This window comes from Podarcis bocagei (genome assembly GCF_964188305.1).
Source record: "Podarcis bocagei genome assembly, chromosome: 4".
Classification (NCBI taxonomy): Eukaryota; Metazoa; Chordata; class Lepidosauria; order Squamata; family Lacertidae; genus Podarcis; species Podarcis bocagei.
The window spans coordinates 87,863,552-87,935,640 of NC_138128.1; the positions used below are offsets into that span (position 1 = coordinate 87,863,552).

Consider the following 72,089-nt stretch of genomic DNA (forward strand, 5'->3'; position numbering starts at 1 on the left):
GCTTCTTTTCAAGATACGGAGAACCGAGGGAGGAAACCCACGTGACGAGTGGTCTATCACAGAACTGAGACTGAAAGCAGAAGAGGGGTTGTTTTTTCTCCAGAGTAACTTGCAGGTGATACAACTGCCTGTGCTATGTATGCTCATTCCAGTATTGGCAATTGTTTCTTGGCTTTATGGGTGTTTGCCATGCTCCTGAAAAGCCTGTTTGACAGGAGGCAAGAGAACATGGTGCATGTTTGTGTATCACAGGGCGTGAAGTCTCATTTTGGACACCTAAAAGCTACTGCATGCCTCCGGCCCAGAGAACATGTTTTTAAAATGTCTGATCCCTGTCACAAACAGAATTTCATTTTGTGGCACCAAACGTCTGGACTCCCCTACCTCAACCTGCTTGCCAACAGCCCTTCCCCACACCTGAACAAATCCCCTTCTTTCACTACTCACCCACCCCTTCACTTATCCCCTCATAGCTCACCCCAAATCCCCCATTTTAAGGGAGCAGGGAGGTGCTCCTCAGAGCAGCTTGCTAAATTGCTCTGTGAAGTGCCTCTCCCCTCTGTTAAACCTTGCTGCAGCTGCATTTAACTGGAGCTGGCATAGCCACCTATCAGCAGCCACATGAGCTGCAGCATGACAACAGTCTTACACATTTATGTATATAGGAAGAAAGGCACTGGCCTGATTCACGTGCAACAAGAAACCATGGTTTGCTGCAGTATGAACAAACCATGGTTGGTCTTGGATTTACATACACTTCCCCGATTTTTCACACCCATAAGGTGGAAACTTGAAACTTTTGAATGTGGTTTGAAACAAGCAGCAGTTGCTCATGACATCCTGGGCTTGTGGGGATTTTGCTTTGCTTAAACCAGGGGTCACTGACCTTTTTGGGCCAATGGGCATTTGGAATTTCCAAAAAGTGCTGTGGGCGCCAGCCACAAACAGGCTGCTGTGGGGGGGGGCATAACACAAAATGGCCGCCACATCTAAAGGAGTAGAAGAAGAGACAGGACTATGGAGGGGGAGAGGTTGCTGGTGTTCAAATAGGAAATGTTGTGATGTCCTGAATGTGCACACCAACTTTCATTCTGAAGTCTCAATGTTCAAGGGAGATATTGTGCTACCAACAACAAGAGAATAAAAAGCCATCAGTTTCACTCAGCCAAACCAGAGTTCAGAATGTGAGAATGTCTTAAAGATGAAGTGGCCTTCAGTATTGGGCCATCCAAAATAAACACTTGTGGTAAGAGGCCAGTCTGGATAACTTGTCATTCACCTTTAAATCATGGGGGTTTGAGGGTGAAGAAATATTTGTTTGGGTTGCTTAAATAAAGAAATTCAAGATAATAATTTGACCTTTGAGGCTGGCCCATAATTCATTGCTTCCAAGACAGTCTATTTTTGTTTTGTTTTTCCCCCTGTTTTGTTTTTATTATACTGGTGCCATAAATGGTTATCTTCTCTCCACACAGTGTGACAGTAGTTTAATTCCTGATGCTATGAATCAGGGATGGAGCTGGGTCGATGACAGAGAGTTAGTGATTTACAATAGACCAGGCACTCTATAAAAACCTATGGCAAGGGGTTATGAGTTATCAAGATGTGCTGAGCTGGCATCCGTGGTCAGCAATATGCAGGGCGATGGAATCTCGCCTCTCATGGCTGCCCGGCATTCCATTACTGCCTGTTAGCCTCTTGAGCGAGAGCCAGCGAAGGACGGGCGATGGAGGGAGGAGTTCTCAGAAGGATCTGACGGCTGGAGAAATGGAGGGGGAACTTGTGAGGGAAACAAATGGCAAAACGGTCACGCTGTCAAGACCCGCCGCAGCTCATAAATCTAAAATGGGGAAATTGTATGTTCTGGAATATTAACAAAGCTGTTTGGACAACAGCAGCAGACTGAGGGGCTGATAGAGACTCCCAATTATTATTTTTTCTGCAACGGCCATAGTCCCATGCTCCGGCAGGGGGTAAAGCTTATTTTCTAGGAGGTTCCAGGCTTGTTCTCAAAATAGCCTTGGAGATGGGCCTTACCTTATATGCCCAGGGGCTTCTGGCATGATTGCCAGGATCATGCCTTCCTCAGTATGATGAATGTCTCTGAGCATCCGAGGCTACAGTAAGTGCAACCTTGTAATGCCTTTCTTCATAAACTCGGAAGGGAGCAGCGATAGCGCCATTTCCGGAGTGGACTGTGGAATCCATTCTGCCCCCTAACCCACTTGCATGGTTTCGGTGGAGCAGAATGCAGTGCTTTTTCTTCTTCTTCTTCTAAAAAAATGTTTAGGGGTACTCTTGTTTTGACTCAAGAAAATCACCATTTTATAGTTCAAATCAGGAAAAATAAATACAGTAAATGGGCAAAAGTACAAAGATTCGCAAAATATTTAGGGGTATGCATACCCCTGTGTCCCCCACCCCCAAAAAGCACTGGCAGAATATAAAAATTATATTCTCTACCAAAATGTTTTGGAACAGAACCAAGCAGTTCAGCTGATCCCTTTCGCTTTTGTTTCCTCAATGGCATGAACACACACCTACAGTTCCCCTGTGGCTCCAAAACAGGATACAGTGGTGGTGTTGTTTAGTCATGCCTGACTCTTTGTGACCCCATGGACCAGAGCATGCCAGGCACTCCTGTCTTCCACTGCCTCCCGCAGTTTGGTCAAACTCATGCTGGTAGCTTCGAGAACACTATCCAACCATCTTGTCCTCTGTCGTCCCCTTCTCCTTGTGCCCTCCATCTTTCCCAACATCAGGGTCTTTTCCAGGGAGTTTTCTCTTCTCATGAGGTGGCCAAAGTATTGGAGCCTCAGCTTCACGATCTGTCCTTCCAGTGAGCACTCAGGGCCGATTTCCTTCAGAATGGATAGGTTTGATCTTCTTGCAGTCCATAGGACTCTCAAGAGTCTCCTCCAGCACCACAATTCAAAAGCATCAATTCTTCAGCAATCAGCCTTCTTTATGGTTCAGCTCTCACTTCCATACATCACCATAGCTTTAATTATATGGACCTTTGTTGGCAAGGTGATGTCTCTGCTTTTTAAGATGCTCCAGAGGTCCGTTCTTAACCTGAAACTGTTCTTAACCTGAAGCACTACATTAGCTAATGGGGCCTCCTGCTGCCACCCCGCCGCTGGAGCACGATTTCTGTTCTCATCCTGAAGCAAAGTTCTATTTCTGGGTTAGCGGAGTCTGTAACCTGAAGCGTATGTAACTTGAAGCGTATGTAACCTGAGGTACCACTGTATATACAACCAGGACATGGAATCCTGAGCTTCAAACACTCTACATTCTGGAATCTGAAAAACAAAACAATTGGAATAGCAGTGCCTCTTTGTATGTTCAGTTTTCATGCTTAAGTGAATGATTCAGCCAAGGATAAATACCGTATTTTTCGCCCCATAAGACGCACTTTTTCCCCTCCAAAAATGAAGGGAAAATCTGGGTGCGTCTTATGGGGCGAATGCAGGCTTTCGCTGAAGCTTGAAGAGCGAGAGGGGTCGGTGCGCACCGACACCTCTCGCTCTCCAGGCTTCAGGAAGATATCCGCCGCCCAGGCAGCCCTGTGGGAGGTCCCACAGGGTTGCCTAGGCTGCGGATAGCAGCCTGCTTCTCGGAGCGTCGGGCGCCCTGAAGGCAGAGCGCCCGACGCTTCGGGAACAATTCCGCCGCCCAGGCAGCCCTGTGGGAGGTCCCGCAGGGTTGCCTAGGCTGCGGATAGCAGCCTGCTTCTCGCAGCGTCGAGCGCCCTGAAGGCAGAGCGCCCGACGCTTCGGGAACCATTCCGCAGCCCAGGCAGCCCTGTGGGAGGTCCCACAGGGCTGCCTAGGCTGCGGATAGCAGCCTGCTTCTCGCAGCGTCGAGCGCCCTGAAGGCAGAGCGCCCGACGCTTCGGGAACCATTCCGCAGCCCAGGCAGCCCTGTGGGAGGTCCCACAGGGCTGCCTAGGCTGCGGATAGCAGCCTGCTTCTCGCAGCGTCGAGCGCCCTGAAGGCAGAGCGCCCGACGCTTCGGGAACCATTCCGCAGCCCAGGCAGCCCTGTGGGAGGTCCCACAGGGCTGCCTAGGCTGCGGATAGCAGCCTGCTTCTCGCAGCGTCGAGCGCCCTGAAGGCAGAGCGCCCGACGCTTCGGGAACCATTCCGCCGCCCAGGCAGCCCTGTGGGAGGTCCCACAGGGCTGCCTAGGCTGCGGATAGCAGCCTGCTTCTCGCAGCGTCGAGCGCCCTGAAGGCAGAGCGCCCGACGCTTCGGGAACCATTCCGCAGCCCAGGCAGCCCTGTGGGAGGTCCCACAGGGCTGCCTAGGCTGCGGATAGCAGCCTGCTTCTCGCAGCGTCGAGCGCCCTGAAGGCAGAGCGCCCGACGCTTCGGGAACCATTCCGCCGCCCAGGCAGCCCTGTGGGAGGTCCCACAGGGCTGCCTAGGCTGCGGATAGCAGCCTGCTTCTCGCAGCGTCGAGCGCCCTGAAGGCAGAGCGCCCGACGCTTCGGGAACCATTCCGCAGCCCAGGCAGCCCTGTGGGAGGTCCCACAGGGCTGCCTAGGCTGCGGATAGCAGCCTGCTTCTCGCAGCGTCGAGCGCCCTGAAGGCAGAGCGCCCGACGCTTCGGGAACCATTCCGCAGCCCAGGCAGCCCTGTGGGAGGTCCCGCAGGGTTGCCTAGGCTGCGGATAGCAGCCTGCTTCTCGGAGCGTCGGGCGCCCTGAAGGCAGAGTGCCCGACGCTTCGGGAACAATTCCGCCGCCCAGGCAGCCCTGTGGGAGGACCCGCAGGGATGTCTAGGCTGCGGATAGCAGCCTGCTTCTCGGAGCGTCGGGCGCCCTGAAGGCAGGGTGCGCAAGGCTTGGGGCGGCAGCGGACTGCTTGCGCGCACCTAGAAGCTTGGGGCGCGCTGAGGTCAGCGCGCCCCAAGCTTCTGCATGCCGGCAAGCAGTCCGCTGCCGCCCCAAGCCTCCCGCACCCGGCAGGAGGTCCCGCCGGGTGCGCAAGGCTTGGGGCGGCAGCGGACTGCTTGCGCGCACCTAGAAGCTTGGGGCGTGCTGAGGTCAGCGCGCCCCAAGCTTCTGCATGCCGGCAAGCAGTCCGCTGCCGCCCCAAGCCTCCCGCACCCGGCAGGAGGTCCCGCCGGGTGCGGGAGGCTTGGGGCGGCAGCGGACTGCTTGCGCGCACCTAGAAGCTTGGGGCGTGCTGAGGTCAGCGCGCCCCAAGCTTCTGCATGCCGGCAAGCAGTCCGCTGCCGCCCCAAGCCTCCCGCACCCGGCAGGAGGTCCCGCCGGGTGCGCAAGGCTTGGGGCGGCAGCGGACTGCTTGCCGGCATGCAGAAGCTTGGGGCGCGCTGACCTCAGCACGCCCCAAGCTTCTGGATTAGCGCAGGGGTCCGCTAGCCCTGGGAGAGGCGCCGGCTCTCCCACGCTAGCGGAGACCTTGCCGGCACGCAGAAGCTTGGGGCGCGCTGAGCTCCGCACGTCCCAAGCTCCTGGTGTAGCGCAGCGCACCTGGGGGGGAAATAAAAATTTTTTCCTTCATTTCCCCCCCTAAAATCTAGGTGCGTCTTATGGGGCGAAAAATACGGTACACAAGTCTAGTTCCTTTCAGCAGGAGAGATTTCGGGAAAATATCTGACTTAAACTTCTAAAGGAAATCAGAAGGACATAATATATTCACATCCACTTTGTGGAGATTAGGCAATGAACATTTTGCAACAAGATTGCACAATGCGCCACTATGCACATTTACCTGGGAATGAACCTGATTAAACAACATGGGACACTCATGAGAAACATATATGTCGCATTTGGCTACTCTTGTTGGAAGTTTCTTCCTCTTGTATTCTGAGGAGAAACAGCATGGAAAAAAATATTACAGAGTTTTATCTTTACAAGAAGCAACTAAAGTTAATTATATGAGAAGAAGCTGAGAGGGTCTGGGACTATCACTGTCGTCTCAAGCCTGTCTATAGATCTGAAAATTCCAATATAGCCATCAAATTCTCCTGCTCATAAGAGGATACCTCTTAATTTCAAAGGGGTCTCTGGATCTCCAGACGTGTGGTCTTTGAAGCAGGAGAGGTGCTCTGAGTGGATGGGGCGAAAGACTACGTCTCACTTCGCTGCCATATAATCTAAACTAGGCCTTTATTTACCGTATTTTTCGCTCTATAACACGCACCAGACCATAACACGCACATAGTTTTTAGAGGAGGAAAACAAGAAAAAAAAATATTCTAAACGAAATAGTGGATGTATGATTTTTGTGGTTCATGCTGTGGCCACAGACATGTGATCTGACAGTGAGTTTGGAGTAGCCCAATGCAAAAATCCTGAGGATCCATGTGGATCCATGCTTTGTAACCATGGAGGAGGGAAGGAAGGGGAACCATGGATCCTCTGCTCACGACTGCAGCAGATCCCCCCCGCCACCCGCAGGCATTCACTCCATAACACGCACAGACATTTCCCCTTACTTTCTAGGAGGAAAAAAGTGAGTGTTATGGTGCAAAAAATACGGTATTTCATGGATAGAAAAATCCCATGTAAACTTTTACATAGTTTCAGGGAGCTTCAGTTTATGGCTCGACTTCAGTCTTCTTTTGCTTCCTTTCTTCTTAGTGGGGTTGTCTCAATGACTGTAATGTCTTTTGAAGGGACAAATTGGTGAGCCCAACTATTAGCTGGGTGACATCAAAGAACATTAATCTTTTGTTCTATAGCAAGGCCAATACCACATTAGTGCATTTCACCCAGTCATTATTAAGCCTGTAGCCCAAGGGTGTAATAAATGTTTTATGGCATGCAAACCAAGGTAATGGAATGCAAATTCCACAATATATCCTTACATTTATTTTCTAATAGAATAAATGATGACGTATTCTCTCCAAGAAAAAAGGCCCGAATGAGAGGACTAGCTCAGAAATTCGGAAGGGGCTTAAATACAGACTGTCCCTGTCCCCATCTAAGGGTGGCAGGAAAACAGAGGGTGCAATCCTGTGCCTCGTTAGGGTGCATGAATCCCATTGGCTTCAAGTAGCTCTGTGCAAGCTGCCTACTAATTTGCATTTTGGAAAACCATTTATGCTTTTAAGTGCATCTGTTTCCCCCTAGCTCTATAATGTAAACATCCTGGATATATATGCCTGTGTGAATACTGGAATCTTACATTTTAATTTCTAATTACATTTCTCCCTCTCATTTGCTCTGTAATGTATGGGAAGCATTAGTGGTAAGCATAGTTTTAATACAGGCCAAGGAGAGGATTTCTGCCATCAGAACTTGTCACGATACAGTGGTACCTCAGGTTACATACGCTTCAGGTTACATACGCTTCAGGTTACAGACTCTGCTAACCCAGAAATAGTGCTTCAGGTTAAGAACTTTGCTTCAGGATGAGAACAGAAATCGTGCTCTGGCGGCGCGGCGGCAGCGGGAGGCCCCATTAGCTAAAGTGGTGCTTCAGGTTAAGAACAGTTTCAGGTTAAGTACGGACCTCCAGAATGAATTAAGTACTTAACCCGAGGTACCACTGTACTAGGGATGCGGGTGGCGCTGTGGGTTAAACCACAGAGCCTAGGACTTGCTGATCAGAAGGTCAGCAGTTCGAATCCCCGCAATGGGGTGAGCTCCCGTTGTTTCGTCCCTGCTCCTGCCAACCTAGCAGTTCGAAAGCACGTCAAAATGCAGGTAGATAAATAGGTACTGCTCCAATGGGAAGGTAAACGGCGTTTCCATGCGCTGCTCTGGTTCGCCAGAAGTGGCTTAGTCATGCTGGCCACATGACCCGGAAGCTGTATGCCGGCTCCCTCGGCCAATAAAGCGAGATGAGTGCCGCAACTCCAGAGTCGGCCACGACTGGACCTAATGGTCAGGGGTCACTTTACTTTACCTTTACCACTGTACTAGGAGAGGCCTTTTAAAATGCAACACATTTTACATTTCCCCACCCACCTTTGAAGATGGGTGCGCAGGGGTCAAACAGGTGTTTTAGCACATGCTGCTGTCCTCTCTCAGAGCAAGGCAGTGAGAGGGTGGAAGAGGCAGCAGAGAGCCTGGTCAGGTGGGTGGCCACTGGCTATAGCTGGAGTAGGAAGATTGGCTGGCGGGCAGGCAGTCATGTGTGCAATAATGAGGCAAGCAAATTTCCTGCCCTGCTGCCCGTTCACAACTTCCCTGTGCCCGAGACAATTCTCCCAGTACATTTCCAAGCAAAATTCAAAGGGCTTCAGCCCTGTACACCTGAAGGAGCATCTCCACCCCCATCATTCATCCCAGACACTGAGATCCAGCACCAAAGACCTTCTGGATGTTCCCTCACCACAATAAGTGAAGTTACAGGGAACCAGGCAAGAGGGCCTTCTCGGTAGTGGCGCCCACTGTGTGGGAAGCCGTCCCAGCAGATTTCAAGGAGATGAGTCACTATACAACCTTTAGAAGACATTTAAAGGCAGCCCTGTATAAGCAGCCCTGCCTCAGATTGACTCGTTATATTGAACGTCTTGCCTGATAAGACATTTGTGCCATTTTGGTCGGTACTAACTGAGGATTTTGGAGGGTTTCCTCCCTGCTTTTGGACCAACACTTTGCTTTTATACATAGAATTGTGACCTGAATGCGCACACTAAATTTCACTCCAGTGTTTCCCTCTTCAGAGTAGGCACCGCCATATCATCAGACTTATATATGAATAGCTAACTCATGCTCTTGAGTGACGATACATAGCCAAAAGGCATTAGCACATTCAGAGTGACTGGAACCCCTAGGTTTACAGATACAGAAAAAGGTTTGGGGGGGAAACAACGGGGGGGGAGTGAAGAATCTCCCCAAAACAGTCCAATAAGGACTGAAGGCCTCTCCTCCTTCCGGAGGGGAGGTGTTGTGGGCGGGAGACGACTCCCGCGTCATGCAGGGGGCATTACGCCCCCTGCCCCATCCACATGGCTGGCGCGCCACGCCTCCTGGTTGAGCACCCAATCGGGCGGCTTGGTGGGGGCGTGGTTTGCTGCTCAAGACACAGCCATGCCAGCCATTCAACCCTTTTGCTCCCCTTCTCGTCGCGAGTCACCCACCCACCACTCCCTTAGGGCTTAGCTTTTCTCTTGACCTTGCTATGGACCTATGGTTGGTCGCCCAGGTTGCCCAGAGGGCCTGGTAGGAATTTTTCCAACTGGCATTAGGCCTTTTGGTTTTTTTGCCTACCTCGTAGCAATCATCACTACTTCCTTGGTATTGGGCGGTTAGGCATTGGAATGTGTTGTTGGTGTGTGGAAGGGCAAGGTGTGGCCATCGCCTACCCCTTCATATTGGGTATTCTGTTAAAGGAATCTGGCGGTCATGAATCCTGTCCGATGCCTGTGTGGCGGGGGGCCATGGCACGACCCTCGGTAACATCAGGGGAGAGCTTATAGTCGTATTAGCATCAACAGGCTCCCCTTACTGGTGGTTAACCCCCTCTTCAGACTCACCCCACTTCGAGTGGGTGGAGTCAAATCTTCCGTGGTCCAATGCCTAAGCCAATACTTTCTCACTTGCTGTAATCAATAAAGTTGTGGCCTTTTCTTGCCCATTAACCTTATATTCTGTGTCAACGTGTCTTTATTCCACCAAGCGGGGGTCGGGTCCTTGAACCACAACATGCTGTTGTGAGGGATGGAAAATGGCAAAGGAGGGGGAATGGAATGAAGTATGCTGGGAAAGGGCTTCCCTGGTTAGCTGGAACATGAAAAACAAGCGCTTCCATACACAGCTTTTAGTTGCAGCTCCCACTTGATGCAATGTGTTTAGTGACTTTTCCTCTACCCCTTGAAATGTGGAGTGTGTTGATCTAGTATTTTATTCTAGGACAGAATATTGTCTTGAGCTCGTATACAGTATAAAATTTCATTCTGGTATCTCAGTTTTAAGGTGCAGTAGGTACACTGCAAGCCAACATACATAACTGCAAACAGAGTGCCTATCAGGTAAGGTAAACTTCACTTCACTGACAATTAATATATTTCCTCCTTCCCCTGGGATAGGGGAATACAAAATGCATAAAACAAATGCCACCAAAATACCCTACTATTGCTAACTTGTCAGCTGCAGCTGTTGGGAGTTCTAGTGCATTTCATTGCAAGTTGTCTGGATTAATCTTTGGGACTCGAGTAAGTCATTTTATTGGTCCCTAAGAAATGGTTTCATTTTATCCTTACCTTGTTTCCTGATGATGTTCAGTGCTTTTGATGTGGCCTAATAGAGTTCCATGTTCATTCATTCCTGTGCTTCTCAGAGAGAAATGCAGTCACCAAGAGAATAAATTGTGTTATAGTACAGCATCCAAGTTGATCCTTGGGAGTGATAAGTGAGTTCTAAAGCAGCGAGGGCAGTCAGAGTTAATAAAGGGGGAATGGATGGGCAAAGTTTCTGAGCCGCTCTGGCTTACGGAGCTCTGCCTCGCTTGAATCCCAGTAAGTGGCAGTAACACAACAAGATCACACAGATGCTCAATAGGAGAACATTTCATTGCTCCTTTTAGCAAAACCCACGAGTACAGAAAAGGTTCATAGGCGAAGGTATTGGAAGTGTTGTGATGCAATTCAGCTTGGACAGGAGACTGAGATGTGTGCCTGGGAAACATCTCAGAAAGGGAAGAGAGAGAGAGGAACCTCCAAGTTTCCTAGACCATCCTTATTGACTGGCCAACAACATCCGGCTCCAGCTTCTCAAGATGATTGAGAGGGCCCAACCAGAGGCAGAGGAAGGGGGCGGGGGGGGGGCAGTTCGCTCCAGGTGCCATTTAAAGCCCTAAACGGCCTCGGTCCTATATACCTGAATGAGCGTCTCCACCCCCATCGTTCAGCCTGGAGACTGAGATCCAGCGCCGAGGGCCTTTTGGCTGTTCCCTCATTGCAATAAGTGAGGTTCCAGGGAACCAGATAGAGGGTCTTCTCAGTAGTGGCACCCACCCTGTGGAATACCCTCCCTTCAGATGTGAAGGAGATAGGAAACTATACAACCTTTAGAAGACACCTGAAGGGAGCCTGGTATAGGGACGTATAGCTATCCTATCTTGAAAAGACAACTGAAGGCAGCCCTGTTCAGGGAAGTTTTTAATATTTAATGCTGTACTGTTTTTAACACTTGATTGGGAGCCACCCAGAGTGGCTGGGGAAACTCAGCCAGATGGGCAGGGTATAAATCATCATCATCATCATCATCATCATCATCATCATCATCATCATCTCTGAGGGGGGAGACAAGAAGGCACCCTGCAGGGGGCTTGCCCTGCTGCCGCCAGGTGTGGTGGTGGCGCAAGCAGCCGCCATCGCGCCGCTGCTGCGTGCAGAGGATCCTGCTGCTGTCCATACAGGGCTCAAGTGGCACCGTAGGCAAACCACCCTGCATGTGCCACTGGGCAGTTTGCCCCGCCCCTGACACCCCACACCAGGTGCTGGCTAGCCTTCCTTCACCCCTGGGCCCAACACGATGTCCTAAACATAATGCACATGATGTTGCACAACAGCCTGACACCACACATATGACGTTGTGAGGAGCCAGGGGGTGGAGCCAAAACCCTTCTGAACATTGAGAGGGCATCGCCCCCTAAAAAAGGGGGGGGGAGTGTCTCAGCCTCCAGGAGCTAACACCCAGTGCTTTTTTCTGGGGGTACGTATACCCCTAAACATTTTGTGAATCTTTGTACTTTTGTCCATTTACTGTATTTATTTTTCCTGATTTGAACTATAAAATGGTGATTTTTCTTGAGTCAAAATGAGAGTACCCCTACACAATTTTTTTTAGGGAAAAAAAGCACTGCTGACACTTATTGCTGGTGCATCCTCAGCATAGGATAGGAGCATACCCTAAAATTATTTGCTTCATTTAAAATGTGAGCAGGTTTTCTCTGAGAGCAGTTTATACACCAATATTTTAATTAAGGTTTCTAAAATTATTTAGTTGAGTGCGCCAGCTACTAGATCCTATGGAAGCAGCTTGTTCTCAGTCCAATGGTAAAGAGTGCATGCAATTAAAAACAAGCGTGCTCGTTATCATCAGATGATTGTAGGAAGCTTCAGGTATACAACTAATAGACAGGCAGCCATACAGACGGCATTTTAGAGATTAGGGCCTAACCCCCAAATTCACTGTAGTTTCTCAGTATTAATGCTTTAAGTATTTGGCTAGAAGGCCCAAAACTTTTATTAACTACAGTGCTAAAAGCTATCATGAAAAAAAATCAATTAACACCTGGCGTTTTATTTCAAAATCGAACAATTAAAACAGTCTTTGGCATGATGTAACCACTCACTGTCTCAGTAGAGGATTTACTGAATATCTGATATGGGGTGATGGCCTTTGAAGCCAGCTGTTAAAAAGCACTTAAATTTACTGCCCGCTTTTAAAAGATTTTTAAAAAATAATTGTTGTAAGACATGATGCTAAGTTAGCAGTTATAAACCCGCCCTTCATATAAATTAATTCACGATGGCATCTACTTCGCCGTGAAAGTCAAGGCAGCTATTTGGGGGAAGAAGGTTTCAGTTTTGCTGTAAATTAAAAAGTGCTTAATATCCAAAAGGAATATTTGCGTCACCTTGCGCTTTGAGGGAAGAAGGAAAGTTTATATGGGAGTGAGGAATCCATCTTGACAAGATGTTGCAATGAATTCCCTGGCCTCCAGTCTAACAGCATAGCTCCTGTTTAGGGCTCCAGCCAGTCTGGGATAGGAGCCTTGGGGTGGTGTTTGGCATATTCCACCTCCTTTGCTTTATTGTGCTCTATATTGCAAAAGGCTCAGGGCCGGAGCTGGCAGCCAGTTCTCAGCATGGGAGTTGCATTGGCATAGAGCTGACGTGTGGAGTTTAGTGAGGGAAGAGAGAACTTTAAACCTCCCTGTACATGTTCCCCCATCCCAAACTATCACTTCCAAGAGCAGCATCCTAGCTGCTCAAGTACAGACAGTACCCACCTCCCACATTTCCATCATTCTCCCTCTTTTTCAAGGGACACCCAGGGCCTATCAGGGAGTGGCCAGGAAAGCATTTACCGGTAGTCCAGATCCTCAAGTTCAAAGAGGGCCTCAAGTTTAGACACTTGTTAATTTGACCAAAGAATCATAGAATTGTAAAGTTGGAAGGGACCCTGAGGATCATCTAGAACAACTCCCTGCAATGGAGGAATAGGCAGCTGTCCCATGCAGGGATCGTACCTGAAACCTTGGTGTTATCAGCACCGTGCTTTAACCAATGGAGCCATGACAAAATTTGCAGATCGGCATTGACTTGTAGCAAGACGATGGTTGCTATCCTTTTGAGTTTGTGGGAGGATGTTTGGCTGGGAGAGAAGAGTTCACTTTCCTTTCTTTTCTGACCATGGATGGGGCTTTTTCACTTGCCATCGTGCAAGGGGGTGAGAGAGTATGAGCCTGTGCATGTCCCCTCGTAGGGTCCTAATCTCACAAGGAGCCTTGTTGCTACAGAAGCTAAGTCTCCAGGATGTGGATTGCTGCAGGAATAGCAATGGTGCTGACCTTTAAAGCCCTAAATGGCCTTGGCCCAGTATACCTGAAGGAGAGTCTCCACCCCCATCGTTCAGCCCGGAAACTGAGGTCCAGCTCCGAGGGCCTTCTGGCGGTTCCCTCCCTGTGAGAAGTGAGGTTACAGGGAACCAGGCAGAGGGCCTTCTCAGTAGCGGCGCCCTCCCATCAGATGTCAAGGAAATAAACAACTATCTGATTTTTAGAAAACATCTGAAAGCAGCCCTGTTTAGGGAAGTTTTTAATGTTTGATGTTTTATTGTGTTTTTAACATTCTATTGGGAGCCACCCAGAGTGGCTGGGGAAACCCAGCCAGATGGGCGGGATATAAACTAACTAACTAACTAACTAACTAACTAACTAACTAACTAACTAACTAACTAACTAAATTTGTTATTGTTATTTGGACCTGCAGTGGGGGAGGGGGCTTGCACCCATTTCCTCCTACTTGGTGTAACAGTGATCTCATGGGAGGAGAGGAGGAAGAAAAATAGCAGTGGGAGCTTTGCTAAAAAGGGGTCAGTAAAATGTAAAACTAGTTTTTAAAGAGCTGGGGAGAAAGTAGAATGGGAGAGTGAAGGGCTGGAGCCCGCCCCCCATAACATTTCTTAATTATGCAGCACATTTGAGTGTCCTTTGCACTTCCTGTAGAATTATCTCAAGTTATTGTTGCAACAAACCTGCAAAGTAGGCCACTAATAGGAACTCGATAATACAGGTGGAGAGGGCAGACTAAAATGAGAGGCGATGAGTTGCTGAAAGCCACCTACCGAGCTCATGTGAGTGGAGACACTTGAATCATGAACTTCCCAGCTCAGTTGCTTAGCCGCTATACTTCACTAGCCAACTTGTTAAATGTCAGGAGCCTTTAACTAGCATGTGTGCAAAAAGAGATTTTTGGGTTTGCTTCATCAACTGTGAAATTTAAATGTAATCACCCTGAAAAATCCCTTTGCTTTATTTATATTTTCGGCAGGGCGCTTGCACTTGCAAACACGGAGTATATTAATCATGGCTTCATCAGCTCGTTCCAGTGACGGCCAGCATTAACCTTTGCTAAGTGATCAGTTGAACGTGCTTGCCTTCCAAGGTGCCAAAGCCAAGATCACGTTTACTTTGAGGGTCTTTCCTTAGGTTCAGTGCGAAAGGAATCTTTCGTCTCCTTCTGCACCTCTGATTACGATGACATTTTATCAGTATTCACCCATGGGGATGGGGGAAGAGGAAGAGGAGAAGGGGAAAAAACCTGAAGATACAAGATTGAATCTGTTTTGAGTCGGGATCCAAAGGACTGTGGATTGAGTTGGTTATGGTGGACCATGGTTTTCATGTATCGCCTTGGCTCTTTGCCTGTGCGATGGGCGGCTGCTGTCACCCAGTGCCATAGCTGTCAACCGTCCCTTATTTGGCGGGAAACTCCCTTATTCCAGCGCCGTTTCCTGTTGCTGTCCTGGATTGATGATGTCCCTTAAATTTCCCGGGTTTCATGCTCGCCCAGCTCGGGAGGGAAGCAGCGGCTCGGGGTCCTCCAACTTGAGAGAGCGTACACACGAGCTGCCCCGTCTCCATCTCTCCCTTTTCCCCCTCAGGGGTGCGTCGTAAGGAGACGGGTGGCTACGGGCGGGCAGGCAGCCCCTCTCTTGCGAGACTTCCACCGGATCATGTAGTCCAACCCCCAGCAAAACACAGTCAGTTGCAGCAAAATAAGCATGGCTCCATTAGTGCCGGATTTCTGTATAAACTAAGCAAAATCCCTTATTTTGGCAGCTGATCCCTTATTTTCGAGGCTGCTGGTCCCTTATTTTCAAATCTGTAAGTTGACAGTTTTGCCCAGTGCCACTACTGCTGATGCCCTGGCTGTAACCCCTTTTGTGACCCTCTGATGAGGACCCACCCACTTTGTCATCATACCGTAATGGCCTGAATATAAGCCTCACTTTTTCCCCAAATTCCAACCATGAAAAGTTAAAGTGTGGCTTACATTTGCAACCTTACAAAAATGGGATTTTATGATATCGCTGCTGAAACAGACATACAGTGGTGCCCCGCAAGACGAATGCCTCGCAAGACAAAAAACCCGCTAGACAAAAGGGTTTTCTGTTTTTTGATGCGCTTCGCAAGACGAATTTCCCTATGGGCTTGCTTCGCAAAACAAAAAAGTCTTGTGAGTCTTGCGATTTTTTTCCCCTCCCCCCTTTTTCTAAGCTGCTAAGCCGCTAATAGCCTTTTAGCTGCTAAGCCGCTAAGCCTTTAATAGCCGCTAAACAGCTAAACCGCTAATAGCGCTAATCCGCTAAGCCGCTAATAGGGTTGCTTCGCAAGACGAAAAAACTGCTAGACGAAGAGACTCGTGGAACGGATTAATTTCGTCTTGCGAGGCACCACTGTACAATAAAACGGAAGGGGCGAGTGCCTGCGGAATTTTAAGGGAGTGGCTTATATTTGGGTATGGTCTTTTTTTCTCTCCCCCCTTCCTTTGAATTTTAAAGTTGCAGCTTACATTCGGGTGCGGCTTATATTCAGGCCAATACGGTAGGTGGTTGATTTCATCTCTGCTGCACTGCTCAAGGAGCCTTCAGGACGGGGTTGCTGCCATGGGACTTATGTGTCTGTTTCTTTCAATGAACTGAGAATTGTTAAAGGCTTTGAGTCATGGGGGCGGCAAGAGTGTGTGAATGAATTTGGCAGTGCTTGGTTTATTTTTCTGTTCTTATTTTGTTGCTGCTGGTCTACTTCAAAGTTGACTTCCCTGCCTTTCTGCCTGATGAAGATGATGATTAACTGAATTTATAAACCTTCCTATACCCGGAGGCCTCAGGGCGGTTCACAGAACAAAATCAAAATATAAAACCACAAAACATATAATCAAAATTAAAAAACAACACAATAAGCCCCCCCAAGCCTGCCCCCCCAAGCTGGATGGCTTTCTGGACTCAGACACGAGTTTGCAGTTGAGGTGTTCAAGCCCGTTGAAGAGTGTTGCAGTTAAGGTGCCTTTAGACACATGTGTATTACGGATTCATCCTGATTTGTTTGTGGGGAGGTTAGATGACGTTGCATCAGAGCAAGTATTATCCCATAAAAAAGCCTACCTTTTTGGAAGTAGACTTGTTGTGCAAGAACTTCCAGTCAACTATCGCGCCATCTGTCCTACACATTTAAAGCAGCACTGTACCACTTTTTAAACAATCGTGACTTTCCTCAAAGAATCCTGGGAAATGTTGTTTGTTAAGGGTGCTAGGAGGTGCCTTTCCCCCTCGCAGAGTCACAGTTCACAGAGTTCCATGGGAAAAGAGGGATTAACTGTTAAACCACTGTGAGAATTCTAGCTCTGTGAGGGAAATAAAGGTCTCCTAGCAACTCAGAACCTTTAACAAACTACCCTTCCCAGGTTTATTTGAGGGAAGCTGTGACTGTTTCAAGTGGTATATTGCTGTAAGTGTCTAACAGAATTCATTTGATTTTTCTCCCACCTCCAAATCCCTTAGTTTCCTGTCTGTAAAATTGAGGCAGTCTTCCTGCAAATATTCAAATATGTGCAAATGTTACGTAATTGTTTAACCTTTGAAGCCCTAAATGGCTTCAGCCCTGTATACCGGAGGTCTAGCTCCGAGGGCCTTCTGGTGGTTCCCTCATTGTGAAAAGTGAAATTATATGGAACCAGGCAGAGGGCCTTCTCGGTAGTGGTGCCCGCCCTGTGGAACATCCTCCCATCAGATGTCAAGGAGATAAGAAACTATCTGACTTTTAGAAGACATCTGAAGGCAACCCTGTTTAGGGAAGTTTTTAATATTTGATGTTTTTGTGTTTTTAATATTCTATTGAGAACTGCCCAGAGTGGCTGGGGAGGCCCGGCCAGATGGGTGGGGTATAAGTAATAAATTATTATTATTATTATTATTATTATTATTATTATTATTATTATTATTATTATTATTATTCCATGGTAACCCTCTTGTAGTTTTGTCTTAGCACTCATGGAATTGTCCACCCATGGACCATCATGGTCAATAAAAACCTCTGTTTTGTTTCTACAGCAGGCAGGCAAGAAATGCTTTTAATATATTTGAAAAGCTAGAAATGCTCTAATTTTGTGTGTGTGTTTGTGAGGGTATGTATGAAAGCACAATTACATCTGACATTGTTAATTCCTGCTACCCCTCTCCCTTGCTTTTCTGCAATTTGGATCTTTGATTATGGTCTAAAATGCTCTGTGCCACAAAATAGAGGGCTCGATTAAGCTGTGCCTTACCAGCTGTAATGAAGTAATTTAAAGTAAGAGAGATAATATGTTGCATCAACCCCCGCCCTATTAATACAGGCCAGATAAGTAGGCACACCTCTGAAGGCATCCATTTATCTAGAATGATAATGCTGTCATGCTCTTATTGTGCTCTGGCACAGCTCAAAAGCATTCTTGAAAATGCTTCACAAATGACACGCGGCAGATAAAAAAAGTTGATACACTGGCATAGGGAAAAAAGAAAATTAGGTTCCGTGATATTGTTTACTGGTTCAACTTACTTTTGTGTAGATGTCTGATGCATGCAAGTCATAGAGATAGACCAAACTGTTCATCAGGCAGAACGCCGTGATTCTGCAGCCGTTACAGCTCCCTTGGGACACAACTAATAGCCAAGAAACCTAGGCTGGCACTCAAGGCACCACCATTTATAAGGCACATCGAATGCCACTTCTGGTTGCTTTGCTCGAAGCTTTCAGCCCTTGGGAATGCTAGTATGAACATCTAATCTTGAGATGAGGGGTGGTGCCTCATAGGTCATGGGACTGAATCTTCCAGTTTCCAAAGAGAAGGCAGGCAGAGCCTGAGGGGAGCAGAGCCTCAACTATTTCTTCTGGGACAGGGTGTAGCTCGATGAACATGAGAGCAGAGCTGCTTCCCCCAGAGTCCCTGAAAATGGAGGCTTGAATCCTGAAATCCTGAAAGACAGAGCCTAATATCGAAACACCTGTCAGGGGGTGGACTGCTATGACAGTCAGATTATGCTTCAGGAGGCTTTGGGCTGAAAGAAGGGATGGGGAACCTGGAGGTCAACTGTAGCCCCTTGTATGACTATTGGGATTCTCTGAGGCCACACCTCCCCTGGTCCAGTCATTTTGCCTGGCTGGAAACTTTAATTGAACCCTGCTATTGTCTGTTGTTTGCCTGGCTGAATAATAATAATAATAATAATAATAATAATAATAATAATAATAATAATAATAAATTTCATTATTTGTACCATGCCCATCTGACTAGGTTGCCCAGCACGTACAAAAACTTAATAAAACATTAAACATTTATAATGTCCCTATACCGGGGTCCCTTCAGATGTCTTCTAAAGGTTGTATAGTTTCCTATCTCCTTGACATTTGATGGGAGGGTGTTCCACAGGGTTGGTGCCACTACCGAGAAGGCCCTTTGCCTGCTTCCCTGTAACCTAACTTCTCACAATGAGGGAACCACCAGAAGGCCCCTTCAGCTGGACCTCAGTGTTTGGGCTGGACGATGGGGGTGGAGATGCTCCTTCAGGGCTGAGACCCTTTGGGGCTTTAAAGGTCACCACTAACACTTTGACTTGTGCTCGGAAACATACTGAGAGCCCATGTTGTTCTTTCAGGACCGGTGTTATATGATCCTGGCTGAAGAGATGTATGTGCAGAAACGCTTGTGCCTCGACTGTATCCTACAGTATGAAGATAAGTGTTGCATTCCTTGTTCCACTCACACCTGGCATACGGCCCCTGGAAGGCTGCTTGTGTGGCAATGTGGCCCTTTGGGCTCAAAACAGCTCTTCTTGAAAAGCACCATATAAAAGTGACTGTACAGAATGTCTTCAGTTAGGTCTCATAACTAACCTTACGTATATGCTACCGAATCCTTAAAATGCTGAAGATTTATTCTGAGCTGGGTTCTTTATATCATCTTGAAAATATAGCAACGGACAAAGGTGGAATGGGAAAGACGTGCTTTAAAGTTCACCTTTCTGCTAATTGCTTGCTTGTAAAAATGGTGTGTCCAGGCACACGGACCTTTTATAGACTACTTTACGATGGGAGAGCGAGTGATTCAGCATATTTCTTTTATGTCTGTTCATTCAGTATTATAATATGGCAGCATTCCAAAGGATTAAAAAATGTGCGAGTAGGTCTCTAGCCCCTCCTCCCCAGACTGACAACTGCAGTAACTACTCTTCATTTCCTCCTCCCATCTTGCTAGGCTGGAGACAGAGGCAACACAGCACTCTCACCCTGGGGCAGCTTGGTCATCTGTATAATTCTGCCAAGTGGTAAGGAGAGTGAGGTCTTATTAAAGCTACATGTCCATGTGCCCTTTTTTGTTTGTTTGTTCTGGAGCTTTCCCTGTGAAAACCTGTTCTTTAAAGCTCAATCGGAGCAAACAGCAATCTGCAGAAAACCTGAATTGTCATTTGCTCCGATTGAGCACTAAAGAGCAGGTTTTCGTGGGGAAAGCTCTGGGGCAAAAAACCCCAAAATGCTCAGACAAAAGTGTGGATAAGGCCTGACACTCGTCTTCCGTCTAAGGTGAAACTTGTGCAAATGCGTGCAATGTGTTTATCTCTGCTCCAGCAGAAAGATAATGTTTTCTGGGACCTTGTGCATGCAAATACTCTGCCACAAAGCTCTGTCTCTGGCTGCGCTGAAGGTGCAACCATACAGAGGTGTGTGTGTGAGGAAGATGCATATTAAACAAAAAGCCACAAGTCTCCTAGCAACATCCTGACCACTTATGGATGCCCTCCCCTCATTTTGAGGATTCATTATGCAACGGAACCTAATAAAATATGATCAAAACCATTTCTAAAATGTTGACTGGGACAAATATGCATTAAACTACTTGTAGGTGATAGCAGAACCAGTGGGGGAGCCTTTCCTCACCAGAACACAGCTCGGAGCACAGTTAGTAAATTGGCCCATAAAAAAGAAGGGGAATGTTTTATTGAGAGGTTTGGAAGGCCCAGATTTGTTACTGAGTCAGTTAGCAAACGATAATAGTGATAATAGCTACATTCTGTTTGCTGAGTTCAATAAATGATGAGCATACATACTGTGTGTGTTGTTATTAGATTTTCCGTGCTCATCAGAAGCTGAGTGTAGTTTTGGCTTGCTAAATACATCTTCGTGCTGCAATCTATAGAACGGTACACTTTTCATACCAATCAGACTTTAATATTAATTTGTTCTTATTTATACACCCCAGAAAGACACAGAACATCTTCAGATCCATGATAAAGCTTTCATTCAAAATAAAGTATGGCTATATCATCGCTAGGGTTAAAAACATTTTACGTTTGCTACTTGAAAGATTAATGGGTCACTCAAGCATTTACATTCTCATACATTTTTATGACGGCACCACAAAATGAATGTGATGCATGTTCAGTAGAGAATGATGGGCTTAAATATCTAACAGCTGCTCTTTGGAAATTCAGCAATGTTTTAAGTATTGTTCCCATTTAGCACTTTCAGTGAATGCTGCCGTTCACTGTTCTTAGGTATGACTTCTTTCATTTGTCTGTGCGCCAGAAGGCATCCCCACTGCAATCCCACTGAAGAAGGAAAGGAGGGATACAGTCAAAGTAGAAGGAGCATCAGTGCTCCAAACTTAGGAAACAAGCAATGACGCTTGCAGACCTTGATCAGAGCCGTCTTTCACACAGGGTTTAGTGGTGCGTTGCGCCAGGGCGCTGGCCTCTCAGGGGTGCCCCAGCAAGTGGGGGAGCTGTGTGGCTTTGCCGACGGCCTCCCCTTTCCCTGCACGCCCGCCAGCTGTGCCCCACCAACCATAAGGCTGGTGGGCGTGCAGCTTCCCTCTCAAGCCTCCTCAGGAGGAGAGCGATCCTCGCAGAGGCTTGGGAGTGAAGTTGCGCCCCTCCTAACCCTCCATATTAAGCCTCTCCTCCTGAGGAGGCTTGGGAGGGGCGCAACTTCACTCCCAAGCCTCTGCGGGGATAGCTCTCCCACAGCGGCATTGGGGAGAGTTGCCCCCCCCGGTGGCAGGCAGTGCGCAGCTACGGCCACCCAAACACTATCCGTGGTAACTTGGGGTGCTGGGCAGATATTTGCACCCCGGTGCCGCATCTGCTAAATAAGGCCCTGACCCTGATGACACATCTCCTGTGTCTTGAGTGACTTGATGGGAATAACCATTGCATCACATGCCCATTTCATTCATGCATAAACCAGGGGGGTAGGTGGGTATCTCATTTTAACCTAAAAAGACGAGTGCAGATGAAGAGAGCCAATTCTTCTTTGCTGCTTACTCCCCAGTGGTTCTCTGTCCCATAAACTTCGCTTCCAAATTGTTATGTATTCAGTGGTCTGTGTTTGCCTGAGCTTGAGTCCGGACTAAGGACTCTGAGCTCCTGTGTTCTGATTCGATACATGATGTCCAATCATTTCAGGATTTGGGCCTCTGCCATTGGCCCTTGAACTCTGAGTCGTGATTCGCAGCTTGGAAGTTTAGACAGCCAGTCACGTTGGGAGTGGGAGTGGCTCAGGCTTTCAGAAATGTATATAAGCAGTTGCTTTGCCTCTGTTTCCCAGCTATGTAGTTCAGTAAAAGTTTTTGCTGTTATCACTGTGTCTTGCCTTGTGGGACCCAACCTACACTTTACAAATCCAGCTCACTTCTGAGATCAGAGCTGGGCTAGGAGAATAAGTTTAGGTGGCCAGCTACTGGCAAGTTAAACGAGTAAAGACAGAGGTATCAACTTCTATTATCTTTTGATAGTAAGCCAACAGTATATAAACTACAGTACATGGCTGATGGGTCGCATGTGACTTGGTGAATCACAAGTTGTGTTGGCTTGTATTTATTAGGGTGCCCTTCTGATCACAAGACCAATTGTAGGCACACTTTACACTTTATGTTGGAACTATTTTCAGAACTAATTTGGTAAAGTTTAGTGTTTTGTCCAGAAGAAATAACTGCTATTTAGAGATGATGATGAATTTGCTTCCCATAATTCTCCTCTAACGAATGTCTATTTCAAATATTCACGAGATACACTCAATATTCTCTGAATATTCACATGTACATATCTGACGTCCGATTACATTTCCTTTCAGAGTTTGATATTTTATTTCTTTATGTGATATTGGACACTTGATATGTGGCAATATTTAGTAGATGGCATGTTTTAATGGGATTGACCGTGATTTGCTAATTTATGCTAGGTCCCACGGTATGTATGTATGTATGTATGTATTTATTTATAACAGTTCTAATATTTCCTTCAGGGCAGACACTGTCCTCCCCAGGCAGCATATAAAATACACTAAAACATGAAAATTCCGCCACAGCATTCACACATACCAGCCTGAAATACATTTTCTCCCCAAGTACACTACAACTGACCCAAGCACAGATTTGAACAAGACTTTGCGCCTATCTCTGCCAGAGTCAGCCCACCTATGAGGCAGGGTGAAGCAGCTGCCTCAGGCGGCGGAAAAGCAAGAGGCGGTGCCCCACTTGCCCCACTGCTTCCGCCGGAATGCAGAATGCAGAACCAGGCTGGAGCTAGACACAGCAAAGAAGCGCTTTGGAAAATTCGTTGTAACCTTTATAAAGAAAAATCACGTCGGCAAAAATGGAACTCCACAGCGCCATCTAGTGCTACAGTGTTATATCACATCTAAAACATTTTTTCTTTACCAATCTAGTTGAGTCGCCAGAGTATACGTGGTTAAGATTGTGCTGTAGATTTGTGTCCAGAGATTCTTTTTAAAGCTCAGCAGTGATGTGGCCATACATATATCCCTGGTGAGGGAGTTCCAAGGTGTGGAGTCACAAAGGAGACACCTCCATTTTGGATTCATCTTGAGAAACTTGAATTGAAAATAGTTTTGTTATGCTGAAAAACTTAAGTTTTTGAAGATAAAAATTCCAAGAGGAAGCAATCGACTTGAACCACAGACCTGTAAATTGATGATGCAGCTACCAACAGTCCAAAGTGCATTTGAAGAGAAAACGTATGTAAACATTTTAAAAAATGTACATTCTGATGTCAAATGTGGATTTCCCCGCTCACTCTTGTGCTATGCAAAGAGATTTCCCTAGAATTAACATAGCCTCTTCATCTACAGAAAAACCCTAGCCACTTTGTAAATAGCATAGTCCCATCACCTCCTGGCAAATAGAAGGGGAAGAAATGGAGGCAGTGAGAGATTTTACTTTCTTGGGCTCCATGATCACTGCAGATGGTGACAGCAGTCACGAAATTAAAAGACGCCTGCTTCTTGGGAGAAAAGCAAAGACAAACCTAAAAAGCAGAGACATCACCTTGCCAACAAAGGTCCGTATAGTTAAAGCCATGGTTTTCCCAGTAGTGATGTATGGAAGTGAGAGCTGGACCATAAAAAAGGCTGATTGCCGAAGAATGGATGCTTTTGAATTATGGTGCTGGAGGAGACTCTTGAGAGTCCCATGGACTGCAAGAAGATCAAACCTATCCATTCTGAAGGAAATCAACCCTGAGTGCTCACTGGAAGGACAGATCGTGAAGCTGAGGCTCCAATACTTTGGCCACCTCATGAGACGAGAAGACTCCCTGGAAAAGACCCTGATGTTGGGAAAGATGGAGGGCGCAAGGAGAAGGGGACGACAGAGGACGAGATGGTTGAACAGTGTTCTCGAAGCTACCAGCATGAGTTTGACCAAACTGTGAGAGGCAGTGGAAGACAGGAGTGCCTGGCGTGCTCTGGTCCATGGGGTCACGAAGAATCGGACACGACTAAACGACTAAACAAATCATGGGGATCAGTTGACGTTACTTCACTCTACAAATAGATTACTTGCCAGATTTCTACAAACCTACTTTGCTTTTGCTAATAAAAACCAGACAAATGAGCGTGGATACACAAATTAGCACAAATATAATGTTATTAATGATAGTTTAATTTACAGTCTCAGGGAAAGTTCTAGTGAGGTATCAATTTACTCACCGAAGAAAATAAATGAAAAGATAATTATGCTGTAATTAAGGCTCTGCTTTGATGTACAGCATGCTCATAGCTACAGTGCTATTAACTCAGCATGTACAGCATTAGTCCGTCTTTCCTTGCAGCCAGGGACATGCTTATGATCGCCAGTTCAGCAAATGCTGGATTATCTTAATTTCTAATTTCTTGTGGGTTTTTTTGGTTTTATGGTTCTCATATTGAGTTGCGTCTTTTAATGGGCTATTTTATACTGCCCTGAGAACCTCCAACTGGAAGTACAGAAAATATTAATGCGTGAATATCCGCATCACTGGGGAACCCTCTAAATGTCACACCAGTGACCTGGGAGCTGATTTTCTGTGTGTTCATTCCACGGGTGCTGCTGTAATGTCTGAAGTCTTGCAGCTGCATGGTGTCAGCCATGAGGGATTGGCTTATGTCTTTCTTCTTCTTCTTTGGTGATCTCTCATAGCCGAGTAAGATTGTCTTCCATAAACATGGTTTTAACAATGAGTCCGTAAGTGACTGTGGAGACCAATTCCGGATCCACATGTCCTTCCACAGTGGGGACATTGGTTCCCGGGTGGGAGTTGATCATGGTGTGTATTTGCCAAGTGTGCCTTCCTCTTAGCATGTTTCTCTCTTACATCTTGAGTTCGAGTGTCTTCAAAGCCCATGACACCTTTGGTGAAGGCCTCTCTCCAACTGGAGCGCTCACAGGCCAGTGTTTCCCAGTTGTTTGTGTTTATACTACATTATTTTTAGATTTGCCTTGAGACAGTCTTTAAACCTCTTTTGCTGACCACCAGCATTACGCCTTCCATTTTTGAGTTCAGAATAGTTGCTTTTGAAGATGATAATCCGGCATCCCTACAACATGACCAGTCCAACAAAGTTGATGTTGAAGAATCATTGCTTCAACACTGGTGATCTTTGCTTCATCCAGCACACTGATATTAGTTCGCCTGTCTTCCCAAGTGACGTGTAAGATTTTTCAGAGACACCGTTGATGGAATCTTTTGAGAAGTTGGAGATGGCGTTTGTAAGTGGTCCATGTTTCACAAGCATGAAGTAAGGTTGATAGTACAATAGCTTTGTAAACAAGCATTTTGGTTTCCCTGCGAATGTCCCGGTCCTCAAACACTCTGCACTTCAATCGGGAGAAAGCTGCGGCTGGCAAAATTGGCTTATGTACCCATGTAGCTGCCAGCCATTAAACTTTACAGTTGTATCACAGTGTGCCTAAAATGTCTCAGGATGGAAATCAGGGCACAGCTATGTAGGGTGACTAATGAATGAGTACACCCAGGCATCTGCTATTGTATATTTCATGTAAAGTAATTTATTGTTCTATTTAACATAAACAGTATTCTTGGGCTGATGGTTTAAGATTAATGAGGCATTTATTCCTATCCAAGAAGTGAGTTCCAAAGACGCATTTCCCTTCACAGATTTGGGCTGATAGTTTTGTTAACGTCATTAATGTCGCTGCCCTGAAACCCTTACATTTTACAGTAAGATCAATGGAGGCATTATTTTGAATGAACCTGCAAAAACGTAAGATTTACAGCCAATCTAAATACATCCTCTTGCGGCTTGAACTTCTAGAACTTAATAAGAAACAAGTGATCTTAGAGCTGAGGCAAACATCCTAAGGGAGCTATTCACACATCTCTCTCACACTGGTACTTTGCCATTCACTTCAATGGGGTGCTATCTAGATTAAAAAATATTTATTTCCTGCCTTTTGACCCTGTCAGGGACTCCCAAGTTGGCTCATGTCATAAGATAAAGCATTCCAATACAGAACAGAACAAATAAAACTCGATCGATAGCGAAGCAATTCAGATTTACACAAAACGAAAACGAAAATAACCACCAATGCTTGAAGGACACAGAAACACCACTTATTTCAGATTTTAATCACCAAGCTGCAAAGGCTTGAGAGAACGTAAAGGTGTTTTTGTTTTGTTTTGTTTTTTGCACCTGAATCAAATAACATTGCGCTTGTTGAATATGAGGAGGGAGCTGTGCTGTGGCAGAGCCCTATTTGGCCGACACACCTCAGCACCTCACCCCAGCCCCCCTGCTCCCTTAGAATAACGCTGTATGTGGTGTCACCGTGGGAAGAAATGGTGGTCCCTCCTCTTGTGGCTACCATTTCCCCTCTACATAGTGACAGAGTGTGGTTATGAAGGGGCAGGTGTGTGTGTGTGTGTGTGTGTGTGTGTGTGTGTGTGTGTGTGTGTTATATGGCCATTTCTGAAATGTGGGCATCGAAATTAGCTGGCTAAACAGCATTCTTAAAAAAAGGCAGTTGTCAGTTGTATATAAAAAAATTTTTTTGGAAGATGCATAAATAAAAATTTTTAAAGCATTTTTAAAAAGAAGCCGCTGCTTCTCGATAAGCCCCCTCCCCGGAAACTGGCAAATTGATTTGGTGTTCCCCTTTAAAGTTTATTTTATTTTGGTACTTTTCATTTATGATTTTCAATTTTATACATTTGAATAATTTTACAATCATTTTAGCATTTTGAAACTCAACTTCCTTTCCCCTCTTTCTGGGGTTTCTTAAATTTATTCTTTACATTTTCTGCATGTTCTGAATTAACTTACTCATTTATTCATCTACTTTAAATATATACAGTGGTACCTCGGGTTAAGTACTTAATTCGTTCCAGAGGTCTGTTCTTAACCTGAAACTGTTCTTAACCTGAAGCACCACTTTAGCTAATGGGGCCTCCCGCTGCAGCCGTGCCGCCGGAGCACGAATTCTGTTCTCATCCTGAAGCAAAGTTCTTAACCTGAAGCACTATTTCTGGGTTAGTGGAGTCTGTAACCTGAAGCGTATGTAACCCAAGGTACCACTGTACTCTTATAAAACTGCAGGTTATTGCAATAATCCTGCCAATGTTCTTATTTGATTCCAGTTTGTTTGTAATTATTCAATAAGCCATTTCCATTCTTTTATAAAAAGTTTGTTAACTTGATGTCTTATTCTTCCAGTCAGTTTCGCCATTTCTGCATATTCCATAAGTTTTTGTATCCATTCTTCCTTTGCTGGGACTTCTGCTTCTTTCCATTTTGGGGCAAGTAACATTCTTGCCACTGTAGTCACATACATGAATCAATTCCTATACAGTTTGGTAGTTCTGTCCCTATAATTCCACTTAAAAGTTTAACTTGGTGTTACATGCATTCGTTTCCAAATAGGCAGCTAATGTTCACAGTAAAACGTTTCCCTATCTTTTCTGTGGGTGGGTGTGATCGTTTTCTTTGAAAATCTCCCCGACCTGTAAAAATATCTGTTGCCGGCACCTACAGGTGGCTTTATGCATAATGGAATTATACATGTATGAAAAAAGGTAAAGGATCCCTGGACGGTTAAGTCCAGTCAAAGGCAACTATGGGATTGCAGTGCTTATCTCACTTTCAGGCCGAGAGAGCTGGCGTTTGCCCACAGACAGCTTTCCAGGCCATGTGGCCAGCATGACTAAGCTGCTTCTGGCACAACGGAACACCATGACGGAAGCCAGATGCACAGAAACGCCGTTTACTTTCCCGACGCAGAGGTACCTATTTATCTACTTGCACTGGCGTGCTTTCGAACTGCTAGGTTGGAAAGAGCTGGGACAGAGCAACGGGAGCTCACTCCGTCACGGGGATTCGAACCACCGACCTTCTGATCAGCAAGTCCAAAAGGCTCAGTGGTTTAGACCACAGCACCACCTGCATCCCTACTTTCCATGGTCAACCTTTATGCAGCCAGGGGACTGAATTTTCCTTATTGATTTTATGTTCCTTAAAATTTATTTTATTTTATTTTTTATGCTGTCTATTCTTATGCCTTTCATTATGTCTTCATTATTGCACTACATAAGATGTTTTCTTAATGTTCTACAATGCTCTGGGCTCTTTCTATAAAGGGCGTATACAAATCGAATCAATAATAACAATAAATTTATACACTAAGCTCACAATGTGGCAAAAAAATACTAAATAAAACCTCAGCTACAAAATACGAACTGTGCACACTGAGAAAAAGATTAATGCCATGTACATATACAAGCACAGCCAGGAAATATTAGAGAAAATTATTTTATTTTTTTGCTTAAACAACAACAACAAACAGAAAAATGAGCTCACCGCGACCAAAGCTACCATTCTCCCAAATTGTAGAAAGAAATCAGTTTTTGATGAAATGAAATAGAAGAAATCTTTTTACAATTTCCATCCTGGTTAGAGCTTTTAAAATCCTCGGGCCAGCTATGCTCCAGCTCAAGGAGAAGAATAAAGCCATCAGTTGACTTTATTATGTTTGGGAAGAGTAAAATAAATAAATAAAAGGAGAACTGTGATAGATGTTTGAAGAGAGGCCTATTGTATGCCACATCAAGGCTCGGCTTATACTTCACACACTGTTGACCATGAAAAGGGGCTCCTCATGACTTTCGAAGGCCCATTACACAAAAAGGGAGAGAGAGAGAGAGAGAGAGAACTTTTCTGGATGTGTTTTGCCCTGGGGAGGGGTGGGGTGGGAGGTCTGACTGCTACCATCCTCCATGATTAATGGCTTGTGGCTTTATTGTGTGGACGCTGCTAATTAGCTTCAGACTGATTAAGGACGAAGAATGCAAACTTCAGCTCTGTATACCTCTGTCACCTCTTTTCCACCAGAGTAAACTTGGCATGTGGAAAAACTCTGACACCCAGATTTCTTCAGAACATGGAAAAAGCTCTCAGCAGGAGAATAACACAGCTTTCAAGTGGTTCTCTATATGCCACCCGCCAGAACAATGGCTACTGGACAACGACCTCAAATTGTTGTGTTTTTATGCTAAGGTTCACAATAGTTTTTTTAAAAAAATTAATTAAAAAAAAGATAAAATAAAAACATTTGAGATCTATACAGGTTGTCTGCTATAATTATTAAACATTCTTGGCATGTTTATTGAGGACTCCCTGCATATTAACTAGTGTGTGTGTGTGTGTTTAAAACAGAGCCTGAAAAAAAAAGAATAATTAAGCTGTGAGCGCTTATTTTTGTGTAATTATTAGCAAACGAAAGACAGTTAATTATGCTTCTGTAGCTTCACCCAGTCTTTTCAGATACTCATCAGGGATGCATTTAAGAAGAAAAATGTACTAATTGTTATTGCTGGAAAACTCTGACCACCTGTAAAAGCCTGTGATAGCAAAAGCCCCTTACCCATGTAGATGTTGTTGTATCTCGCACTTCTAAAGCTTTCTGTCTCCGCTCTTTCTCTCTTGGTACTGCGTATGATCATGAAGTTGTTCTTCACACCAAAAACTACTTGTTCTACGAACACAGGAAAGCCAGACTTCCAGCACTCATCAGACTGTAAAGGCTGATCAGGGTAATAATAGATTGTTTGTCCTTTGGGCATAAGCAAGAAAATGCATTAAAAGAAAACCTAAAACAAACCTTTAGCAGTTCATATAGCAAAGTAATCAGGCATTCCAAATTTGAGGTGAAGGAAATACAAAAAAGATGCTGAGATTTCAGAGATTTTTTTCCAAGAAAAACTCATAAATGCTAATGAAAACTTTTGGTGATCAGTGTGAAACTATTTGTACTATAAAGCCAGATGTCTATAGGTGTATGTGCAGAAATTATTTAAGGACTTACTACAGATGAAACACTTACTGATTGCTTTGAACGACATAACTGGACCACCCAGCCAAAAAGCCTTTTGTTTGTTGAACATCTTTCTCAGTTGCCTTGATTGCATCCTATGAATGTTTTATACGGTTGCTGTCACCCAGCCAGCCCTAAAATCCTTTCTTATTCCCAGATGTGTTTGTTTTGTTAGGGGTATTTCTGCTGCTACCTGGACAGTTATCTTTCCACAAGGGCTGACATTGATGCCGAAATCCAGCATCACCTGTGAAACGTGGGCCACTTATAAATGCCATCTCCAACTTCTTAAAAGGTTCCATCAAAAGTTTCTCTGAAAAAAATTACACATCACTTGGGAAGACAGGCGAACTAATGCCAGTGTACTGGAAGAAGCAAAGATCACCAGTGTCAAAGCAATAGTTCTTCAACATCAACTTCGTTGGACTGGTCATGTTGTGTAGATGTCTGATTATCGTCTTCCAAAGCAACTACTCTATTTTGAACTTAAAAATGGAAAGCGTAATGCTGGTGGTTAGCAAAAGAGGTTCAAAGACTGTCTCAGTGCAAATCTAAAAAAATGTAGTGTAAACACTGACAACTGGGAAACACTGGCCTGCGAGCGCTCCAACTGGAGAACAGCCTTTACCAAAGGTGTCGTGGGCTTTGAAGATGCTCACACTCAGGACGCAAGGGAGAAACATGCTAAGAGAAAGACATGCTTGGCAAACCCTCACTGTGATCAACTCCTGCCCAGAAACCTATGTTCCCACTGCGGAAGGATGTATAGATCCAGAATTGGCCTCCACAGTCATTTACAGACTCACTGTTAATGGAAGACAATCTTACTTGGCTATGAGTGATCACCAAAGAAGACGACCAAGAAGGGGTATATCTGTTGTATTGCCAAGATGCCCTCACACATGGCTATTACTGGGGACTATAATTTCTAGGGGTACTATACAATAAGGTCCCTGTGCACAGCACCATCAACATGTAAAGTGAAAATGCATGAGAATGGTTACTACTCCCCCCCTCCCCTGTTGGATACTTAATAAGCAAATTTGTAAATACAGGTGGTGACCATTTCGTATTACTGTGCTCATCAGGCCTGATGATCAAGTGTCAATCATGCTTTTGCCAATAAAGGGTTAATTCCAACTTGCACAGTGTGATTTATTGCTGGTTCACTCCTGACACTCGAGTGGAATACCTCAACCATGAAGGAACTCTCAGGTGCAAGGCTATTTTTCTATAGCCCCACTCCAGGCCCTTAAAGTGTGGTGTAGTGGTTAAGAGCGGTAGACTCGTAATCTGGTGAACCGGGTTCGCGTCTCCACTCCTACACATGCAGCTGCTGGGTGACCTTGGGCTAGTCACACTTCTTTGAAGTCTCTCATCCCCACTCACCTCACAGAGTGTTTGTTGTGGGGGAGGAAGGGAAAGGAGATTGTTAGCCACTTTGAGACTCCTTCGGGTAGTGATAAAGCGGGATATCAAATCCAAACTCCTCCTCCTCCTCCTCCTCCTCCTCCTCCTCTTCTTCTTCTTCTTCTTCTTCTTCTTCTTCTTCTTCTTCTTCTTCTCTTCTTAACCCTACCCATTCGCCTTACCTCCCGTAGTTGGTCAGATCAGGACGCACACCAATGGCAACATAAAGAAATGTGAAGCTGTACCCTGGAACATAATGTTTTAAATGATTCTTCATTCTTTGGTTGTAATTTAGAAAATTCTGTGCAATAAAATGGATACGCTGCTCTCCTAGGACTGATTGTAAGTGATTAAGAGATACCCAGGGCCTGTATTTCATGCGTACAGCTGGGGGGGGGGTGGAGAAAGAAGAAACTAAAGTTAATCTGTACTCCAGTGATTCCTAAGACAAAACTATTTAAGACTAACACCAAATATAATAATAGATTACAGATACTTCATGAAAATTAGCACCCGTGAGAGGGGAAAAACTACAAGTACATACAGTTAGTAATTGAAAATATTAATAGTGGAGAAAAAATGTATCCATTCTCTGAACAATTTGTAGCAATGTTAAATAATTGATAGCAGTTTCTCGTAATTAAATACTAATGAATGCATTTACTGGGTAATATACTTTATGGCTATTCTCTTTATTTAGAAACACTTGTATTAATCTTGCATGAGTAATTTAAGCATATCAAATGATTTCCAAAAGCATTCATTCCAGCAAATTCTTTTTAGTAAACATCTAATTGTTTAACTTTTTTCTGCAATTAAAGCTTTTATCTGGGTGATGATGGGACAAAGGCAATAATTACTTAGCTCTTATGCAAACATGGAAATGAATAGAAATTTGCCTCTAAATTCAGTGGCATCAGAAGACCCAATAAGGCATACATAATGGGTGGTTATGTGATTGAACCTTCTAAAATGAGTACCAGGAAATGCGTAATCAAATGCAAAGCTTTGTTATTTATTAATACTAAACAGTAGAAATGTAGCACATTATTATTATTATTATTATTATTATTATTATTATTATTATTATTATTATTATTATTATTAACCGTTAAATATAAGTGCTTCTTCAACTGTATGTCACTCCTATGACTTAATTTTTAAAAAAATCTGTTCTGGGTATGAGATCTTATGCATTCAAAGTGCTCTTAAACCCAGATCCCCTTCCCCATTCATTCTAATGGAGGTAGCTGATTGTTATTACCACAATTGTTTTAGTTATATGCTGCTTTTAAAATTAAAAATTAAAAAACCCTCTAAGGATTATAACCGTGCCAAAGGGAGAAAAAAGCAGTGTAGCCATAACGAATCTCCATTAAAACTTCTTAAACTCGGTTTCAATCTCAGACCATATAATAAGTCTGACAAATCCCAGAGATTGTGGACAGAGTCTGAACAGAATGAAGAAGAGAAGAAGAAGAGTTTGGATTTGATATCCCACCTTTCACTCCCCTTCAGGAGCCTCAAAGCGGCTAACAATCTCCTTTCCCTTCCTCCCCCACAACAAACACTCTGTGAGGTGAGTGGGGCTGAGAGACTTCAAAGAAGTGTGACTGGCCCAAGGTCACCCAGCAGCTGCATGTGGAGGAGCGGAGACGAGAACCCGGTTACCCAGATTACGTGACTACCGCTCTTAACCACTACACCACACTGGCTCTCTTGTAAGGTCAATGGGGAGGCATACTTCTGTTCAGGTAGGCCATGGATGTGTCGTGATGACAGGAGAGGGTGGGAACTAAGATTTGTGAGACCTGCCAGCAGGTGTTTAAATCCAGGCAGGCCTGGGATGAAGCGTATTAGCTGTGGCTTTTATTCCATCAGACAAGTGGTAACAGGAAGTGGGAGAGGCAGGAAGATGCGGGCAAGCAACCACGTCGCCTTTCTCTAACTGCGGTTCTGGAAGATGGAAAGGAAGCATGGCCTAGGACTAGCAGGAAAACCTTTCAGAACTAGTATCTGAGGCTGATACCTACCCACAGTTCCCAACAAAATATGGTGCTTTATCCTGCTAAATTATGCTGTCAGATTAAAGGCAAAAAGGTAAAGGTAAAGGACCCATAGGGACGTGGGTGGCACTGTGGGTTAAACCACAGAGCCTAGGACTTGCCGATCAGAAGGTCGGCGGTTCGAATCCCTGCAATGGGGTGAGCTCCCGTTGCTCGGTCCCTGCTCCTGCCAACCTAGCAGTTTGAAAGCACGTCAAAGTGCAAGTAGATAAATAGGTACCGCTCCGGCAGGAAGGTAAACGGCGTTTCCGTGCACTGCTCTGGTTCGCCAGAAGCGGCTTAGTCATGCTGGCCACATGGCCTGGAAGCTGTACACTGGCTCCCTCGGCCAATAAAGCGAGATGAGTGCCGCAACCCCAGAGTTGGCCATGACTGGACCTAATGGTTAGGGGTCCCTTTACCTTTACCTTTACCCCTGGACAGTAGTCCAGTCAAAGGTGACTATGGCGTTGCAGCGCTCATCTCACTTTCAGGACAAGGGAACCGGCATTTGTCCACAAGACAGCTTTCCGGGTCATGTGGCCAGCATGACTAAACTGCTTCTGGCACAAGGGAACACCGTGATGGAAATCAGAGCACACGGAAATGCCATTTATCTTCCCGCTGCAGTGGTACCTATTTATCTACTTGCACTGGTGTGCTTTCGAACTGCTAGATTGGCAGGAGCTGGGACAGAGCAACAGGAGCTCACTCCGTCACAGGGATTCAAACTGCCGACCTTCTGATTGGCAAGCCCAAGAGGCTCAGTAGTTTAGACCACAGCACCATCCACATCCCTTTGTTACCTATGTTGTCAGATTACAACTCCCATGGCTATCATTCGCCATGCTGTCTGGGGCTGTTGGAGTGTTTAACATTTGAAGGGCACCTGGCCCCGTCTTAGACTAAAGAGCAGGGATATTCTGATGATGTGTTTCACAGTACAGTGGTACCTCGGGTTACATACGCTTCAGGTTACAGACTCTGCTAACCCTGAAATATTACCTCGGGTTAAGAATTTTGCTTCAGGATGAGAACAGAAATTATGCTCCGGCGGCGCAGCAGCAGCAGGAGGCCCTATTAGCTAGAGTGGTGCTTCAGGTTAAGAACAGTTTCAGGTTAAGAACGGACCTCTGGAACAAATTAAGTACTTAACCTGAGGTACCACTGTAATCAAACATGAATGGGAGCTCTGCAGCTGTTCAGTCATTCATCATTCTGGTTAGCTGGTTGGTTTCCATGCCAGCACCAGCCATCTTGAATGACATCAAGTAAACAACAACAACAACAACAACAACAACAACAACAACAACAACAGCAACATGTGATGAATTTAACCATTTTCAAACCCAGGATATATTTAACTATGATTTGTTACACAAATGTCACTCTGTTGTCATTGTTCTGGAATTATGCTGCTGAAATGTGCATTCCATTGAACTCTGTTTTACTGAGGTGATGTGGTAACCATTAGCAGTCATTATTATGTTTCTTATTATGACTCCCTACCAATACAGCACTTGATTACATGGCTGTATGTATGTGTGCGCATGTGTGGAAACGGGTCAAGGCAATAATGCTTAATGGAACTAGTAGCTTTATAAATATATTTCTTTTCAAAGAAAGAATGATTCCTTGAGGTCATTCTGAAGTATGCAAGATTTCAACCATTTGGGTCAAAATGACATTGTCTGCATTGACTTGGCAGCTGCCCAGAACATCCCAGATAATATTCAGGACAATGATATGAGCCGTCTGTGCCTCCGTTAATGAGTGTAGGGATGAAACATAACAACAACAAACAACCACAACAAGAACGTTCTGTTCTTCTGCTAAAAGTATCCAGAGTGGTATTCTGCACAATCATAAAACCAAACAATATAAGCAAGTATCTAAATATGGAAGAGATAATGTGGGGATTAGGAACTACTGCAGTGAGAAATTGGCGCACTCTCCCCAGATCTGAAAGATAGCTCTGCAAGACATGATGTTGCCCTTGATCTGTGCTGCCATCTTCTGCCCGATATCTGCTCCTGGGGTCTATTCTATTGGGCTGTACCAGGGAAGAAATTATGCTCAAGGCAGCAAAGACTTTTGTAAGCAACAGCATCGGAAAGTCTGCCTGAAGCCAGTCCCATGCCAACACAATGTGATGTTGCATGATGTTACTGGCATATGAAACATACAGCCACATGCATCAAGACTGTGAATCACAGAAGACAGAGTTATGCCTTCATGCAATTATACGGCAATGTCACACTCTTCCTGAAAACAAAATATAGAAGTACCTCAAATATAAAAAATGGTGTGCTTTTCAAGGGGTGGGGGTGGAGGGGCAGAAGCCGAACAAAATTTTATTATTATTTTTTGCAAATTGCAAACTGGTTTGCAAAATCTCTCTCTCTGTGGGTGTTTTGGCCAGATCTAGTAGTGACGTAGCACAGAAATATCATTCCCAATGGGCTGCTGATGTTTACCAAGGGGTGAGCCAAAGGATCAAGAGGTGAGATCACCGCCCCTGAAGCATGTAGGGTATTTTTTTAATGTTGAAATAAGATTAGTAATGGAGTGGAACAAGACAGATGGCAATGAACGTTGTGAAGGAAATGGAAAGAGAAAAACTTTTCTCCCCTTCTGTCAGAGACCGTGCTGAGGAGGGCTGCACTGAGGAGGAATGGTGAGAGTCTCCCCCCCCCGCCCCACTCCTGGATCTTCCCAGGAGCAGGAGGACAGTATCGATTTAGAACAGTGGTTTGCAGAGGGGCGTAGTTCAGAAGGCAGAAGCTGGGAAATACTGGATGGGGAACAGCTTGGAGAAGAAGCACTGGGACAGAGAGGGTTAACACATTCACTGTCTCTGGACAGCATTCCTCCTCTCAGCCCAAGGTCAAGAAGAGCTCAGAAAGTCTCAGAACAGAAAGCACAGTGGTTACAAGCTCAGATTACATGACATAGGAGTGACATAGATTAATAGGGACAGAAGCGAGTGTGTTCCTTAATTGGGAGCACCGCCATTCTAGGAGATGTGTTATTTGTTCTCTTGCTGTGATTATTAAAGTTTCTAACTACTAAGATGTTCCTTTCTTTGATCTTCCTATCTACTGTGCTGGGAGGAAACAGATTCCCCAAAGCCTGACACCTTCTCATAATAAAATTTGGATATCCCTAATTAAAATTATTGGTAATAAGTTGAGGACATGGTGTGTTTGTGGGGGGGGGAAGAGAAGAGTACTTCTTAGGATTCAACACATGGCATCCTTACAGGGACTCACCACTGCAGAAGAGTTGAGCCTGACCTGACCCCTCTTTTTTAAAAAATCCTGACACTCACTACTGGGCAGCTCCCATTTATGTTTCCCACAATGCCCTTGAGTGACACTACAATGTTGGTATTGTGGGGAAACTTAGTAGAAACTGGGGGTGCCCTGGGGGAGGAGAGCTGTTGCCAGGTAGGTCTGTCAGGGTGGGGACTACTCCTGTAGGAGGGACCACTTCTGGGGATCAAGCCTGGAGCCAGATCTTCCACTTCTTCACAGAATGCGTCATCCACACATGGAATTTACTGATGCAAGATAGCCAGTAGTTTAAATGGTTTTAAAATGGGATTAGACAAATACGTGAAAGATAGAACCATCAATTGCTATCACCTATGTCCTATGGTAACTAAATGGAAGATCCATGTACAGGTGCAGAAAATTTAGGATTCTGATACGCTAAAGATAAACAACAGGGGATGGTCATCGTCTTTTCTTTGTGAGACTGGTTCACCTTTCTGGAAACAACAACAACCATTTTTATTATTGATATGCTGCCCATGTGACTGGATTGTCTTAGCAACTCAGGGCGCCTCCCAGCAAAATATTGAAAACACAGTAAAGCATCAAGCATTAAAAACTTCCCTGAACTGTGCTGCCTTCAAATGTCTTCTAAAAGTCAAATAGTTATCTGTTTGACATCTGACGGGAGGGTGTTCCACTGGGCAGGTACCACTACCTGGTTCCCTGTAGCTTCGCAGTGAGGGAACCACCAGAAGGCCTTCGGAGGAGGACCTCAAGTGTCCAGGCTGGACGGTGGAGATAGAGACGCCACTTCAGGTATACAGGGCTGAGGTTGTTTAGGGCTTAAAAGGTGAGCGCCAACACTCTGAATTGTGCTCAGAAATGTACTGTTGCATTCTTAAGCCCTAGGAAAGTTGTATCTAATTCTACTCTTTAATTTTTAGTAGGATTTAGTGATTTAACTGGGTAGCTGAATCAATTAAAAATATTTTGCTTGACTAAAAACATGCCTGATTAATTTTCTTTAATCAGGTGACAGCCTTAATTTTTAGCTATTCAGAAAGTAGTTTGTGCTCTCCCTAACTTCATCCACTCACGGGAGCTGAACCTTTAAACAAAGTTTTACAATAGTACTGGAACAGATATATTTGTTTTGCCTCTGGTGTTGACATCATGCCTGATTGACAAACTGTAATTTGAGCGATAACTGTTACATTGCAAACGTCACCTGGAAAACCCCTTGATTGCTATTCAGCTGTACATGCCGCACATTCGAGGCTGGAAGTCATCATTTGCAAATCATCACCTTTCTAGACAGGACTACCAATTCAAGTTTCAAAATGCACGAATGCACACACACACAAGCACCGGTGAACATGTTGAAGAAACATTAACCCAAGGAAGTGAAGAAATATGAAATACTGCACGAAGTCATGGGTTTCTCATTATAGGAATATTTGACCTACTGTGTTTTTGCTGTGGTATTAAAGCCGTAGAACATTTGGTTTAAAAAATATTAGTTGCTACAAGGCATCTGCCCGTCTGTCTAGTATGGGGTGACAATTCATTCTGCATGATAGACCTATTTAGAAACATGTTACTTATCAGATAGAGGTAGCTTGCGTTAATTGTATATAGCTGGCAAAAGAGGGTAAGTTCACATTGTCATTTCTGCTACTGAATTGTTTTCATGGAAAAAGGGGTCTGTGTGTAAGGATGCTGGTGTCGCTGAAAATTATTGTGTTATGTATGTTATCACTAGTTCATACAGGAACCAGGCAGGGGGCCTTCTTGGTAGCCCAGCCTGTGAAATGCCCTCCCATCAGATGTCAAGGAGATAAGTAACTATGCAGTCTTTAGAAGATATCTGAAGGCTCTGTGTATAGGGAAGTTTTTTAATGTTTAATGTTTTATTATGTTTTTATATATGTCGGAAGCTGCCCAGAGTGGCGGGGCAACCCAGTCAGATGGGTGGGGTATTATTATTATTATTATTATTATTATTATTATTATTATTATTATTACAAAGACGATCATCCGAACGAGCCTCAGTTGGTGGCCATAACACCATACATTTTAGTACTCTTGCTTCCTTAGTGTTTTGGGACAACACACTAGATCAGGGGTCAGCAAACCTTTTCAGCAGGGGGCCGGTCCACTGTCCCTCAGACCTTGTGGGGGGCCGGAGTATATTTCAGGGAAAAAATGATGCAAGAGCACCACGAGCCCTGGTGGCTGCTTACCTGTGTCTTGCAAGTGGCAGGGGCTGGCAGCGGCAGCAGTGGTGGGATGATGAGTGGCGCATGAAAGAGCTCCAGAGTGGGGCTGCTTAAAATGGCGGCCGCTTGAGCGCTGCTGCTGCTGCTGGCACCAACAAAGCCCAGCCCCTTCCTCCTCTAGGCAGGGCAGGGAGAAGCCAGGAGGAGGGAGGGAGGAGGCGCCGGCATGAGGGAGAGGGAGAGAACATGCGTGCTGGCGATCCATGAGATAATTCCTGGACCGTCCACGGGCCAGATTGAGAAGGCAATTGGGCCTGATCTGGCCTGCGGGCCTTAGTTTGCCTACCCATGCACTATATTAACACAAGGGCTTCAACGTTTTGCGTCAAACAGAGCTCTGAAACCTTTAGAGGGTTGAATGAAACTTTTATCTCTAGGTTAGCCTTGCCTTGCTACAGAGTGCTGAGCAGAGTGCAGTTATATTCTGCCAGCCTCCCTCCTTCGCTGCCTGTTGTGACATGCCAACTCCCGCTCTCAACCACAGCAGGTGGTGGCAGAAGGAATCAAAATGATACCAGACTGATAAAGCAAGTCTGATAAAACGAAACTCAGCGCCAACAAATGCCACAAACGCTACACACTGGAAGGAGAAATCAAATGCACAAGTTTGAAAAAGAATTAGAAGAGAGGAAACGCCTGTCAAGGTAGTCTTGCCAAAGGGGATTTATGGGATTGCACACACATATGCAGAGAAGAGTCAGCTTACTCTCATGTGCATATTTGCCAGCATTCCTGCTTGGGGGCATTCTACATGTGGATATCTATATGCATGTAAGCTCCCTTTCACACCAATGCTGAGTGTGTGGCTACTTGGGGAGTCAATCAGTTGAGGATGTGGTCAGCAGGCACACTGGTGTCAGAAGTGTGGCTAGCAAGCACAACCTTGCTCTCCTTTCACACATTCATGGAACATGGGGTGGAGAATGGCTGTGCCTGGCTCCTGAGAAGGTGACACCCAAATCTTCACAATAAATCTTATATCTCATCACCCTTCGGATGGGCCAGGTTCTATCTGGAAGCACCTTCAAGAGAGGCTGCCCAGCAGCTTTCCAGATGTTCCTAGAATCATAGAATTGTAGAGCTGGAATTGACCCCAAGGATGATCTGGTTCAACCTCCTGTGATGCAGGAATTTCAACTAAAGCATTCATGACGAATGACCATCCAACATCTGCTTGCAACCCCACAAGGAAGGAGAGTCCATCTCTCATGGGAGTCTGTTCCACTGTCTTAATGCCAGAAATTTCTTCCTGATTCTTAGTTGGAATCTCCTTTCTTGTAACTTGAAGCCATTGGTTCAGGTCTCTGGAGGAGGAGAAAACAAGCTTGTTGTTGGTCTTCAGCTTCCACCATCGCCAGTCAGTGTGGCCAATGGGAAGAGATTATGAGGTTTGTAGTGCAAGAAAGTCTGGAGGGCCCCAGGCTAGCTATACCTGCTCTAAGGGGGTTTGCAGCATCCACTGTCATGCTTGGATCATTGGTACTACTCTGGTTGTAAAAGGCCTAGTAAGACACTCAGGCCTGAGAGCAGGAACAGAACGCGAGTCACTGGGTAGGCTGAACATCAGTAGGCTGCTGGCACGGAGGGAGAACCTGGAGTCAAAGCTCAGAGAAGGCAGCACTCTTCATGTGAGATAGTTGCACCAGACTGACAAGGAGGAGTTGGCGTTCTTGTGAAAATCAAGCGTTTCTTACTAGTGCACCAGAACGGAAGCTTCTCCATTAGGAGCTTTCAGGGTAAAAGTGTCTCTGGTTACTATTAGTTTCAGTGAGGAACCCATCTTGAATTGAACTTTCAGGGCCAATCTTTGAAAAAAATACAGAGCGACGGCCTTCAATTCACCCCACAGCTATGAGAGTTGGCGATTTGTTACAACTGGGGCAGAATTTCAACTTTTCAATCTGTTTAAAATGATTGGGCAGACTTTGGTAATATGGCACCCTGAGCGAGGACAAAATTTGGCACCCTCCCTAAATATTTTAATCTTTGAGTAGGTACCCCTATAAATATGGGTCAGTGCCCTGTGGGGGGGAACTGCCTGCCCTGCCCTAAATTTGGCTCTGGACTGCTGTCCTCTGAACAGAGCACCCCATCCCTGTCCCCAATAGGCATAGATTATTTGGGCTGTCAATACATTTTTCAATATTGGTTGGAGGTTGATTTCCCATTTAAACAAAAGTCTCTGATGTTATTGGCTACTTGACCTTCCCTTCTCCAACCAGAAGTCCTGGTGGGACAGGGATTCTCAGGGCCTGATCCTCAGTGCTGCCTGCTCAAGCCTTGTGGCACCTCAAAGCTCCTACCTCCCCCACTCCCTGTCTGAGACTCTCTGAAACACATGAAACTTAATAGTAAATAAACATCCAATACTGAATAATCTTACAGACAGAGAGCTGCTGAAGAAGGACTAGGGGGCAATTTTGGAGTTCCTTTGTAATAACTTTGCCTTCAGGCATTTTTGCAACCAAAAGGAATGTGGATGGAAGGCTGTTTGTAGTTCACACTAAATATCGTTAGCAACTGAAGTCTCATGTGGCATTTTTGCCTTCAAATCCCCTCTGTCAGTTTCTTTAAAGAGTTTTGCTGGGGCTGCTTTACTTCACAGGAAAGATTTTGCTAGTGGCTGCTCTCAAAAATATTTCATTTACAAATGAGATTCTCTTTTATCAGATGCCAGCTTATTTCTACATAGCCTGAATAATAGTAATAATAATAACGGTCTAAACAGCTCTCCCGTTTTTGCAGAGCCTCATCCTGAAGGATTCCCCAGTTTATAAACCAGAGGTTGCACAATGCTCAGCTTTTCCATTTTATCACTTGTCTCTAAGAAGCTAATTTTGGATCGGAACAGTTTAGGCAAAAAAAGAGGGGGAGAGCACTATCTTCCCTGCAGAGGTTGTGATCGACTAAACGAAGAGCAGCTCTGCATACATATAGTAAGATGCAAACGGTTTGAAAGATATGCCTAGGAAAGCAGAGGATGAAACACCAGCCTGCTCCGAGAGCCGTCATGCAATTGACATTCAGCAAATATTGCACCTTCAAACTGGGGGGGGGGGAATTCCCGCTAGCATTCGTTTCAGCAATATACTTGAGAGGCGGAAAACCCATGAAGGTGTGCAAGAGTTTGCACACGCGTTGCACCGTAAGAACATAGAATCATTGGATTGCAGAGCTGGAAGGGACCACAAGGGCCAGTGTGGTGTAATGGTTAAGAGCGGTAGACTTGTAATCTGGTGAACCGGGTTCGCTTCCCCGCTCCTCCACATGCAGCTGCTGGGTGACCTTGGGCCAGTCACACTTCTCTGAAGTCTCTCAGCCCCGCTCACCTCACAGAGTATTTGTTGTGGGGGAGGAAGGGAAAGGAGATTGTTAGCCGCTTTGGGACTCCTTAAGGGGAGTGAAAGGCCAGATATCAAGTCCAAACTCCTCCTCCTCCTCCTCCTCTTCTTCTTCTGGCCTCCTGCAACTCAGGAAACTTTTGCCCAACATGGGGCTCAAACCCACAACCCTGAGATTAAGAATCTTATGCTCTACCAACTGAGCTATCCCAACATAAGAAGAGCACCTGGATCTGATTAGTGGCCCATCTAGTCCAACATCCTGACATCTGAGCACTCTCCCCTCCTGCAGTTTCCAGCGACTGATACCCTGAAGTATTAATGCCTCCAGCAAGGGACATAAAACATAGCCATCAGCGTTTATAGACACTGACAGCCTTACCCTCCATGAATTTGTCTAATCTTCTTTGAGTGGCCAGCAGCACCTCTTTGAGGAGCAAATTCCATAGTTCAATAGGACAGTGTGAAGAAGTACTTTCCTTTGTCTGTCTTGAATTGTCAGACATTCACCTTTGTTGGATGTCTATGAATTCGAGTGTTATTTTTCTCCACCCACTTCCTCCATGCAATGCATAAATTTATACACTTCTCTCATGTTGCCTGTTATGTGACTTTTCTCTAAACTAAAATGCCACAAATGTTGCATAGAGGAGCAGTGCAATCCTGTTGGCTGTTTCCTCCCCCACCTGAGCCTTTTCCAGCTCTAAAACATCCTTTTTGAGTGGAATTGATGAGAACTGTTTTTTGTTTTGTTTTTTAAAAAGGACCCCTGGATGGTTAAGTCCAGTCAAAAGTGACTGGGGTTGCGGCGCTCATCTCGCTTTCAGGCCGAGGGAGCCAGCGATTGTCCACAGACAGCTTTCTGGGTCATGTGGCCAGTATGACTGCACCACTTCTGGTGCAACGGGACACTGTGACAGCAACCAAAGCACATGGAAACGCTGTTTACCTTCCTGCCGCAGCGGTACCTATTTACCTACTTGCACTGGCCTGCTTTCAAACTGCTAGGTTGGCAGGAACTGGGACAGAGCAACTGGAGCTCACCCCATTGCGGGAATTCGAACCGCCAACCTTCTGATCAGCAAGCGCAAGAGGCTCAGTGGTTTAGACCACAGCAGTATTGCAAAGGTGGTAATAATAATAATAATAATAATAATAATAATAATAATAATAATAATAATAATAATAATTTATTATTATTATTTATACCCTGCCCATCTGGCTGGGCTTCCCCAGCCACTCTGGGCGGCTTCCAAAAGAATATTAAAATACTATAATACATCAAACATTAAAAGCTTCCCGAAACAGGGCTGCCTTCAGATGTCTTCTAAAAGCCTGGTAGTTGTTGTTCTCTTTGACATCTGGTGGGAGGGTGTTCCACAGGGAAGGCGCCACTACCGAGAAGGCCCTCTGCCTGGTTCCCTGTAACTTGGCTTCTCGCAGTGAGGGAACCGCCAGAAGGCCCTCGGTGCTGGACCTCAGTGTCCGGGCAGAACGATGGGGGTGGAGACGCTCCTTCAGATATACTGGACCGAGGCCGTTTAGGGCTTTAAAGGTCAGCACCAACACTTTGAATTGTGCTTGGAAACGTACCATAGACCTGTATAACATCATTATTATATTGACAGTTTTATTTTCAATTCCTTCCCTAGCAATCACTAGCATGGAATCTGCTTTTTCCACAACTGCTGCATACTGGGTCAACTTCTTTAGCTATCCACTACAACCCCAAGTTCTCATTCCTGGTCAGTCACCATCCTGGAAGATCCTCCCTGTCTTATGTGCTCCATTAGATTTCATGGTGAAATAATGAGCAGTTTTCAGTTCCATAAAGGCGGATTTTTTATTTGTGATGTAATGACATATACTGGCAGTACAAGTGACATCTCTGACCATTAGCTGTTATGATAGCAAATCACCTATACTTGGCCAACTCTTCAGTCACACGAAGGTCCATTCTCCCATCAAAAGCAAATGTATCTGGCCATCTACTGAACAAAAGAAACTAGATGTTGAACGCATCTAGAGAAAGAATAATGAAATCAGAGGTATAAAATGTAAGTTGGATGAACAGTGCAAAATTGGCTTTTTGGGGGTGGGGGAGGAGAAACCCTACTTTCACATGCAGGGGAGGGGGCTACACACATGATAGTGAAGCAGGGATCCCACACACACATAGGGATTATACACTTTCTCATACTGTTGGTCATCTCTGATCAATTCTGTCTCAAGCATGGTTCTAGCATCCTATTTGGTTTTTGCCAGTTTGAAAAATGGCCAACCGCTTGGCAAGAAGAATTGATTGGGGGGGGGGGACCAGACAGAGCCTCAGAGTTGCTTTCTAATCATAATTTTATGGACTGCTAAAGAGCTCTGCCTATAATGAACATAAACATTTGCATGGAAAAAGTTTGCCCATATGCTCTGTGAATTGTCTTTTTGGACCTACTCCACTTAGTTCCTTCCACATGCATTTGTCAATATAGATGCTGTGGGAAGGTGTTCCAGTGGCATCAACGTTTGATGTTTGAATTAGCTGGAAGTCGCCCAGAGTGGCTGGGGCAGTCCAGTCAGATGGGTGGCATATAAATAAATATCAGCACCACCACCCTCAAAAAGCAACTCTCTGGTAAGGTTGAAAAAAGCAAAAGCAAAATTTTAAAGCTGCGTTGTTTAGTACTTTTAATAATGGCATGTTCACTTGTTGTCACCTGCCCTGAGACCTTATAAATAAATAAAATAGTAGAAATGCAATAGAAAGGGGTGGTGAGTTTGTCTGTCATACCCACTCTGAAATTTGAAAAGTTGTACATGGGGCTCCAAGGAGCACCAATTCCCCACTCAAAATGTAATCATCATTTTTAAAATGTGACTAGATGTTCATGATTATACTGTCCTTTTAATAAGCTCTGGATGTCCTATCGGCAGTCCATGCCCCTAATTTCTCTCTCTCTCTTGTCTTCCCCCAACAAAGGACTCACAATTCTCATTCAAATCATCCCCTTCGTTAGCTTGCCATATAATGCAGCCTTTCACCCAACTGCTATTCCTTATTCCAAAACACTTTCCTACTGCGGTGACATGGCCAAAGACCCTCCTGCTGCCCCTTTAGCCATGATCCCACACTTGATAGTGAAACTGAAGCTGGTCAAGAGACCTCTCGATGGAGCTGGTCTTGCTGTTACCACAGCAAGAGCCAAGGAGAAGCTGAGGTGCTTATATCCTCCCCTTGCGCCTCACCTGCCTTTGCTCATTGTTTTAGATGCTTGCTAAACCCAGACAGACAGATAATTTAGTATTCACTTCTACATATTGCTGGTTTCATCCACACATTATTGTTCATCATTTTATATTGTCTTATACACACTGCTTTATTATTATTATTATTATTAAGCAGTTTATAATCCTTTATACAGTGATACCTCAGGTTAAGTACTTAATTCGTTCCAGAGGTCCGTTCTTAACCTGAAACTGTTCTTAACCTGAAGCACCACTTTAGCTAATGGGGCCTCCCGCTGCTGCCGCGCCGCCGGAGCCCGGTTTCTGGTCTTCTCCTGAAGCAAAGTTCTTAACCTGAGGCACTATTTCTGGGTTAGCGGAGTGTGTAACCTGAAGTGTATGTAACCTGAAGCGTATGTAACCCGAGGTACCACTGTAAATGAAACAAAGTTCTCTGGGTGGCTCAGAAAATAAAAGAGATAACTGGTATTTTTTTAAAAACACAATGTTTATCTCTCAATTTTGAGAGCCAGTTATGGGCAAGGCAGCCCTGTTTAGGGAAGTTTTTAATGTTTGAAGTTTTATTCTGTTTTCAGTCCTCTGTTGGGAGCCGCCCAGAGTGGCTGGGGCAACCCAGCCAGATGGGCAGGGTATAAATAATAAAATGAGGATGAGGATGATTAGGTAAAGCAGATTATACTTTCAAACGACAATGAACAGAAACGGCAGGACCATAGTAGCGTGGGATTCACAAGGTTAAAGAAAACCCAGTTTTCTCTCTCATCATTCACATTTCTGCTCTTTCGTAATTTTAATTCTTCCATTGATCTTTTTAGACACGTCCAGGAGGGGAACGTTTGTCAATACCAGAAAGACGACCTAAGAGGAAGCCCCAATGAGCTTTTCATTGGCAATAGCACCCTACAATACTGTCCCCTTAGGGAGCAAAACTTGTTTTTCAAGACATGACCTCAGAGATGTGCTCCACGCATCTTACACAATTTATCACCATGTTGCCTATAATTAGGTTTGTTAACGTACAGCCCAGTGCAGTCTTGTTGACTGGGAACTTAATCAAGTTACTATTGAGTTCTTGTATGCATGGCTCCGGGTGACTGTTTTACTTGTAGAATTATAGCCACAACCAATGTGAGGAAATTAAGCTCTGGACACAACTTTTTTTTTCCTTTTTCTTTTTAAACTCTCCTCTCCCCCACAATGTGAAAATATTTAGCAAACAGTGACAATGATGGAAAACAGTAGGAAACAAAAATGTTCTACATTAGTATAAAACATGAAAAATTGAGCAAGGACCCTCAGTGGTACAACATGTGTTATGCTGGCTGGCAGTCCATTAGGGTTGATAGACATTTCACTTACCTAAGTCAAATATAACAGTCTAGAATTCATTAATATAAGAAGGGGGCTGCAAAATCAAGCCTACCATCTGGTTAGAACGACAGAATAATCTACAACTCATGATTAGGTCTAAGGAGTGGAATTTCACTTTAATCTTTTTCATTGCTCGAAATTTCCATCTGCGGAGTACGGCACATCATTTTTCTTCAAGACAAATGTGCTGTTTTTCATGTTCCAAAATTAGATCAGAAGAAAACGATTAATCATGTCATGGCCTGGGAAAGGAAACAAAAGCCCTGATATTTCTCTCTCTCTCCCTCTCTCTCCCTCTCTTCCTCTCTCTGGCTGTTTGCAAGTTCTTTTCTTTCCCTCCACCGTCTCCATTTTCACTGCAACTTTTAAGAGGTGAACACACCCTAAATGCAGTAGGGCAGCAAATATGGGGTCTGGTGTGTGCACAGCCATTTCTAGGTTTTCCGTTGACCTGTTGTTCTGAGTCTACCACCCACTAGCACCCACTCCCTGTCCCACGCTGTGATGATCCCCCCTCTCCCCGCTTCCACTCCCCCTGGTCTCCCAGCGCAGGACAACAGATGGCGAACTGTTTGTATGTGACACCAAAACCGAGCTGAAAAATTCACGGAAACAAGTAGCCGGGCTGCAAATTAGTGAGACCACACAATTGTCAGGTGGCAGTCCCCTTTGACAGTTGTAGGCCATTATAGGAACATTGATGTTTTCGCAGTGTGACAAAGAGGAATCCTTTTAGTGCGGCAGGCCTGCCTGTCAGCCGGCTCTCAAGTCATAACAAATCTCTGGCACTCAGCTGAGGCTGAACATTTGCAGCGTCAGGAGGATGATAAATGACCTGCAGGGCTTTGAAGTGCCTTGGCAGTTCAGATGGGTCCACAGTGCTGACAGAGAAATATACACAACAGCGTAACCAATAATGAGAACATTAAACATTCCTGCCTTGTGACAGGCTGACAGAAAAACCCAGCCTCACATCAATCATCTGTGGAGATATAACCTTGACAATTAGCCCCCTCTCTGATACTTGAAATAACCTTTCTCCCCCACCCCCACTCTCTCTTTCTCTTATTTCTCTCTCTCTCTCTCCCCTTTTATTTATTTATTTGATTTCTTTTTGGGTATTTTATTTTTTTAGCCGAGCTTATCTGCCATGATCGTATTTCTGGTGTGTTAGGACAGGGAAGGGGGAAAAAAAAACAGCACACGGAGCCAGCACTCAGAAATATCTTTCTTTTTTCTTCCATTTGAAAAATAAAACATGCCAAGAGAAAGTTTATTTGGTGGACTTCCACTTATTTCCCTTTAGGAAAACAGAATATACATTTGGTGTCCTATCAGCTAAAAGCATCTGTTGGTACAAATACTCAGAATACAACTTTGGTTTACATTTTATGCTTATTTTGTCCCCCCTTTTCTTAATGGTTCAGACAATTACACTTAAATTGTGTGTGTGTGTGTGTGTGTGTGTGTGTGTGTGTGTGTACACACACACACACACACACACTCTCTCTCTCTCTCTCTCTACCCAGTGGGCTACTCCACATAAGAGTAAGGCCACAACTAAATGAAAGAATAAAAGGTATAGGTAAAGGGACCCCTGACCATTAGGTCCACTTGCGAACGACTCTGGGGTTGCGGCACTCATCTCGCTTTATTGGCCGAGGGAGCCGGCGTACAGCTTCCGGGTCATGTGGCCAGGCATGACTAAGACGCTTCTGGCGAACCAGAGCAGTGCATGGAAACATTGTTTACCTTCCCGCTGGAGCGGTACCTATTTATCTACTTGCACTTTGAAGTGCTTTCGAACTGCTAGGTTGGCAGGAGCAGGGACCGAGCAGCAGGAGCTCACCTCGTCGCGGGGATTCGAACCGCTGACCTTCTGATCGGCAAGTCCTAGGCTCTGTGGTTTAACCCACAGCGCCACCCGCGTCCCTAAATGAAAGAATGATAGTACTCAAATCAGGACCTGCCCAATTCTTATGAAGTTGGGTGGACCTAATTTAAAATATAATAGCTAGGCTTCCTCTATTCTGTAGGATAACCAGCCTCATATAACCAACATGCTAAAGTTTAATTAATGTATGAATCAAGCCTACTGATGTGCCCAATCTACTTGAGAAGCTCAGTGTGTGAAGAGGTTCGACCTGGTTGCTCCAGCTCAGCCTTATGGCTTTCACAAGCCACTCTTAAGTTCCTATACCAATAAGCTAGGAACTTTTGTCACTTTGTAAGTAAGCTAAGTTTTACTGCCTGTGCAGCTTTTCTGAAAGAGATTGGAAGGGTTTGTAAGTAAACAATTTTTACCTTTTTAAAAAATATATTATTATTAATTTACATCCATACACAATCTTAGGTAAATGTAAAGCCTTAAATAATTATACCATTAAATATTGATTTAAATTTGCATTTGTACATGCACTTTTCTTATAATTTCTAACTAAACAAAAATAAACCAAAGTAAAAAATCCAATAAACTAAAGTATATGAAAACAGACTTCCCGTCATTTCCCGATGTAAGTTACCGGTACATTTATGACATTGAATGTACTTATATTTCTTACCTTACTCTTACTATAGTTTCTAGTACTTTCCTATAACATATTGTACCATTTTTCCTTGCTTAGTAGTATTTAATTTACACAAGGGTCATTCAAACACTGCCATAGATGTTATGTCATTGTTATATTTTTGTAGGTATTTCTTGAACATATCCCATTTTTGTGTGAATGATTGTTTTGTATTTCCCCTTAATCTGTAAATTGAGCCAATTCTGCATAGTCTAATAGCTTATTCTGCCATTCCCTTACATAAGTAAAAAAAAAAATAAACTTACCAAACGTGAGGTCTTTTCCAAACTGGGGAAAGAGGGAAATTTTGGAAAGAAACTTTTTAAGGAGACATTTTGGAACTCACTTGGAAGGACCTATTTTAAAGGTCTAACATCCTATATTTCCACACATTACTTTGCTGCCTGTTTTGTGACTTTAAATCTCTGTGGGTGTTCTCTCACTAAAGAGTACTAGCCCCAAACTCTTGGCATCCAGGGAATTTTCTCATATATATTCAATGCCGCAAAAGGAGAGACAAAGTTCATTCTTTCAAACTAAAAATGACTATATGAAGCGGAAATGCTTCATTCGCAATTATTATTATTATTATTATTATTATTATTATTATTATTATTATTATAAGGTATAATACCAATTATAAAAATATAGCCACACATAATTAAAATACACAATATAACAATTTAACAAAACATTAAAATAAACACCCATAATAAAAATGTGCAATAAACAAGTCAATTAAAGGAGCATCGCAATTAGAACAGTTGGTTCAAGTGAGGAGATCAGGAGAATTCCTGTCTAAACACGTGTGTTTTCAGGAGCCAGCAGAATACTGATGCCAACGGGGCTTATCGTATTCCGGCAAGGAGAGCATTTCACAATCCTGGTGTCACTGGTGAAGAAGCCTAGCTCAGTGCTACCACAGGCCAATTATCAGGGTTCCATTCATTGGTCTTACTGCTGTTACTGGGCAGCAGAGGGGAATATGGTCTTTCAGGTAGGCCGGTGAGGTCATCTGAAAGCAATCAACATGTGGCATCCTGCTTTCAACCATCTCCCTTGCTGGCTTGGGGCAGTAGACATTTTTGAACCAGTTTAAAAAACCGACTTTTGTATACAATACAACTTTCATGGTACTTCCCTTGTCATCCTGCATCTCCACAACGCTGAACATCTTGTCCATTGGTTGCTGCGGAAAGAAGCTATTGCACCATCAGAACCTTGTATGGCAACTGTAAGACCTAGAGCAGGCATGGCCAAACTTGGCCGTCCAGATGTTTTGGGACTACAATTCCCATCATCCCTGACCACTGGTCCTGTTAGCAAGGGATGGTGGGAGTTGAAAGACTTACATTGGCTCCCAGTATGTTTCCGAGCACAATTCAAAGTGTTGGTGCTGACCTTTAAAGCCCTAAACGGCCTCGGTCCAGTATATCTGAAGGAGCGTCTCCACCCCCATCGTTCTACCCGGACACTGAGGTCCAGCACCGAGGGCCTTCTGGCAGTTCCCTCACTGCGAAAAGCCAAGTTACAGGGAACCAGGCAGAGGGCCTTCTCGGTAGTGGTGCCCTCCCTGTGGAACGCCCTCCCATCAGATGTCAAGGAAATAAACAACTACCAGACTTTTAGAAAACATCTGAAGGCAGCCCTGTTTAGGGAAGCTTTTAATGTTTGATGTATTACATTATTTTAATATTTTTGGAAGCTGCCCAGAGTGGCTGGGGAGGCCCAGCCAGATGGGCGGGGTATAAATAATAAAATTGTTGTTGTTGTTGTTGTTGTTGTTGTTGTTGTTGTTGTTGTTGTCCCAAAACAGCTGGAGGGCCAAGTTTGGCCATGCCTGACCTAGAGAGTGCTCTCCCCATTTTTCAGATGATAACGAAAGTGTGGCAAAAATCTGGAATGGATATTTTGAGTCCAAAGACATGAAGCTGGTATGGTAGCCGTAAGTAATGTGACTTCACCACCTCACACGGACCAGGACTAAAGTTATTGCAGTGCAAATACATTGGCTTGAGGGGAAGCACAAGTATAATTCAAGCTCAGGGAGATGGCAAACATGAAGGCCCCTTTTAGCCCTGATTTACAGGGGTGCATCTGCTCCTGACCGTCTTCTGTTGCAAAGGCTACAAGTTTACAATGCTGGAATTTGAAACAGTTGGAAGCTTTATAGATGACCAGACCCTGATCATAAAAATTCAATTGAATCTCCTCTATCCATTCTTTCACTGCAGCCCCTGCAAATTGATACCACATGAAGCCATATTCCTGACATAACCCTGTTACAGCTAAGAGTTAATTCAGGATCATCACTCCATGCAACAGAAAATGTAAAATGCCCAAGTAACTAAAAAACAAACAAACAAAATCCCTGCATGCCTCACTTTTGCCCCTTTATTGTGTGTATCCGCATGCCAGGAAATAGACAGTTTTTTAGTTTGCCTTTCTGCAGAGCAATAAACATGTTAATTTATTTGCAGTGCACCCAATTCTTTTTTCCACTTTCTACCTTGAGGAGTGCCAATCCTCAATCACTCTTCATATTTCCTGAGCAAAGGAAATATCAAATTAAGCAAAATCCAAATAGACCCAGGTAGCGATCAAAGAAATTTTAAAGAGGATGATTCAGAAACAAACATCTAGCTGCCAAGTCATTTTCCATCTAGGATCATTATTTAAAACCAACACCACAACACAAAAGAATATAAACGAAAGGATTCCAGGTATTGGCCTCTTACCAAGAGAAGGAGAGAATGACTACCATACTCCATCTGAACTAGTGGGTTAAATGGTCTGGGTCAGGATAGGACAGCATCCTGTTTTCTTCTATAGGGGGCTTCACACCAGTGAAAATTAGGCCAACCTGGGCTTTGCCATTTCCATCTGAAAGCACTGAAACCTCAGCCCCAGCCCTGGAAGTGCTAAAGGATCTGCACAGCTCTGTCTGATCAGGTCCTCAACCTTGGTGTTCATCCGGGTGGCGCTGTTGTCTAAACCACCGAGCCTCTTGGGCTTGCTGATCAGAAGATCAATGGTTTGAATCCCCACGACGGAGTGAGCTCCCATTGCTCTGTTCCAGCTCCTGCCAACCTAGCAGTTCAAAAGCACGCCAGTGCAAGTAAATAAGCAGGTACCACTGCGGCGGGAAGGTAAACAGTGTTTCCGTGCGCTCTGGTTTCCGACACAGTGATCTGTTGTGTCAGAAGCAATTTAGCCATGCTGGCCACATGACCCAGAAAGCTGTCTGTGGACAAACGCCGGCTACCTTGGCCTGAAGCGAGATGAGCGCCACAATCCCATAGTTGCCTTTGACGGGACTTAACAGCCCAGGGGTCCTTTACCTTTACTTTTTACATATCCACAGTGAGAAACTAGAAAGAGGGAAACTAAACAAAGCTGTATACCTAATCATGCTTAAAGACATAAAGCTTTGTGGTGTACAGGAAATCTCACTGTTAAGGGATTTTGGTGTAACAATGCGGGTAGGGAAAATGTGGCACTGGAAAAAGACACCAAATCAACATATTTGTACAGTACAGTAGTAGAAGTATAGTAGTACCTTGGTTCTCAAACTTAATCTGTTCCAGAAGTCTGTTCCAAAACCAAAGCGTTCCAAAACCAAGGCACGTCTTCCCATAGAAAGTAATGCAAAATGGATTAATCTGTTCTAGACTTTTAAAAACAACCCCTAAAACAGCAATTTAACATGAATTTTACTATCGAATGAGAGCATTTATCCATAAAATGAAAGCAATAAACAATGTACTGCAGTCACTCAATCAATCAATCAATCAATCAGTCAATCAGTAGCTGAACTGTTTTCCACACAGTCACAAACACAAAACACAAAAGAGTCACAAAAACACAAAATAAATAGCAAAAACAGACAGACCTCAGCATAACACTCAAAACGGAAGCGTAACACTCAAAAAGGAGCACATTCGACTTCCGAAAAATATTCACAAACCGGAACACTTACTTCCAGGTTTGGGTTCAAAGTTGTTTGAGTACCAAGGCGTTTGAGAATCAAGGTACCACTGTAATCATGCTGATGTCCAATGCCCTTTTAAAAGGTGTTGGGGATGGGTGATGGTTATTGGGTTGTTTTTAATACTATAATGTATTTTGTGTTTTTACATTGTGATCTTATGTTGTAACCACCCTGACAACTGTGGCTAGAGGGCGGTATACAAATTTAATAAATAATAATAAACAACAACAATAACAAATGGTCTGCACTGTAGAGCCTCCCAAAGTCTTGCAGTTGCAACACTTTTACATTTTACTAGTGAAGAGCCTCAGTGGAGCCGTGTTGTTCTTGGTAGTTCCAACCGTAAACCCTTGGCAAATTGCTACCACTCATGTCTAATGTTCTGAAATGCCATCTGCAAGTATGAGTAACCAACGTATTAACTAACTTTGCAGATGACACTAAACTGGAAATCCCGATGAGTGTTTGTGGGGAATGCATAAAGGGACTTAGAGAGAGCCTAGAAATATAGGCAGGAAATAGCCAAATGAAATTCATCCTGAAAATATGCAAAAGCCAGCACACTGTACACATGGGGAACATATATCAAAAATTAAACAAATAAGCACCATCGGATCACATGCCAAAGCTTTTTAAGGGAAGGAAGCAAGTCTACCACCCAGTGGTGACCTTCAGCATTGTAAAACAATGTAGTTCTGTACAGAGGTATGTTAAGAACATATGAGCTTGCTGAATGGTCCGTCTCGTTCAGCCTCCTGTTCTCACGGCGGCCTATGGGAAGCCTGAAGCAATCACTCCAGCTACTGGCATTCAGAAGCACACAGCCTCTGACAGTGAAGGCAGAGCATAGACATTGATAGTCTTGTCCAGTCACCCCCAACCTTTGGCCCTCCAGATGTTTTGGTCTACAACTCCCATGATCCCTAGCTAACAGGACCAGTGGTCAGGAATGATGGGAATTGTAGTCCAAAACATCTGGAGGGCCGAAGGTTGGGGATGCCTGGTCTTGTTCTCCATGAATTTGTTTAATTCTTCCCCCCCCATAATTTTTTATTACGTTTCTTGTTTTACATTTTAGAATATTCATTTAAACAACCTTAAAATATCAATGACTTCCCTTCTTCTCTTTCCATGGTTCATTCTGCATAACATTAATCCCTGCATATTTCACATAAACTAAACCATTCAGTATTCCATTACTACATCCATCAAAACTTGTTTACACTGTTGAATTTATCTTAATGCTGCCAGCATTTTCAAGTGTGCACAATTCCGCCCCCCATATATTCAATAAATATTTTCCGGTCTTCTTTAAACATATGTTCTTCTCTTATTCTATATGTTAGGTCTGCAAGCTGTGCATATTCCATCAGTTTAAGTTGTCATTCTTCTTTGGTTGAGACCTTGCTCGTTTTCCATTTTTGAGCTAACAAAACATGGGCTGCAGTAGTGGCATACATAAATAACCTTTTTTGACGCCTGCGAATTTCCATCTGAATTATCCCCAACAAAAAGGACTCTGGTTTTTTGTTCTTGTTGTTGTTTTGGAAAAGTACTTGTAAACATTTTTTTCAATTCATTATGAATTATTTCCCAATACTCTTTTACCCTTTTACAGGTCCACCACATATGATAGAAAGTACCTTCATGGTACATTTAATTTTCTCTTAAAGCCATCCAAGTTGGTGGCTATCCTTGCCTCCTGCAGGTAAGAGTTCCATAGTTTAATTACACACTGTGTGAAGAAGTTCCACCTTTTGCGTGTCTTGATTCTGCCAACATTCAGTTTCACGGAATTTCCATCAGCTCGGTGTTATGAAAGAGGGAGAAAAACTTTTCCTTTTCTTCGTCTTCTTCCTCCATGCCAAGCATAATATCACATCATCTCTTGCTTGTCTTTTCTCTAATCTGAAAAGCCCCAAATGCTGCAATATTTCCTCATAGAGAAGATGCTCTGTCCCTCCCCTTGATAATTTTGTCTGCCCTTTTCTGAACGTTTTTCCAATTCACAGAATCACAGTATCATAGTCAAGTGCCACAATGGGCAAAATATTCCTGCATTGCACAGATAATAATAATAATAATAATAATAGTAATAATAATAATAATAATAATAATAATAATAATAATAATAATAATAATTTATACCCCTCTCATCTGGCTGGGTTTTCCCAGCTACTCTGGGCATCTCCCAACAGAATATTAAAAACACAATAAAACATCAAATATTAAAAACTTCCCTAAACAGAGCTGCCTTCCAATGTCTTCTAAAAGTCAGATAGTTGTTTATTTCCTTGACATCTGATATGAGTGTGTTCCACAGGGCGAGTGCCACTACTGGGAAGGCCCTCTGCCTGGTTCCCTGTAACTTCACTTCTCGCAGTGAGGGAACCACCAGGTTGGCAGGAGCTGGGACCAAGCAATGGGAACTCACCCCATTGTGGGGATTCGAGCTGCCAACCTTCCAATTGGCAAGCCCTAGGCTCAGTGGTTGAGACCACAGTGCCACCCGTGTCCCTCCAATTTAACTCCAATTTATTAGCAATAATAGGCTTTCAGCCATCCGAGCTTCCCACAACTCATTCCTCACTGTCGGAGTCAGTTGACTCAACTGGCTTCCTGCCCTTCCCAAGGCCAGATATACCCCAGGCCCGACCCCGCTTCCTCTTGGTCTTTCTTTGTTCTAATCACTTGCTCTGCCTCCTACTTCTTGGAGACTCAGGAACAGCTAATTCCTCCTCCTCGGGAGTTGAATCCAACTCCCGCCTACCGCCTGCATCCTGCTCCTTCATCTCTGTGCTGCTGCAAAAACTTACAGGCAGCATTCCAGAGTGAGAAGGACTTATCTCACTTTCATTGTGTGAAAGAATCAAGTTTCTATTTTCCTCTGCCTCTTCCTTCCCCTCTGCAGATTCCTTTCTGCAGATTCCTCTCTGCTGGCCATGTCTATGACAGCAGATTAATCAATGACATCTAAATACATTTGTATACTACCAAAATATCAAGACAGGTATCTTTTTTTTGAAATATTTAAGAAATACTTTAGAAATAGGTTATAATTTCATAAGCAACAACTGCTACATGTTGTTGTTGTTGCTGTTGTTGTTGTCAATGTCCCTCTCAGTTCTCTATTGCAGTAGCTTACCAGAATCAAGGATACATGGACTGCGTAGTGGTGTCTCTTAGCCCCACTTGACCAGACTGGAATTAAGCACACTTGATATGAGGAAGGATGGGTACAGGCCAGAGGAATTGTAAGAGCTGCTGCATTCAACTCCAACCATAGAAAAGGGGTCAGAGCAGAGGTGATGGGGAGGTTGGGCAAAGCAGACAAGGAAGTGTTTGCCCTCCCTCCAGCTTTATCCAGACCTCTCAGTTAATGCTCAGCATCACTGCATACGAATCGACCATCACAAATAAAACAGTGCAGTACAATATGGTCTATTTTCCTGTAGCAATATTGCCAAGTTGCCATTGGTATATGCTGAGTCACAAGTCAAGACCTTGTTTTCGAACAGAAAAAATAAGTTATGTCCTCACAGTTAGTTATGTCCTCACAATGCACAGAAAAGACCAAATCAGGCAGCTCAAATCCTTGTTCAGCCACGAAGTTCACCGGTGACCTTGAGTCAATCTTTCTCTCCCCGCTTACAACATACTTCACCGCATTGTTGTGAGGTCAAAGGGCACCGTGTGTGCTTCCTGAACTCATTGGAGGAAGGTAGGACGGGAATAAAATAGAGAAATAAAAAATAAATACTCTTTAGTCGGCCTTTCCAGTTTATCTGACTTCAAGAAGTAAATATGCACATAGTGTGGGACTTCAACCAGCTAATTAAGTCAGGGGTAGCTAATGTGACATTGTTAGATTCCAGTTTTCATCAGCCCCAACCAGCACGCCCAAAGGTCAGAGATGACAGGAGATGTAGTTCATGACATCTAGAGGATATAACATTGACTCTCCTGTGCTGAGTAGTGCAGGCACATTCCACCACGAAGCGCTCCCACGAAGCTCTCTTTTATTTCATTGGTGCTTGTGCCCGAGAACTTCCAGGTCGAATGTCACGGGGTTGTATCCAATGTAGCACTAAGCAACATGTTCTGTTAGTTCAAGGATTTCCATTTGCACAACTGAATTCCCCTCTCTCATCTCTCTACATGTCCTCTAAATGTGTTCTGGTTCCCCCTACTCAAATCTTCTGGAGCAGGTTTGGGGAAGGCATGAGGCCCACGTGGGGAGAGGAGAAGGCCCACTGCATAAGGGGTTCCAAAAATGCATTCAGCATCATAGTGTCCAAACACACTTGGATACTGAGTGTTTGAGTGCATAAAAAGCTAGAAGCACAGGTGCAGTGCAAAGCCTTGCAATAAACTCAATTTATCAGTGTGTAATAAGCTTATTAAACCTAATCTGCACAAAGGCCCCAGAAGACATGAAGCAGGGTGCAACATGATGGAAGAAGTGACTCATGCTAGCCATTGAGTCTATTTCAAACCCACTAAGAGATCCTACCTTCATTGTTTAAAGGAGAGGGAGGAAGCATTTGTAAAGCATTTCTAAATTACCATTGGTTCAGAATGTGACAGTCAGGTGGGTTGTCATACCAAGCACTTTGCACGTGTGCTTCCAGTTGGTCTCACTGGCTTCTAGTTGGTTTCTGGACATTGCTGGTGACGTTGACTTTTAAAGCTCTAGACCAGAGATGGGAGAACTGTGGCCCCACGTAAGTTGTAGGACTCCAACTCCAGTTAGCATTAGTCAAAATAATGAATAGTCAGTGTCATGGAACTGACATCAGAGGCACGGGAGAAGGAGAGGGTCTCTGATTCTGCAGGAGAAGGTCCCAGCGCTAGGGGGAGACTCAGCTGGGAAGAAGGGGAAGGGAATAAGTGTAACACCAGGGATCCAGGAGAGCAACGGGACGAGGAGGTGCAGGGGCTCCAGGACTCTTCGCTGGAAGTTAGTGAGGAGAGCCCAGGCACCCCGCTACCCACGCCCACCCTGCGCAGGAGACTCCCGTGCAGTGAGAGGCGGAAACGCTTGGGCGTCAAACAGCTCTTATGTTGGCAGCGCTTTAAGAAACGCCCACAGACAGATTCTACGAGTGACTAAGGGCAGCCACGCTGAGATGGGCTGTGCAGTCTGGAGGGTTTAACCAGGCAATCTTATGCCCAAACGGGGCAGGATTACGCACGAGTAACTCCCAACCACTACAGTCAGGGATGATGGGAGTTGTGATTCAACAACACTTGGAGGGAATTCCTGCTCTATGTAGTTTGGGGAGTCAGGGGTAGGGTTTGGGATTTCATTAGATCTCCCAGCCTTCCATAATTTGAACACCACTAGTACCTTTGATGGACGCGGGTGGCGCTGTAGGTTAAACCACAGAGCCTTGGACTTGCCGATCAGAAGGTTAGCGATTCGAATCCCCGTGATGGGGTGAGCTCCCGTTGCTCGGTCCCTGCTCCTGCCAACCTAGCAGTTTGAAAGCACATCAAAGTGCAAATAGATAAATAGGTACCGCTCCAGCGGGAAGGTAAACAGCGTTTCCATGTGCTGCTCTGGTTTGCCAGAAGTGGCTTAGTCATGCTGGCCACATGACCCGGAAGCTGTATGCCAGCTCCCTCGGCCAATAAAGCGAGATGAGTGCCACAACCCCAGAGTCAGCCATGACTGGACCTAACAGTCAAGGGTCCCTTTACCTTTTAGTACCTTTGATGCCAGAAGCTCCTCACTAAGCAAACACTTATTGGTGCATTCAGGTTTTGCTTCTACGTAACATGTGGAATGGCATGGTCCTAATTCTGTGCAGAAATTAAAGCTACCTGGAAGGAGCAATATCCAACCCCAAACAGATGCATATACATATATATATCCACCTGACACCAGCTCTGTCAATTTTACAACCAAGCTAGTGTTTAATCTCCTGTTTTTAAGACCCGAGGGCTCCAGGGAGAGATTTCACACAGCCAAATGGAAAATTTCCCAGGAACCATTTGGAATGCTCCGAGCATCCAACATGTTGAAGGGAAAGCTCATTGCAACAGTGTTTTGCCACAGGGAATGAGCGTAGCAAGTTTCCCATGGCAGTTTAATGAACTTATGCTCAGGAATACTTTTCAAAGCCCGCAATTAACTGACACACTGTTGTGCTTAAATTAAACAAATCCTTTTAGGAGCTGACTTTAAATGTGTGGGGGAAACTACTTCTGCACGACACCAATTTGCCTCTTGTTACAAAATTCACATCTTGTCATCAGCTCCCCTCCTTTTTACTGGGAGGAGAGCAGAAGAATTGAGCATGGAAGTAAAGCCTTGGAACAAATTTGTCCTCTCCTTCCCCCACTGCAGAAGAAGACATGATCAGCTATGGACAAGAGGAAACGTCACCTCCAAGGCTGAATCTTCAAGGGCAAGACATTTTCCAAGACAAATGGATGAATTTCATGACATTGTATCCTATTGAATGACCTTCTATTTACATAAAACAGATAGCTATTGAGGCAATTCCCCTTCCCGAAGCGTCTTCAGGTTTAATTATTGTCTACCAAAGTGTGCTGCATACACATTCATGAAAAGCTATATCAGGACTGGCCTCCTGCAAGACCAGATCAACTGGAGACCAGTATGCAATGCAGTGCTTGGTGCAAGAGGCTTCTACTGGTGCATGAGAATTGATGGTGACAGGGAAAACTGTATGAATTCTAAGAGCTGGGAGTTTTTTTGGCTTTGAATTCTGATCCCAAGGCAGATCCCATAAAACTCTAATATCACAATTCAGATTCTGGGCCATAAAACTCTCACATCAGTTTTAATTATAATAGCTTGAGTCCTAATCTGGTGGCTAGATTTCAGTAGGTCTAGTTTTATCAGTCCCATTCCAACGCTTGTGTCTGATAAAGGGCTAAAATGGCTAAGGCCTCTAGACTCTTTTGTTAGCCTGATAAATATAGGCCTATACTTGGCAGAGGAACAAACAGCTGCATTTTGATCCCATATGAGTTTTCCTATTGCAGAAATTCACTGTCTAAACAGCATTCGTTTGCGGCAGAAAGAACGAATAAATCTCCCGTTTCCTTTAGCAATCTAATAAGCCTTAGAAGAGTGTGTGCATCTTGAAAAAAATACATTTTTTTTAATGTTTCAAGAGCTCGAAGCCCAACAGCTGGAATGAGCTCATTTTGCCCCTCACCATTACTGCCCCCTTCCCTTTCCCTCATGAAAACGTTATTTGGGGAGGGTGAGAGGATTCACGGTAGCAGGGGCGCAACTTTGGTCTTTCAAATTTCAGTGGCGCCCTATGCAAGACCAAAAATTGGTGCCCCCCCCATCATGCTTCCTATGTACCATAGTTCCTTGCAGCTCTCTGGATGCTGCTGGAACATGAAATGGCAGAGTTGAGAGACTAATGGAGGATGTGCCATCATGAACTATCCTATGTCAGGGACCATGCTAAGGAGGGCTGCATTGAGGAGGAATGGTGGAAGCCTCCCCCTGCCCTGGAACTTCCCAGGAGCAGGAGGGCAGAATAGCTTTGGAACAGTGGTTTGCAGAGGGGCATAGTTCAGAAGGCAGAAGCTGGGAAATACTGGATGGGGAATAGCTAGGAGAAGCAACACTGGGAGAGAGAGGTTTAACATATTCACAGTCTCTGGACAGCATCCCTCCACTCAGCCCAAGGTCATGAAGAGCTCAGAAAGTGTCAGAACAGAAAGCACAGGGGGTGCTTACGTAAGAGTGATGTAGATTAATAGGGATGGAAGGGGGTGTAATCCTTAACTGGGAGCACCTCCATTTCTAGGAGATGTGTTCTTTGTTCTCTCTCTGTGATTATTAAAGTTTCTAACTTGTAAGACGTTCCTTTCTTTGATCTTCTTATCTACTGCCATGGGGGGAGGAAACCGAAGCTTGACATCCTATCACTTTTGGGGTGGTGGAAAGAGAAGGGACTGGCGTGATGACTGCCAAAGTGAGTCCATTCTAGCATTGGTGGTGTCTTGGCCTGGTTCAGAACAGGACTGGATGCAAGGCGTAAACATTTTTTATTTTTTATTAGCTAAGTACATCCTTCTAACATGGGTTCCCATCCCATGTACATACATAGCATGAGCCCATCGCATAGTAGCCATAAAACCTTTCAGGATTCCTCAATGTTCTCTCTCTTTTAGCAGTCACTTTACAAGGCACATTACAGAGTAATATTCGCAAAAAGAGTCTCTGCTTTCTCTTTCGTAAAGTATGAAGCCATACTTTAACTGTAATAGCATAGAGGCAAAAGGACTGTACTATGACCATATACTCCCTAGGTGGCCCTAGGCAAGCCATTCTTGGCTTCAACGATCACCTCTGCAATATAGTGAGAATAGACTCACCTACATTACAGAGTTGTTTTTAAAGATTACAGCCACATAATTTCTGTGAAGCACTTTAAACATTTGGAAATGCTCTATCAATCCTGTTATTAACTGGAATTCAAGAAACACTGCTATTGTTGATGATAAAGATGCATGTTTCTGATGGAGATGCAGTTTATACTGGGCGCCTCCCTCTTTCTTGTTAATTTCATTGTCTGGATGTTTATTTATTCATTCTTTTTTCAACATGGTCTTTTAGTTTGTAGTTGTCTAGCTACTGCACCACTCTGAACGCAGAGCCTCTTTGAAACTCCACTGTTTATAAAGCCCGGTTTATGTATCTGACTGATTGACGGTTGGTCACTAATGATGGCCTTTATATGAAGTGACTGTATCATGCCCTATGTGCCAATCAGACTTGATGTGCTTGTATTCTAGCTCAAATCTGTCATGCATGCTTTTTGTCCTGAAGGAGAGCCCCAAAGCATGAATCACAGAGAGCAAACAAGGAGGAGAATCCTGATATCCAATTTACCAGGTTGCCACACACAACTTGGAGATGCTAAAGCAATAAAGTCCATTCATTTCCAACCCGGCATCATTCTCAGTTATGATCAGGGAAGCCATAAAGGTCAGTTGCCTGACATGTAGGCTGAGTGCAGTTGTGAACACATGTCCCAAATATGAACAGACTGCACCTAATATACTTATAATTATCCACAGTTTCCAACCATTTGCTTATCTGCTCTCTTGTCCAATTGATAATTTGGGGTGGGCTGGCTAGAGGCATTTCAGCGGCTAACAGTAAAAGTAGGTATATGGGCCTTCACATCAGGACTTCTCCTATAGCTTCACAGAATCGTAGAGTTGGAAGAGACCCCAACGGCCATCTAGTCCAACTCCCTGCAATGCAGGAATCTCGAACTAAAGCATCCATGACAGATGGCCACCCAGCCTCTGCTTAAGTACCTCCAAGGAAGGAGAGTCCACAACCTTCTGAGGGAGTCCGTTCTACTGTCGAACAGCTCTGACTGTCAGAAAGTTCTTCTTGATGTTTCCTCAGAATTTTCTTCATTGAAACCTGAATCCATTGGTTCGAGTCCTACCCCCTGGAGCAGCAGAAAACAGGTGTGCTCCATCTTCCGTGTGGGAGCCACAGAAGCGGATGTCACAATTGTGCAAATTCCAAGAGAATAAACAGATTCATATATGTGGGTGTCCAACTGGGGGGAGGGAGTCAACAATAACTAGTTAAATAAACATCAAATTCTAGTTTTGTCCCCATCCTTTTCTCTCCTGTGTTCTACAAGGGCAACACTGAGATGAAGGAGGAGGAAGCTGTAAAAAGGATGGCTGAGGGGCAGACTGTGTTTGGCAGGGCAGTGTCCCATTGAGCCCAGTTTACCAACTTCCACTGGCAGTGCTGTGTTGCAAATCAGATTTTATTTGGGGTGGAGGGAAGCCGGCACAGTGTGAGGATCATGGAGCTACCTGTGTATTTCCAGGTGGGAGAGAAGGAATTCCATATTGCTCCTTGTTTCTCATTTTGTTTTGTGGTCTCCTCAGCAAAGAAAATGAGCATTGCCTTTCTTGGCTCAAAGTATTGCCTTTCTTGGCTCAAACCACTGAAGACTAGCTGACCTCTTCCCTCCCCTCCCCTCATGCATGTTTTCTCATGTTTCAAGAGCTCACTCGCCACTCCTGCTGGACATTTCAGTTACAGCATGAAAAATGGAGTCGAGGAATGAAGATATTTCCCCTTTGACCGGCACATTTGCAGAAGATATGTCAATGATCTGAAGCAAAGGGGTGCAGGCAGCCTTTCAAGAGAAAAGTTTCCCTGCCTACAAACACACACACACACACACAACCCCAGCCCTCCCTCCCCAAATTCTTCTCCTTTGCTTGCTTATTGGAAGAGCAATAAATATCAAGCCGACAAGCCCTTCTCAGAGTTACAAAGCCTACCTGTAACTGAGCTGGATAATTAGCAGCCTTGAAGATGATATATGACTTTCATTACCCTTTGGGACTGGAGACTAAATGAGGACACAGCTAATTGCCGTGCAAAGCAGTTTGGCATGAATGAGAAAAATGCAGGCGCTGTCTCCTGCCAAAAAAGAAAAAAAGAAAAGTTCCTATTGCTTCTCTGATCTCATGGCTGCGTTTTTGCCGCAGGAGTTCACTCGGTGTCCATAAATCATGGGCTGCTTATGGCTGAGACGGCACTGAGTCATCAACATGTAATAAGCTGAGTGACAGATTCCAGCCTGACTACATTAGAACTTCAAACTAAGTCCCCCCCACCCCACTCCCGTGTTTCCAGAGCCCCCGACACAATCCCATACTTAACAGAAAATTAAATCCAGACTACGCAGAAAGGGTGGCTACAAAAGACACACGCCTTGTTTACTTCACAATCTAGGCCTAGGTGCCTTGCCTTTCCAGAGGAGGCAGAGGCAAGCGGGGAGGGAAATGACCACAAATGCATCAGAGGGGATGAACGCCGCTATGGCACAAAGCTAACGACTTTTACACAGCGTGGTTTGTCCTTCTTCATCTATTACCATTGATTAAAACGTATTACCTTCTGCAAACGAGCTAAATTGGCACACTGTCATCCCGGGTTTCTTTTGAGAGATAAATGCAGTTTAGCGTTCTTGGGAAAGAGTAATCTCTTGTGAAAATGAAAGTAACCCTGTAGAACAGTGGTTTTCAGACTGGTCCATTTTGACCTGCCTGCCACATAGGAGATTCTGGTGTCCATACTAGGCCAGCACACTGAGTTCATGCCATGTGAGGGTCAAGTCTGTTGATTCGCATATAAACTGAGAATGGACTCAAGGCTAGCGATTCCCAAACTCACCCCCTGTCTAGACTACTCAATGATTTTTTCCTGCCTGTTTTAGCAATTGTAATTTTGCTAGATGCTGAATGGCTTTTGTACTTCAAGGTATTCAAATGGTCATAAAATGAAAGTATTTCAGAGCATGTGCAGAATATCTTTCCTTAACTACTTAACACCTCCAATCATATCACCTTCTTCCACACATAGAAAACACCTCCAAGCACTTTGCTTAGTCTACTTAAGTTTTTTTGGCAGCAGGAAAAAACACCATTTTACTGCCCCCCCCACCATTGCCCCTTCATTCTAGCATGCCAATTCACAAAACAAATATGCTTTCCCCCTCTTTTTAAACAGTTTCCCAGGAGGAACCTTCTCACCATCTCTCTTTCTCTTCTTTCCTCTCACTGTCTTTCTGCCTCCTAATCTTCTCTCTACCCCTTTCAAGTGGTTTCCTCCTGCCTCGTCACTTTCGCTCTGTCCAGGAACAGCTGCTGTTGCCACTGTTCACAACCACTGTCCTTGTTCTTCACAGATAATCACAGACCACGTGAATTAAGCTTGTGGACCATGGTTTGGAAACCTCCTGCTCTAGAACACAGCTGTGGCTGCAGGGGAAGGCGAGAAGTGGTCACTTTTAGGGGTTCTTGTGCACCATTTTTGATCTGCACTTTGAAGATACCCCAGGAAGCTCCTGAAATTTGCCAGGAATCTACTGCTGTAGAAAAATGGGACCCCTGATCTGTTGACCCCATTGGACTGGTGTCTTGATGTGCCTGTTCCACCCTCAGCCATGAGCCTCCCATAACAGTGTCTCCAAAAAATTTTACACATTACCTGGGAAGACAGGCAAACTAACGCCAGTGTACTGGAAGAAGCAAAGATCACCAGTGTAGAAACAATGATTCTTCAACATCAACTTTGTTGGACTGGTCATGTGTGGATGCCTGATTATCGTCTTCCAAAGCAACTGCTCTATTTTGAACTTAAAAACGGAAAGTGTAATGCTGGTGGTCAACAAAAGAGGTTCAAAGACTCTCAAGGCAAATCTAAAAAAATGTAGTATAAACACCGACAACTGGGAAACACTGGCCTGCGAGCGCTCCAGTTGGAGAGAGGCCTTCACCAAAGGTGTCATGGGCTTTGGAGACACTTGAACTCAGGACTAAAGGGAGAAACGTGCTAGGAGGAAGTCACACTTGGCAAACCCTCACCGTGATCAACTCCTGCCTGGAAACCTATGTCCCCACTGTGGAAGGACGTGTGGATCCTGAATTGGCCTCCACAGTCACTTACGGACTCACTGTTAAGATCGTGTTCATGGAAGGCAATCTTACTTGGCTAAAAGTGATTGCCAAAGAAGAAGAATATTGAAGTCACTCCTGTGCGGAAAGTGCTCACCACCTTTCCTTTTCCCTTTATGGGTTAAGGACTAGTGTTCTACTCCCTCTGTGGATTTGTGCAGGATGTGCAAGAAGGCCTATTCTTGGGCCCTCACCAATTAGCTCCCTTCCCCTCCATTTAAAGGCACTTACTACACAAAACTGGAGCTTTCCTATAGTCTCTAAGAACAGGCACATAATTCATTCCCGAGAATGCCAAATTGTAGCTGACATTTAATTTAAGTAAAACTCGAGGCACCATAATACAAAGCTCTCACTAAAAATAAAATAATGGTGATGAAACCACAAGAATATTTCTCTGACATGAAGATGGGCTCTCCCCCCGCCCTTTCAACAACAGTGCATGTGCCAGGTTTTTGATGATCCACAGAAGATGACATGGCTGTTTCAGATTCTGGAGCCACATGTTACTATTTCCATCCACCCCAAAACAAGATGCTCGACACGCACAAACTCCTGTCAGAGACAATTGACACCCTGCCTTCTCACTCGTGCACACAAGGCTCCTTTCTATGGCTCCACCCTTTCTTCTTTGTTGCTTGGGGCCTGAGGTTAGCTTCCCAAACACTTATGTACGGCCCCTGCCATCACCCTTCTTTCAATCCAGTTTAAAACCTGCCTCCTGAACCCTCGTCTTCAGTCTTATAGAATCATTGTAGATCTAGTCCATAGCTGTCAACCGTCCCTTATTTGGTGGGAAACTCCCTTATCCCAGCGCCGTGTCCCGCTGCTGTCCCTTATTGATGATGTCCCTTATATTTCCCGGGTTTCAAAGGAAGCAGCTCCTCTCCCTCCCTCCCTGCCGGCCAGGGAGGAGGGAGGCTCCAACTGTGTTGCTTGGCTGCGTTGCTCACCCAATAAGGAGTCTAAGAACGACTGGGGGGTGGAGCTTGCATGCCTTGTGCCCGGCCACATTGCCTGGGGACTCGCCTTTGCTCAGCGCTTCCCATCGGAGAGGTGACAGTGGTTTTCCTTGCTGCATCCCCTTTGCCGGGTTGCTGCGCTGTGGGAACCACCGCTTGAGGCTTCGTTTGGCTGCTGGCTGGGCTTTCTGCCTTTGGCTTGGAGGGGCTCAGAGGTTGAACATACCTGTGCCCACAAAATCCCTTATTTTGGCTGCTGATCCCTTATTTTCAAGGCTGCTGGTCCCTTATTTTCAAATCTGTAAGTTGACAGCTATGATCTAGTCTAGCATCCTGCATTGCAGGAATCTCAGCTAAAGCACCCATGACAGATGGCCATCCCACCTCTGTTTGAAAACCTCCAAAGGAGGAGAACCTTAAAGATGTACCCCTGCCTTTGCTTGCACCCATCCCTTCTAATCTGTGCCCCTCTCTTTCCTTCCACCCATGTGTTGTCATCCTCATAGCCAAAGCCAAGCATTGTAAGCCTCTCAGGGTAGGTGGCATGCTGTCCTTTTGCTGAGGTTGCTCTGCGAAGTGCTGCAGATATTGATAGTTGCTAGGGAACAGGGCATAGCTCAGTGGCAGAGCCTTTGCTGTGCCCAAAGAGGGTCCCAGGTTCAGTCTTCAGCATCTCCAGGTATGGCTGGGAGAGCACTTTGTCTAAGGTCCTGGAGAGCCACAGCCAGTCATGAAATACTGACAAAGATATGGGACGCGGGTGGCGCTGTGGTCTAAACCACTGAGCCTCTTGGGCTTGCTGATCAGGTTGGCGGTTTGAATCCACGTGACAGGGTGAGCTCCCATTTCTCTGTCCCAGCCCCTGCCAACCTAGCAGTTGTGGTGGGAAGGTAAACAGAGTTTCTGTGCGTTCTGGTTTCCCAGAAGCGGTTTAGTCATGCTGGCCACATGACCCAGAAAGCTGTCTGTGGACAAACACTGGCTCCCTCAGTCTGAAAGCGAGATGAGCACCACAACCCCATAGTCACCTTTGACTGGACTTAACCATCCAGGGGTCTTTTACCTTTACCTTACTGACAAAGATAGACCAATGGTCTGGCCTACTGCAAGGCTATTTCCTTTGTTCCTACACACATAAATGCTTAAACAAACAAACAAAAACAGCAGGTATTTTCATGACTCTCTCCTATCATCCCTTCCACTCTTAGATGATATTGCCTTCCAACCCCCATAGCCATGTCTTTCCCCCCAGCCAGTTTGTGGGATATAAAAACACATCCCCATAATAAACAACTATGGGAGACACACACACACAATTCTCATAATAGGGGATTGATTTTGGGGTGGGAGTGGGAATACAGTAGGTTTTTTAAAAAACAACCTACTCTGGGGACCATGTAACACTAGACTCAGCTCTTGGGGAGAAAGCAGTCAGCCATCCATCATTCACCTCAGATAGATGCCTTGCTTGCTTGCTTATTTTCTCCTAAAAAGTTATATCCTGCCTTTCGAAGCAAAAGTCAACCCAAAGCTTTCCATTCAAGACATAAGTCTAGCTTGTTGAGCAACGGCTAACGACAATGGCCATACACAGATTGAGGAAGCTCAAGAGAAGGGTGCAGTTACCGACAAAGTACCAGACAAAACAGTACAAGACAACACTGCAAATCATTCATCAAGTGGATTTTGCAGGTTTTTGCAGTGTTGCAAACACCTTCAAAATGTTTTGCTGAAGGTGACGAATAGGATGGATGCAGTACACATCATGAGTCATAACTGGAGACCTCCAGAATGACACCTCTGATGCTTTGAAAATGACCATAGTTTGTCTTGACCTTTTACCTTGTCTCACACTTCATTCCTGGACATTGGACACCATATTTGCTTCCAGGTTCATAAAGCATTTCCAGGGTCCGATAACAGGATGCAAAGCAGAGTGATTAATTAAGGAGGCCCTGAAACGATTTCCTCCCTTCCTTCTCCACAGATAAAACACTCTACCACTAGTGCCGGAATGCTGAGACTTGTGATCATAGATCCAGTCACATCCCATGATGATGCTGCCATGAGGAAGCTTACCCCCCCATCTCTCAATACACCAGTGTCAGAGCAATTCTCCTGCCCACATACAAGTTGATATATCGCCCAAGTATGTTGGGTTTGTTGAGAGGAGTGAAAGTCGGCAGGTGATAGTTGCTGTCTGTCTTTTTTTTTAATGTTTATTAAAGTTTCACAAACAATAAAAGATCCCAAGATTTATGCATAAAAGAAAACTACTAAAATATAAAAATACAAAAACAAAACACATAAAAAGTACACAATAAAAGACAGTTAGCAATAGAAAGAAGACAAAGAAAGGAAAAAAAGAAAGAATAAAAACAGAGAAAAAAGCCAAAAGACAAAACAGAAAATAGATTATTATTATTCAGATCTTATATTTCACTCACTAATTTCTTGACCTCCTCACAACTCCCTTTTTGTATTCCACTTCAAATATTAAGTTCAGCCAATCCTTACCCTCTAACATTTATCCTCACTCAAGATATTAACCTATTATACATTTCAATTTTCCAGTTATCAATCCTTATTTACATTTTCTTAAAAGTCTTTTTACCAATACCAATTATTTTCCATCAGACATCATTTTAACATTCCTTAATTTTACAGTACTTCTGCAGGTAGTCTTTAAATTTCTTCCAGTCTTCCTCCACCGACTCTTCTCCCTGGTCACGAATTCTGCCAGTCATTTCTGCCAATTCCATATAATCCATCACTTTCATCTGCCATTCTTCCAGGGTGGGTAGCTCCTGTGTCTTCCAATACTTTGCGATGAGTAGTCTTGCTGCTGTTGTTGCATACATAAAGAAAGTTCTGTCCTTCTTTGGCACCAATTGGCCGACCATGCCCAGGAGAAAGGCCTCTGGTTTCTTCAAGAAGGTATACTTAAATAGTTGCTGTCTGTCTTTAGTCCGGTTACATCAGGCATTAGAATGCAGAACATGGATTTTTATAAAAGTAGATATTAGCAATGGCATGGCAGGGTTGTCAAAAACTCAACAACTATCTCAACAAAAGCGCATGAAGGAAGTGTCCAGTTAGAGCAGCAGCTCTTAATGCTTTGGGTGCTAGCTTTTGTTTTCAAGCCACTCAGCCACAAGCATAGCTAATAGTCACACATGCCAGGGATACTTCTACAACATTGTGTCGCAGAACCCCACTTGTTTATACTACATTTTCAATGCCTCATCCAGTGTTTTAGTCCGGACGTTTAAAAAGCAACGACTTTGCATTGCTGGTCCAGTAATTCTTGAATAAAATTGGCTAAGCAATAGCCGAGACCTTGAAAAACAGTAGAAAGATTAAGGGAGAGAAATAAATCGAATAAAGAGGGAAAAATAAGCTTGTCTTCATCTGAAGGGAATCAAATTGAAGCCTTTTAACCTTCCACATAAGTTCCACACCGTTGCCTTTTAAAATCAGTTGAAAATCATTTAAAATCAAATTGATTTTGGCTTTTACATTCAGATGCACTTCAGCTTTTCACTTACAGGGTTTTATCTGAGGAAGGTCTTCAGCCAACCTGGGTTTCAAATTGGCTGAAAATCAGTTCGGCATGTTCGCCTGCTTAGTGGAATTTTCCCATTTCCATTTCATTCACAGCCAATCACAATCAGATTAGTCTGCTGGAGCAACTGTGTCAGGAGGCAGATTTCATGGGTGTTTTAGCAAAGAAATGGTTTGTAATGCAATGAAACATTTGTTTATAGCAAGTCGCAAAGCTGCTGCCCATTTTGATATCGATAGACACAAAAGATGGATAGCTGGGGAAGATCATATAGGCACCCTATAAAGGAGCTTGCTCCAGCTCTTATTAGAGGAGATGAGTAAAGACCCCAGAATATCTTTCCAGATCTGCATCTTCCTCTACATAAAAGTGTCAGGGCGCCCAAATTGGACCTTTCCCTGTTCACCTGTTCCTATTCATTGTGGAGAAGCATTTGGACCTAGCGGCTATGACCCAATCTATCTGACATTAGGTGCCCAGCCCAAAAGCAAGTAAACTGAAAAGACTACCAGAGCTGTAATGCACTGCAAGACCACCTGCCATTTATTTTTAATCAAATTCTGTAAGGGGTTTGTTCTTAACAGTTGGGTTTTGGTTGCAGCAGCTGCCTTTACCATGCTGTTCGAAACACACACACCTTGAGCTAGGACTAAGCTGGAATGAGAAACTAGTTCCATAAAAGGGGTTCACCATGATCAAAAGATCACCCTGCCTCCTGTTTGGCATTTTTAAAAATGCCATGGCAAAAAGTCCGATAAATGGTTCTTAGATCTGATCCCTAACTGCCTAGGTTTTCCCCGTGTGACCAGTGCGGAAAACATCACCCTCACTCTAACGGCATCAGAGCATCGTTAAATCTGATCAACAAAGGCACTTCGTGGCATTACTGTACAGTATCTAGTACATGAACCTAGATTGATTCGGAACATGCAAGGAGGAATTTCTAAAAAGACAAAAACGGCAAGAAGCAACACCAAATAACAGGGAAATGGTGTCTGTAAACAGTTGCAAACATCTATGAAAAGTGTTAGGTTTGGGGAGGTGAGATCTCCTTCTAAAACCTTCTATTTTATGTGTAGGTGCAAATACGAATCCCTGTGACCCAGGTAAATAACAAAATAATTGGCTGGGTGCCTGGATTCGAAACGTGGGGCTGGACTCACACTGCAGGGCTGGCCCACCCATGAGGCAAGGTGAGGGAGCTGCCTGAGGCAGTAGGATCCACCGGGGCAGCAGATTCGGCCTCAAAGGAATGTGTCCCCTGATGCTCTTGCCGCAGTGGCAGTGATGGGAGCAGCATGCCCCTTGAGGCTGGATTTGCTGCCGCCTTGGCGCTCCCCCCATGCTGCTTTTACATCAGCTATGGTGAATAGGAGGCACTGCTGATCTCCTCCCACCCGCGTT

General features: G+C 44.6%; 3 long non-coding RNA genes across 3 annotated transcripts; 1 reads left to right on the top strand and 2 right to left on the bottom strand.

Moving 5' to 3' along the window:
- Positions 1-1,472: 1,472 nt before the first annotated feature.
- On the bottom strand, positions 1,473-2,121 carry LOC308585871. Its single transcript, XR_014007653.1, has 2 exons — positions 2,038-2,121; positions 1,473-1,759 (listed from the first exon to the last, which is right to left on the bottom strand). It is a non-coding gene; the product is annotated as an uncharacterized lncRNA (long non-coding RNA).
- A 6,347-nt stretch (positions 2,122-8,468) lies between these two features.
- Positions 8,469-16,732, bottom strand: LOC308585830. Its single transcript, XR_014007602.1, has 3 exons — positions 16,601-16,732; positions 9,623-10,599; positions 8,469-8,837 (listed from the first exon to the last, which is right to left on the bottom strand). It is a non-coding gene; the product is annotated as an uncharacterized lncRNA (long non-coding RNA).
- A 128-nt stretch (positions 16,733-16,860) lies between these two features.
- LOC308585855 lies at positions 16,861-19,340 on the top strand. The gene is made up of 2 exons (XR_014007634.1): positions 16,861-16,943; positions 19,130-19,340. It is a non-coding gene; the product is annotated as an uncharacterized lncRNA (long non-coding RNA).
- Positions 19,341-72,089: the final 52,749 nt, after the last annotated feature.